The sequence below is a fragment of the Branchiostoma belcheri genome, unplaced genomic scaffold, assembly GCF_001625305.1.
Source record: "Branchiostoma belcheri isolate BF01 breed outbred unplaced genomic scaffold, Haploidv18h27 scaffold11, whole genome shotgun sequence".
Classification (NCBI taxonomy): Eukaryota; Metazoa; Chordata; class Leptocardii; order Amphioxiformes; family Branchiostomatidae; genus Branchiostoma; species Branchiostoma belcheri.
This window is the reverse complement of record NW_017802491.1, coordinates 2,539,301-2,611,389: the sequence shown is the minus strand read 5'-3', so window position 1 is coordinate 2,611,389 and position 72,089 is coordinate 2,539,301. Positions and strand designations below refer to the sequence as shown.

The 72,089-nt window shown below is 42.4% G+C and overlaps 3 protein-coding genes across 3 annotated transcripts; 2 read left to right on the top strand and 1 right to left on the bottom strand.

Moving 5' to 3' along the window:
- Positions 1 to 4,231: 4,231 nt before the first annotated feature.
- LOC109484045 (neuronal acetylcholine receptor subunit alpha-10-like) lies at positions 4,232 to 10,293 on the top strand. Its single transcript, XM_019787233.1, has 6 exons — positions 4,232 to 4,357; positions 4,496 to 4,620; positions 8,249 to 8,293; positions 8,577 to 8,686; positions 8,990 to 9,537; positions 9,659 to 10,293. Exons 1-6 carry the CDS (start codon positions 4,276 to 4,278, stop codon positions 10,192 to 10,194), a joined length of 1,446 nt encoding a protein of 481 aa, XP_019642792.1. The 5' UTR covers positions 4,232 to 4,275; the 3' UTR covers positions 10,195 to 10,293.
- Positions 10,294 to 12,539: 2,246 nt separating this feature from the next.
- Positions 12,540 to 33,131, bottom strand: LOC109484032 (neuronal acetylcholine receptor subunit alpha-10-like). The gene is made up of 6 exons (XM_019787208.1): positions 33,000 to 33,131; positions 27,527 to 27,651; positions 23,586 to 23,630; positions 23,039 to 23,148; positions 13,594 to 14,141; positions 12,540 to 13,322 (listed from the first exon to the last, which is right to left on the bottom strand). The coding sequence occupies exons 1-6, from the start codon at positions 33,121 to 33,123 to the stop codon at positions 12,769 to 12,771; spliced, it is 1,506 nt and encodes a 501-aa protein (XP_019642767.1). The 5' UTR covers positions 33,124 to 33,131; the 3' UTR covers positions 12,540 to 12,768.
- A 23,946-nt stretch (positions 33,132 to 57,077) lies between these two features.
- LOC109481910 (neuronal acetylcholine receptor subunit alpha-9-like) lies at positions 57,078 to 68,193 on the top strand. Its single transcript, XM_019784535.1, has 7 exons — positions 57,078 to 57,235; positions 61,057 to 61,181; positions 62,372 to 62,416; positions 64,247 to 64,356; positions 66,571 to 66,679; positions 66,910 to 67,348; positions 67,694 to 68,193. Exons 1-7 carry the CDS (start codon positions 57,166 to 57,168, stop codon positions 68,191 to 68,193), a joined length of 1,398 nt encoding a protein of 465 aa, XP_019640094.1. The 5' UTR covers positions 57,078 to 57,165.
- The last annotated feature ends 3,896 nt before the right edge of the window (positions 68,194 to 72,089 follow it).

The window sequence follows — 72,089 nt, the reverse complement described above, 5'->3', positions numbered from 1 at the left end:
GAAATACTTACCGCATGTACGAGGACGGAAAATGTCATATGGGCGCTCACATACTGTTAGGCCATGTTGATTTGATTATATGGATGACATCCGCGCGCGCATCAATTTTCGGCCGTTTCCAAAAAAAAAAAGTTTTCAACCATGCTGTAAATAGTACAAAACAGTTGCAAAATGAGCAAATATATACTGTAAGTTGCACAAAAAATATTGGAAAACAATAACAATGTCGTAGAATGTCAAAATCAAACGAAAAAGACGAAAATGTAAAGAAATGAATTTGAAGAGTAGATTATTCGCCATACTACATCATTTGTTCAACCTTCATGAACACGTAGATTTCATAATGAAAGCAACTTTTTTTTTGCAAAACTTTTATTTTATTCGCACGCTCGCATCAGTTTTGGGGTTCCCAGAGGATGTCATCCATATAATCAAATCAACATGGCCTTATGTCGTGATGTTCTCCTGCTAGGACAAGGCGCCAGACTTGTGTACGCTCCAGTCGGTACTATAAATCACACTACAGTAGAGTTTAGACTTTATGGCCCGGCTGCTGAAGGAAACTTGCTAAGTACCTAATACACCCTGCAGCTCGCATATTGCTCGTGCCTGAGCCACTTAACGTCCGGCAAATGGGTCGTTAAAGTTTGGATGCCAATTTTGGGTGAGCCGTCTTTCTATACAGTCATTCTTGTATTCATTTATTGTGCGTAATGGGCGAGCGGATCAGGTGAAGAATGACTCGGAGTTATAATTTTTAGCAGAATTTTGAGGATAAAAATAGCAAAAAATCGATAACTGAGAACGTGAACATGAGCACGCTGTGTATCGTAAGTTATTGCTTTTTTGTCCTGGCGATATGATATTTTTCATATAGCTACATATTGCCTTTCTGTCCTGGCTCCATAATATTTGTCATGTAACTATATATTGTATTCCGTCCTGATTCTATAGAACATATCATATAGCTATATGTCACTAACATTTACAACATTTTACAATCTGTACCGGCTTTCAATTAGTAAATTTCCTTTCGTTCAGTACCTTTCAATTACCTTTACCTAAAAGGGTTCTAATCCACTCCAAAATGTACAACACACTTAGGCCAATTACCGATAAATTGGCACAGACGTATAATATATGTATGCTGGTGCGCCTGTGTCTAATTGTTTCTGACAAGCTTTTCAGCATGAGTAAACGTTTATTTATATTATGGTACTCGAGGGTGTTCTAAATGGATAGATGGCAATATGTTGCTTCACGCCTCTCAATCTTCATTACGGGTGTAATTGGACCATACGAAGTTGAGCCGCCATGCCGGAATCCCCGGAGCCCTGATGAGATATGACGTGGCTGAGGAAGGGCGTCTACCAGCGTTTCATGTACCTACTGGATAGAAATCTGGTTACTGCAACTAAACTGGCGCTGGGGGATCGCAAAGTCAGGGTTGAGAGAAGGGGCGCTTTGATGTGCTACACATTTGTTGATTACGCCACGTCATATTTTACCCATAATTGTAAAAATACCTACATAAAACTGGAAAATGGGCAACATCTGTGAAATTGTGTTGCGTGATAAAAGCTCACATGTTGGGATCGATTTTTATTGTTTGCTGGCTCCTATTGGACACTGGTGCAATAATCATCTTGTTCAATCAGCCTGTCTTTACGCTACAACCGCCGGCCGGTCGATAGATCACTTCGGTCAAGGGCGGTGCTCACTAATACTGGTCGTAACAATCACTATGGATTCGGTTCATGGGGAATACATATATTTCAAGAGATGAAGTTCTAGGTGCTTTGCTTTAAGTCATAAACGTGTTGTGCTTACATTTTTGTCCCATATATTCGCCTACCATGTAATTTATTTAGGGCATGGTCACATTTCCAAGCCGGGGCCCGGCCAGGTTGTTTGCGTGAACAAAAAATAAACAATTTGTATTAAGAGTTTACACAAATAGTGCTCATGGTTAATTTTGTAAACCTTTTATTGTGCTTTGCTCTCTTATATCATAATTTTCGTTCCAAACGACTGTCCGGTCGGGCCCCGGCGGGTTTAGAAATGTGACCGCGCCTTTAATGCTTAGGTCACATTTGAAACGGCGCCCGTTCGGCATGTCCTCGGTGTAGACGCCGGCCGGCGTCATGACGCCGAGCGTGCGCCGTACTGTCAGGGTCACAATTAAATGTTCCTTTACGGCTCCCTGTCGGGGCCTGCTTGTGCCGGCGGCTCTCATTAATATTCATAAACTTTTGCGGCCGGTTTCTGTCAGGGACCCGTCCGGTGCCCGGTCAGTCGCCCGTCTTGACCCGTGCGGCGTGTGGTAGGGTGTCGACCGGCTCTTACAGTTCGGCCGGGCAGCTGTCAGGTCCCTGGCGGGTTCCTGGCGGGATCCCGACGGGCTCCTCTCGTGTTTTTGAGCAGGTACATATATAAGCGCTGCACTGCCTGCTACCGTTCACTTCAAGTAAAGAGTACACGTCAAGTAAAGAGTAGACTGAAGTTGGCGATGCAGCGTTCAGTGCAACCTGCAAACAACTTACAAGCCCGTCTGAGATTGAGATTGGTGACAACCTACAAGTAGGTCTTCTGGCATTGGTAGCTGAAGAAGAGAGGCAGGCAGAACTGGTGCGTCGCAAAAGTAACCGAGGGCCTACTTTCGAAAGTACTTCAACAGTGACGCAGGAAGTGTGCCGTGGCAGCTCCTTGCTATTGAGCAATAAAACCACTGAATATCGTTACTTCTGTTGAAATTTGGACTGAAAATAAATGCCAATAACTTCTGATTCCATTTTATTACGAAGGCATATGATGTAACAAGAGATAATGTCAGACACATTCTATTCCTGTTATGATCTGTTTTATGAAGCTGGCAAGAGAGCCGTGCCGGCTGTTTTCCCTTGCCCTTCGACATTCTGACACACAAATACAAGGTGTAACACACACAAGTACACGATGTAACACACACGTGGTGAACTGTGCGACGTAGTCTGAGGCAGGAGTTTATATATGCTCCCTATAGCCCCCTTTTCCTGACCATCTGATGCACTGATCAGCACATGTGACGTCATAATCTTAGGCAGGTGCCTGTTCGGCCGCCCGACGGGTCCCGGGCAGTGAGGTTACGGCGTCGCTTCGGCGTATTTCGCCGAACGGGGCCCGAAGTGTTTTAACTCTGAGTTAAAATCGATTCGGCGACCGCGCGGGGCCAAAAATAGGCCGGCAGCCGTCGGGAAGCCCGCCGGTCTCCGTCCAGGTCCCGTTCGGTAGTGCCAAAAAACACGCCGAACACGCGCCGAGCGGGCCCCTTTCTTGAATTGTGACCTAAGCATAAGGCGCGCATGCTATGTACCTAAAATTATCATGGAAGAAACTCTTATACCATACACACGGTATTTATCAGCAGTCGCCATTGACACAGATTCAGTCCTCATGGATGACATGATTTGTGTGTTTGTGGCATTCTACAGTACCAAAAGGTCAACAATGGTTTAATGTTGCTGGGCCAGTTACAAAAGAGCACAAAGGAAAATCGACAAATCGATATCTAGATAGATCCTGCATCAATCCTATCTGCAATTGGACATACATCTTGATTGTCGCGCTCTAATTATTTTACTGTGATCAGGCAGTCTTTTTAAGCTACCGGTACAGCGATTATTATAATCAATAGATCTTAATGTTGTATAATGGATTTATGCTAAACAGGCAAGCTTTGTGTACCACTGAGCATATCTATAACCTGTCATCGTAACTTTGATCACTGCTTATTTCAGATCTAACATTTTACGACGATTTATAAGTTTTAACCATGAAACTATCTTTACAACCGTTACAATCTTATAATCCGCTTTCAAAGCCCCTTTGACCCGATAGTACAAAACCTGAATTGTGGCAGTTAACGTGCGCTTTGTGTAAAACAGTTCAGGGTTTGAAAGGTAAAGTATCGCCCTGTCCATTAATGATACACTCACAGTCACCTAGTAATTGACTCCATTGGCCCGCTTTTACCTTGGCCTTGGCACCATCGATTCTAACATCAATAAGAGTGACTGAGGAACAGTGAGATTACTAAGGCGAATCCACGGGGATGCAGCTGCAATAGATATTCCGATAGCTTAAATGGGTTAATATACAAGTGACCTTCAATAACAAGACGTTCTAATGAAGATATGTGTTGAGCTCTATTTTAGATATTGAACCGACCTGTCTCTCTGTTGCAGATGAATGTGATTCACATTTGACGCAGACACAAGGCTGCTCCACTGTCCAACTATGACAAACCACCTCGGGCTCTTCCTGAGCGTCATCGTGCACTTGGCGTGCTCTACTCTCTGTGTGGAGGGCAGGGGACGAGGTACGGAGTTCATGTTTGCTGTTTTACGAGCACAATCATCCAGAAACATAACTACTTCGTACCAGAGCACAAACATAACTACTGCACTATGTGACACACACAAAATGAATGTTTCGTTTGTGTGATTTTCTCCTGTAGGGAACGACAGCCTGCTGTTCCACCATCTGTTCGAGCACTACGACAGCGCGTTACGTCCCGTCAGGGAGCATCAGGACGTCCTGACGGTGGACTTCGGAGTCACGCTCACTCACATCGTGGACATGGTAGTCAACATTTCACATTCCTGTCACATCTTTATACATGCTACATACATGACAGAAAGTCGGTACCATTTCACTAAAGCTGTCTCAAGCCTGTGGTGCCGGGGGGACGCACCAAAGGTCAGCTTCAATGTCGAACCGGATGTTCCCAACACGCTGAAGGATTGGGTGCGGATCCATAGAAGTTTCCTAAGGTTTGGTTAGGATAGCGTTGAGGTGAAATATTATTCCCTCTGTATCACTGTAACTGCAGATGGCGCTGGGCGGACTGATGTCCACGTGATTGATGCGCTACGATGAAAGAAAATCGCTCTAACTTTCCTCAGCGCCTCTCCCGTCAGGCGGAGAGATAGATTGTCAGGTTTACGGCGTGGCGCGGCATCAAAGTTCAACATCGATTCGTTCTGCCCTGCTCGTTTTTTACCTGACAGTCCTCATGTCCCGCTGGTCCGGGGATTACACCTCTCTACTTCAGAGGATGGTACAATTAGATGTCCCGCGTGTAGACTGGCTTCAATTTATCACCTCGCTGCATAGCCAGAAAGAACTAGCCACGACAGAGACTCTAGAAGTACCGAGTGCGCAATGAGAAATTGGAATTAGCTGTAAACAGCTAACAGAAACCTATGATGAAGACAGATAAATGGTGCCCTCAAACTATGAAATGACATGAGAACAAACGACGTAGGCTAGAATCAACAATTCTTATTGCACACGCTCGTGTTTGATACACCTGTACGTCCGATACTTCCGAGTTACCACAGATGTCAAACCTGCAGTACTGGGCTGCATGAACCCTTTAGAAAGAAGACCATAACAATGCAACAATTGTGACGTTTTAAAGTGTCACGGCTACTCAAAGTACAATAAATCCGTTTACCTCAGATACAACAGTACATCATTGTTTCATAAAAAGTAGTCTAATCTCTATCAAACGTTGTAAAACCGAACCCCGGGATGTATGTTTTATACGAGCGGTAAAGACGTGTACGGACGTTCCCCAGATGGCGTGTCAAGACGCATTCTCCGAAGAACCCTTCACGAAAGCAGCCCATAAACGTCTTATTACGTCCCCCCATCTGGAGCCATATCATGGTAATGGAGAAGCCCAGGTGGCTGATAGGTCACGAGGCGAATATCGCGCACAAAGTGATTAAACCACACTTTTGATGAATGGTTTTCTGCATTTGACGACAGTCTGGACAGGGTTGAACCGAGGAATGGCATGAATGTTGTCACGAATTTTTCCCCAATAATGCAGGGGGTAAGGCTAAACTTGTGGCAAGTGTGTATGTGTTTAGGTTCACCTAGGTTCACTTTCCTTACAGCAAACTGGGCCTGATCGATATCACAACGACGTTTCGTCTGGAAGAATAGCGGCATGGATTTACCGCGTTGATTTGAGTTACAACTCGTTTATTTGGAATTGTGTATACTTACGATGTGTGGAGGGTTAATGTGCTGGAAATGCACCTTATCACGTCGGGAAATCAAGCTAAGCACTTTTGGTGGGGCGAATGTTGGGTGATAAAAGTGAAATATGGGCTATGTAGATCCTGGTCTATACTTTCATTACCTGCTGCATTTTTGTATGGTGTCTTTGCACTAGTTTTGAGAACCACGGTCTCTTTATAGTTTGTGCACATTCTGGTCACGCCTGACGAGAATTTACCAGTACTAAACATTAGCTTCCCGGGACCCTATTCTCTTGATTGTTGCTTATATTATATGCCATTTAAGTAATGTGTTTTCACTGTGCCCTATAGGCCTACTCAATAGTCAATGTCAGAGACTGGAAGTTTTATGACCATATCAAATAAATATCCAAAGTGCGGTTCCCTGTTTTATTATTGATATTGCAGAACAGTATATTTGCCGTCGTATATTGCAGATAATGGACATTACGCCGTCTGCTGCTGTCAGATAGGCCAGGATGAAATGCATAGTTTACTGCACAGTGCAGCCTGGAAATTACTGTACCAGCTATCAGCTATGTTTTATGTACACTAAACAATACTGCCTTTTCACACTATAATGAAGGGGGAATTGCATGAGTTATTTTTTTGACAACCTGTAAAGTGTTTATCCTATTCGTGAATTGCCGACTCTGTTCATAGATATTTATTTTGATATTCATCTCTCAAATTTCGTTGCCGTCAGTACAAGCAGGCTAAACACGATTCCACAGTTCCCTTGTGGGATTTTAACATTTTATTCTAAAATGTATTTATATGGAAGGAGTCGAAGCAGATTCCGACGTTTCACATTGACATGAATACTCATCAGCCTGCTTCAAGTTGTTCCGGAAACAAAGGATTGCCAGAAAGTCGTCCCAGGGCAGAGTCGTGCGCTGCAATAACAATCTGAGTGTTAGTCCGGGAACGTTATTGCCTGTGTTGACACGATCAATGCCTTCCTATGGTCGATACAGGCCGAGAGGTAAGCCCTCAAACCGTCCTCCGTGCCTCCGTATATAAACCTTTAGAGTAGAGTCATAAACAGGACCACTTTACCTCGGCATAAAGCATTCCGCAGTCAATCTGGACACTAAACCAAAGGAACAGTAAAAGATCCAAATGGTGTCATTTCAAGTGCTCGTATTACTTCTCAGTATCGTTTTATAGTATTCCCTCGTAAAACGCAACACTAGCAGTACAGCTATAACCAATCTATTCAACGTTACTGGAAGCATATAGCAAGTTATCGTAGCTTTTAGTGGGATTACTTGAAATATACTGCCTGGATATTATATCTGAAAGTCATTGCTATTTCCCAGATTCCTGGAAGCGGTAGAAGTTTTCCCTCATCAGATTGCCTCCAGGGCACGCGAAACCGCAGAAACTACCAATCATAGTGAAGTACGCCGCAATTATCGGGTCATTTAACGCTTAGTGGTGACCCACATTAGCGCTAATTACTACACGCACGCCTGCGGAGCGAGGGAACCTCAGCACCGTGGAGCACTAATGATCCACCTGCCGTTCATCTGGGCTCTACCGGGACGGGCTGCGTGCGATGACTGTTTTTTTATATTCCAACATTCATGGTCCCCAAACCGCCCACGTACACTCAATTTTCAAAAGTTTTCACCTTATATTCATGCCGCCAACAACGCAGGCAAATGCACTGACAACAGGCATACTCATCTTCACCTGAGTTAAGTGAGGACATTCGTGTTAAGTGCACAAGATCGGTGGCATTTCTCGATTCGAACTCGGGACCTCTTGGTTCCGAGCCGAACGCTATGTCGTTACGCCACATGACCCCACAATGGACTGTTTGGAGAAGATCCTAATGGTAGCCATACAGAGGGGACCCAGCTCGGGCTTTCACAAATCACACTGGTAACAAAAGACAAGGAAGCCGCGGATAAGTTACTTATAAAGATACGATACACGATAGCATGAGGCATGGTGAATGTGATGTCTGCTGGTCTGTTCTTCAACTATTGATGATGCTGGTCTTTCCAGTACATTCTATTTTAACGCCAAGCGACTGTGTCTCCAAATGCGCAGCAGTACCTACTAATTAAACAAATCACAGGTATTATGAACCTTCTCTGAACGGCAACTATACTTAACCATTGATTATTGCCAACGCTAAGTCTGTTTTTGTATCGATCTCAACACAGGACGAAAAGCATCAGACGTTGTCCATGAACTTGTGGATTACAATGGTAAGCTATCGATATCTCATGATTCATAATTCATCAACGTTTTCGTTACCATATGAGTTATGTAACACCGTAGAGCACTCCATGCATTTCAGAACATACACGTTAAAAGTGTGTAAATAATGCATCGAACATAGACATTGGGGAGGGTGTTTAAAGGCACCTTAATCTAGTCATGGAAAACATTTATGAAGTGGAGTAACCAATTCTCTTTGTTGCTCAATAACATGCAGACATGCAATAACAATGCCATTTGACTGCCCCATTCCCGATGTGTTCCCATCAGGGCTGGAATGACACGCACATGAGATGGGACCCGGGGGAGTACGGAGGTGTGGCGCACCTCACCGTCCCAGCGACGTACGTCTGGAAACCGGACATCATTCTTTATGAAAAGTACGTGACGAGTTTCGATTAACCGTTAGAATTGTTTCCAGTCTGAAGATGTACTGCTGTATAGTGTATCATGTGTCAGACTCTCGGTGTTGATGTGAATGTAATGATCCTGAAAGACATAACACAGGAAAACGTCGACGGGCATACTACCAAGACTGATTGCAACTGCAAGACGATTGCATGACTGTAGATGTAGACCCAGTAGATGATGATCATGATCATGTCTTTCTTCCCTTTCATATATACCTGGTATATGTCCCTTCCCCATTCATCCTCATTCGTGCTGTTCCCTCTATGTTACAGTGTAGACCCACAGTTTAACGGCTGGAGTAGAGACGAGACGTACGTGAAGATCCACCAGAACGGCTACGTCCTGTGGGAGATCCCGGCCGTCACCAGGTCGTCCTGTAAGTTCGACGTGTCGTCCTTCCCGTTCGACCACCAGCGCTGCTTCCTCAAGTTCGGCCCGTGGATCCACAGCGGGTACGAGGTGACCATGCGGAGCATGGCCCCGGAGGGAAGCCTGGAGGGGTTCATAGACCACGCGGAGTGGAGGGTTCACAACTTCATCGCCGAGGAGCACCTCATCTTCTACGGCGAAGATTTCGACATTTCTACACCGTACGCTGACGTGACCTTCACGCTGAGGCTCGGGCGGAAGTCCACGTTCTACGTGTTTAACCTCCTCCTGCCGTGTCTGCTGCTGACCTTCATCATGGCGGCGACTTTCTTCATGCCTATAGACAGCGGAGAGAAGCTGTCGTTCGGCGTGTCCATACTGCTGGCCATGGTCGTGTTCCAGTTGGTGCTGAAGGAAGCTCTCCCAGAGTCGGAGACCCTCCCATGGATAGGTAATTCACCCATATTATTGCACCACATACTTAGTGTGCAATGCCGTGTAATTTTCCAATGAACGCGGCTACTCAAATGAATCTACGATAAAAAGAACGTTGTATTCTTGATTCATTGCAGGTCGGTACGTCATCATCACCATGATCCTGATGGCCATCTCCCTGGCGATGTCCGTCTTCATCATGAACATCTGTGACTGCACCGTGTCTTCCACACCCGTGCCCAACTGGGCCAAAAGGTACATCCTGAACTATGCCGCCAGGTGTCTGCTCATGGGAGACATGTCCAAAATGGACGCAGGCGTGCCCAGGGATACCGAACTGCTGCTGGGCCCTCCTTTCCAAAACGGCCACAGCGGATCCAGAAAGGAACCGAACATTCTGGGCTGTGGTCTCAACAGTGACGCTGGACGGGACGGGACGGAGGGAGGGGTCGTCTCGCTACTTATATCTAGACTTCACGGGATAGAGAAACAACTGGAGACCCTGAAGGCGTATGCCACACAGCAGGAACGGAATTGGGAAATAGAGAAGGAATGGCGAACGCTCGCCAAAGTCCTGGACAGAATCTTCATGTTTCTGTACGTCTCTGTCGCCATCACATGCCTCGTTGCCTTCGCGGGAACATCGAAGCCACAGGAGGGTGAAAATAAGTAGTTACAAAAGGGGATGAAGATTATGTTGAGATAATATAGAATCTTCTATGTAATTGTAATTCAAGTTAATAGATACCAATTGCAAATAATCCGAAAAGGTGGCGGGAACAGCAAATTTTACTCGTCGCACTTCTGCTACACATTGCGTCGAGTTTCCTGTACAGTACACGAGAATAAGAGACTATAACGAAAAATGTATGTAAAAATACATGAACTAAATGCATTACTACGCGAGAATCGCTGTATATATGTTAGTCAAATTGTAAAGTATATCGTCATTTCCTGTACAGAGGCCTATGAGAAGGCTGTAAACCTTACAACTATCCAATAGGTCTTATTTGTACGAATCATTACATGCTGTACATATGCAGGATCACATAGTTAGCCATAGTATCTATTAGTCAAAGAGTTAAGACGTATATATAAAGTGTACAGCTATGGTTTAATGAACTAAAGAATGAATAGAAATATGCCACTGTTCAAGTTTGATCTACCTCCCTGCAAGTGAACACAAATCGACTTCCCTTGTTTACGTTTTGTTACTCTTGTCATTAATCTTGACATTTTATTATCCAAATGTTGAAAACTATAAAACACTCCTTCAACTGTATTTCTATTCCACAATGTCAATGTAAATGTACAAGTCAACGAATACCTTTACAGCTTGCTGTAAACGTCAAGACTTCACGAATAAAGTAATGCCCCTATGGTCTATCAGTATGCGTCACACGAGTCAGGACCATTGTGAGAGGATAGCTGGGGTTCGTCACTTTATAATCTCTGGATATGACCCGGACACGTCCGGAATTCAAGATGAGAGTGGAAGTGATTTAACAATGAATAATACGTGACATCTGACAGAAGGGTATAATAAATACCGGATCGCCCTTGAAAACTATTCAGCTTTCAATACAAATGCACATACATTCAGACAAGACGTCATTGAAGTCATGGGTGGATTTATTGACTTAACTATGGGCGAGAGTTCACGGTTACAATTGTACACGTTTTCTTAACATACTGATTCCACTAAAATTGTTTTGGAAATTCTCCAATTCGTATGTGCAGCAAGCAGCATCGCTGCAAGGAAAGTAGGATTGTCTCAGCCTAAGGTTTTCCCGCAGGAACAAGTAGACTATTTTACTACTTGCTTGTTGAAAGTGGAAGAAACTTGTATTTAGGTACCAGTGATAGTTTCTTAAAAGCTGGTCACATTCGTCGCACTGTCGTAGTTCGCTCGCAAACTGTTGGCATTCTTGGAATAGTCGTGAGTTTATCGTACAAAATTCCGCTGTCTTGTTACAGTCAGAAAAGGCTGTCTTAGGTCCTTGTTGGCGTTTGATTCTGTCATAGGCTGCTTAAAAATCCCACGACAAAAAAAACCATACGACGTCCTACGACAATTGTGACCACGCCGTTACCTCCATGCTATAAGAGCAGCTGTAGCTGTTTCAACTAGGTACGTATCCTATGTTGGTTAGCAAAATATCAATCTTATCAATAAATACACACTTATGTACAGAATAGCTGGATCTCTATCACTGTACATTACGGTTTTGCTGCACGATAGGTCAATACAACTATGTTACAACAGAGTCGAACCCACAGGCTGATATTTCTAAAGGCATCTGAAGCCCAGCCCGTTATAGGTAGCCAGGTGTAGCTCCATACGACAGTCAACAAGGTCAAGGTCATCGTGCCGCTTAATGTTAGCTTTACTTTACACTTTTATGTCACGGCCGTCTACAGAGCAACCCTTTTCAAAAGTTAAGTTAGGATCACAATGCACCTGAATCGACACTAGCTGCTATCTAAGGTCGACCGCTAGGTGGAGTAGCTACATTGGTTAAGCATCTTACAGCAACAAATGCTGAGACGATACTTTAAGTTAAATGTTAACGTGTATTACGAACCTTAGGCCGTCGCTGTATGTTGGGCCTGCGACGGTCTCATCCATACACAGTCACCTTTCCACACAGGTAAATACACTTTCCCTGGTGCTGAACACTATTCACACAGGTAAACATGTCTGTCCCTAGTGCTGAACACCATTCACACACAGGTAAACATGCCTGTCCCTAGTGCTGAACACCATTAAAACACAGGTAAACATGTCTGTCCCTGGTGCTGAACACCATCCACACACAGGTAAACATGCCTGTCCCTAGTGCTGAACACCATTAAAACACAGGTAAACATGTCTGTCCCTGGTGCTAAACACCATCCACACACAGGTAAACATGCCTGTTCCTGGTGCTGAACGATATTCATACACAGGTAAACATGCCTGTCCCTGGTGCTAAACACCATCCACACACAGGTGAACATGTCTGTCCTATTCCGGGTTTGAATAATTTTGGTCGCGTGTTTCTATGTCAACGTCACCGAACCTCATCCATAGGGCAGTAAAGTTAATGATCCATCCCTTAGCCAATGCCGTACCTTTCCACACTGTCGGTTCCGATGATAACCTCATACACCACTAAGTGGGGCAGATCACTGGACCCCGGCACGCTAAACTGCGCTATATTCATCTTAATCTGGGATTATATCACAGTCCTCGGCAAGACATCCTTTAGTGGGATGTCTCGTTTTTATCTACCACATCCGCACCTACCTTGGCATTGAATGAGAAAGCAAACAAGCAGGTAAAAGCAGCTAGGACATACATGGTAAAGAATATCCGATCCAAAACCTTAGCTAGTGTTCTCCATTGTCTCTCAATGCGGGACTGAGTCGATGCTTCTTTCACGTGGTTGGAGATGATGTCCATGGAACTCTTGATGTTTTTCACCGTGCCGAGCACTTCTTTCATGACCAGGTTGTACGCGCTGATGTCTTTCCAGCAGCCGCGGACAGTGTCGCAGTCCAGTGTTACATGGCTGACGTGGCTGACGTGGTTGGTGTCGTCCAGCTCGGACAGTTCCTGGCTCTCCCAGACCTCCTCCGTGTCGTGTGACTTGGACAGGTCGCCCATGAGCAGGAACATGGCCACGTACTTCATGACGAGTTTCTGCATCCATAGCGGGACGGGCCTGGCGTGCAGGGAACAGTCACACACGTTCATGATGAACACGGACATGGCCAGGGAGAAGGACATCAGAACCATGGTCACGATCACAAACTCTCCTGGGGAAATACACACAGGACAGCAGGGTTTATTACAATGTGAACTGTTTAACTTTTGAAGGATTCAATATAGTTTTATCCTTCATATCATACTAGTTTGTACACGATTAATAAAAAAGCCTGAAATAATTAGACTATGAAGATTTCGAAATGGCCGATGACTACATTCCTTGCCCCGTGAATATCATTTAAAGGTGAAAATCCATTAAGATGCAGTTTCATTCACCACTGACTAAAACATACGCAATAGCTGTAGGGAAGTGTTTCTCACCAATCCAGGGTAATTTGTCCGACTCTGGTAGAACCTCGTTCAGAACGAGTTGAAAGACAACCATAGACAGCAGCAGGGACACTCCAAACGACAGCTTCTCCCCGCTGTCGATGGGCAGGAAGAACGTGGCAGACATGATGGACGTCAGCAGCAGACACGGTAACAGCAGGTTGAAGACATAAAATGTCGACTTTCTTCTCAGCTCGAGCGTGAAGGTCACGTCAGCGTACGGTGTACCGATGTTGAAGTCCTCCCCGTATGTGCCCATGTGCCTTTCCGCCACGAACGACAGAATGTCCCACTCCGCGTGGTCAATGAACCCCTCCAAACTCCCGTTCCCCGCCATGCTCTTCATGTCCACCTCGTACCCGCTGTGTATCCACGGTCCGAACGCCAGCTCACACTTCTGAATGTCAAACGGAAATGACGACACGTCGATGTCACAAGACGAGGACGTGACAGACGGGATCTCCCACAGTATGTAGCCGTCCTGGTGAACCTTGACGTACATCTCACCTCGGGACCAGCCGTCAAAGTACGGGTCAACACTGAAATAGAGACGAGGATCGCCATGGTTAGCCCATACTTAGATAGTATCCCCAGACGAATGTGTTGCGCATGCATTTAGTAACATGCAAAATAGTAGCGTTATGCTGGCAAAATGCGGGTCTTAAACAAGGTTTCCGAAAAAAGTTCAACCATTTGGCTTGATTCAAGGTGTCAAAAATGTGGGGTCAAAAAAATGTCTTCCAGGTGTCAAAAAATATCTTCCAGGTGTCCAAAAAATGTGTTCCAGGTATCAAAAAATGTCGAAAAAATATCTTCAAGGTGTCAAAAAATAGTCTTGCAGGTGTCAAAAAAATGTGTTCCAGGTGTCAAAAAATGTCGAAAAAATGTCTTGCAGGTGTCAAAAAAATGTGTTCCAGGAGTGAAAAAAATGTCGAAAAAATGTCTTCCAGGTGTCAAAAAAAGTGTTCCAGGTGTCAAAAAAATGTCGAAAAAATGTCTTCCATGTGAAGCGCAGTAACTAAAGGCAGGGAAATATCAGTCATCAGTAGACACTAGGCATCTTGAAAAGGGCAGTACTTTTACCACCGCAACCTGTTGACTGAGACTGAACAAAGTTCCACTAAACTACAGGTTAGAGTTAAACCATGCCCGTGTGTGACCTGGCCAGGTGCCAGGAGCAGATCTAGTACACATGTATAACCACACAAAAGTACGGAGAATGTTCGTGGCGCCGGCCGGCTCAGGGATAATGCGCGTGTGAAAGGTATCTTAATGAACGGGTCTGGCAGTTCTGACATCGGGGTCTGATTCTGAATTCTCAATGTGATGATTAACGACGTGAACCAGACGGATACATGTACTGGAAAGTCATTACAAATGAATCCATTCTAAATTGCACGCTTACCGGCGCCATGGTTAATAAGTTGGAGTTTCCACTCTACCAGGATGGTTTTATTGAATCAGAATTTGTACCGACCCTCCTGCTGTCGTGGTGCACCTCGCTGGACCGGTATGTGACCTTTGTCTCATTCGGATCCATAAACTCATACGGGCGGGGCAGCTGTGGGACTTTGCGTAACGTATAGCAGTATAAAAGGTTCAATAAAGGTCGGTGAACCGAGGTGAACCACGGGGATTCTGAAGTTTTTCTGGGCAAGTCATGACACTGGTGCTGCATGCAGAATTGTAAAATTGTGTACTGAAGTCGTGCAGTGTCGGAACATATAGAATCGACATCGTATTAATAACACATTTTTAGAACTATGAAAAACCCTAACACCCTACAATCCTTCAATCTTTAACGTCATGCGCACATATATCGTCAACCGTGGCTTAGTAAAATAATCACCCACTTTAAGAATTGCCTAACACCAAATGTTATTTACAGGTATATGTGCTTCATTGTGTGTCCGTCATTTTTCTGTCACCTGCAATTAGCCTTCGGGCCAGAATTTGCAATAAACTTTAAATCTACTGTGGAAGGCCCTGCACAAGCCACATGATTCCCTTCCACATATTGCCGTATTGGAAAGCCGCTGTGTTTGCATGCACGTCACAGATCGCGCGTGGGTTGTGTTAATCCCGGACTCGGCCTGCCCTATTACACCTGTGTGCCATGACTCCGGGTCGACATGCAGCCCTGTGTGGGTACGGGGGTCAGGAGAGAGTTATCTTCACCAAGCCGACCCTCAGACCTTCCCACTCACCTTATGTTTAGAAAATTTGCCGACAGAGCTCGAGAATATCGTTGGTAACGAGTGAAGTTCTTGGCCAAAATCAATGCGCGTTATGTTGCTCGCTGAGTGTAAGTGTCCTCAGTGGTCTATAAAGATCGCATGGCTACTTCAGCCATGTAATCTGCCAGCGCAAGTTGCTGGTAAAATCGTGCTGCGGTCATGAATTATTCAAACTGGAGGGGCAGCCTACCGGTAAATATGCTACTACGTGATGTAATTAATTCAATCTCACGGTTAGCTGGAAGGTAAAGTATCTTCTTGTAGCTCCACATTCATTGACTTTCAAACTAGTGAAAATACAAGGACTATAGACATGTGTTGATTTCGTTAAGACATCAGCCCTTCTCTCTCAAGTTTACAATACCTTTGAGTCTCCCTGCAGATTGGAATGACAAAAAGACCGATTCTCTGTGAACAGATTTTCTGACCTCTCTATCGAGATGACCTTTCTGTAGTTTGTCAGGATTTGTACCGGTGTCACTGTGAAGAGAAATTACCGTCGCTTTGTTCACACGCGGGTTTTAATCACCCGGCAATCCCTGCACTGCGGGTATAATGGAACAAAGCAAGCCTTCCATGGTTTGATGCTGATGATTAATTACTGGGAAGATGAAAAAGCCATGTTATAATTAGTGCTTTTGACTAACGCTGTGATTGACATTCACTTGGGATTTTTTTTAATCACCTGTGTGTTACGCACATTTGACAGCCACTCGCAGGGCAAAAATAACAAGGGTGGTGTTTAAAAAACACACCGGCGACGTATTTTAATAATATAATTATTACCTTCACCAAGAAGGTTATGTTTTCAGAGGCGTTCGTGTATGTGTGTGTGTGTCTGTGTGTCTGTAAACACGATAACTTGAGAAGGCCTTGATGGATTGTCTTGATATTTGGTAGGTGGGTAGGTCTTGATGAGACCTCAAAATGATTAGATTTGGGGCCCCCTAGCGGCTTGTTATGGTACTGCAGCTAAACTTCCGGTTTTCATATCTCATGATCTAGACATGTTAGGGTGACGAAATTTAGATGGTAGGTAGCTCTTGTGCTGGGGAAGAAGTGACGTGAGTTTAGACCCCCTAGCGGCTTGCTCTGGAACTGCAGGGCTATATGTTTGAAAGTATTCAAAAGAGGATAACTCAAGAACCGGTTGATAGATAGTCGTTATTGTTGGTATGTAGGTAGCTTACGTGATGCTTGATATAATTATGTGATTTGCATAATTTATGGGGAAATTCTATAAATCAGCTGCATTTCATGATAGGACTATTGAAGCTCGTGAAATTGGTAATTGAGAACGAGAGAAATACAGGCAGATATTGATTATGTAAACGAAGACCTAATTTGCATAATTAATTTTATAATTATGTAATGATAAGTGCCTGGAATTTCATACTTGTGGTATTTGAAAGATAATTGAAGGTGAACACTTATCTTTATCTTATGAAAACATAATGTATTCAAATAAGGACCTCATTTGCATAATTTATTAGGAAATGCTAGAATGGCATTGTTTGTTAATATAAGACTGTACATTGCGAATATGATAAATTGATATCCATGAAAATGAGAATGGAAATGAGCACCCTATTTGTTAAATCAGGGGGAATAATCTATAATTTGTCAGTCATAAAGATTAACATCATTTGGCGAAGGTATGAGATCGGGGACCTCTAGTTATATTATAGTATAAATTTGTAACCCTTTTGATATACCTTGTTTAAAAGGATTTTTTCTTATAACGGATTGTTGTTTTAGTACTACTAGTATGTCAAAATGTGTGTGTTTTTAACACCGTATTGTATATAGGAAGTTGTATTGTTTGTTTTTGAGGGTGCTAATATGATGCATGCATCAACGACTGATGAAATGTGTACCCTGAGCTGTAACTCACATTCGTATGGATTTATATTTGATTATTTAGGAAGTACGTGAGTAAGGTATAGTTATTAGAAAAGAATGGTATCTGACGCAAGTATTACCAAATAAGGATGAGCTTTTTAATAGGTATTGCCATATATAATAGACACGCTACGTGTACACCCAGTGGGTCTCCACCAGAAAGCAGACCGGGCGCTCGTCCAAGGTTCCCCAGATATCTGGTGTCTCCATATTCCACCTAACATGTCTTACTTTCCACAGCGCCTTCACAAATTCACGGAGGCGCTGAAGGGACTTGTGCAGAACTACCCCAAGGTCACAGTATGGGACCACAGACGTCTGTGGAGACGCAACCCAAATTGCAAACTACTTTGCGCCTGACGGCCTACACTTGTCCGATCTGGGAAACATCCAGTATTACAAAAGTGTCCGCGGGGCTTTAGACCGCCACACGCTCCTACACAGCGTCCTATTAAAGAACCCTATTGAATATGCGTGTGTGAGTCTTTTGTGCAATACATTATACAGCCGCATGATGGCTTCTGGCGCCTGGGTTCGTCACACAGACGATCCTGGGAAGGAGATCATGCTGGGCGAGGCAGACTGTCCGGGGAACGAGTTAATTATTCACGAGAATGCCCAAACTCCCTCCGTGGCTAAGTTCCTTTTCGTGACTAACTCCCTTCAGAGTTCTGAGGTAACGGTAACGAACAAGCGTCGAATTTAAACAGATTTTTCACTCGTCTGTTGTCGGAGTGTACGAACTAAAACAAACTTTGTGAGATTACGGACATCATCACAAAAACTTTGTCCATTCTTGTGGTTATTTTCAGGCACGTGCTCCCATGCATAACGCCGCAACCAGGATTTTTCAAACTAGTACGGAATTAGGGGTAGGTCGGAATTAAGGCACCCCCTCAGGATCTAAGTATTTATCTCTGTTTATCGAGAGATGCTGTTTTCCCTAGCGTCGCCAATGAAAGGTACTTCGTATAGGTCCGTTTCAAATAGTGTATTACCACTGTGACAACATTTTATACCCCAAAATAGGAATCTTGCGTCTTGTTTAGACCCGCTACGGTAGAAATAACGCAGTGCCAGATCGCCGCCGTGTATATATATCCTTGACGTTACGTACTAGCGAGCGCGCACGAAAATACCACCCGAGTAGAGTAGGTTATCACAACCCTTTAGAAAGACACAAAGAAAACAAAAACGACATATTTGCATTAAGAAAGGGAAATTTATGCCGGACTTGGCCGGACACGAAAGCCAATCCTCGCCCGCTAGGTTTACGTTGACCAGTGCACTACGTGCACGGGGAATTCCCGGTTTGTACCACACGGGGTCTCCTTGTTTGTATCGCACGGGCCACGCTCAAACTTTTCTGGAATTGACCAATCAGAGCTCGTTAAAACCATTTGCTCTCTTCACGCGTCCTTTTCCACAAGCAGGACGCTCATTTACATGCTCATTTAGGCAATGACTGGTGAGAGCAGTCAGCGTCAGGATTCAGTCGACACCAGGACCCCAGGTTAGTAACACACACTCTGTATTAGCTCTCTGTAGTTCATATCCCTTGTAGGTTCCACTCCTGTAACTTAGATACGAAACTAGACCACTGTAACTCTAAGACTAGACCATTGACTTTGTATATATACAGCAGATCACAATACAGCAACCCGTACAATCGAAATCGACCCGGCTCTGTGTTTTACTTGGTTAACTAGCAAATCAGATAGACGCGTAACTTGACGTAAGTAAAGTTAGACCAAGAACTAAACCGTTACAGAGATCCCCGAAATACTACACTGATTCCTCCTAAATTCTACACTGGTTCCCATACCGGATTGTACGTCAAGTTGTTGTCCTGTGAACGCTGCTGTAATTGCTAGAATTTTCGTTAAAAGTTGCCACACACTTCGTATAGTTCGTAGCTTTGACCATCTGCTAAGCGTCCCCACGTGTTCCGCATTTTCGGCTAGCTTTCTCGGCCTGTTTTCCAAACTTTGCTTAGTCTATAGTTCACTTTGTCCGGCTGATTTTGTGGCGCTTTTGGCGTTATTGCTTTTCCCGTACCCCAACTTTTTCGGATAGAACGTTTTTCTCCGGTTAGAAAAGCCGAGTTTCAGTTTCTGAGAATCCCTATCTAAGCGTCACTTCACGGGTGGTCCTTTGTTTGTGTCGCATCTTGCATTCATGTGCCATCTTGTCCCAGTTACCCCTGTGGTGTAACGGTCGCCCCTCACTGGTCATTTCCTGCCCTTCTGTGGCTGTATTGTTTCTGAAAGCTGGTTTTCCATTTTTGATGCGCTTTCCCATGCTTTCTTGTGTTTTTATTGCCCCGTCTAGCCCCGTTCTTTTGTGCCCTAGTATTTTTTCTCTCCGCTAAATTTGCTCTTTCCTGTTCGGCTATTTTTTTCCTAATCCTCCTGCCTGGCCTTTTTGTTAGTCTGTCCTTCACTATGGCCCCAAAAGTTGACTTTGCCTTTGGTTTTGGAACTTCATATCCCGTCTCGATTCGTTTGTGGAAAGTCGAGCCAGTACGGCCAGGGGGCGAGTTGTTAGCAGACATTCCCGCGATGATAATGAAGACCTTTATTGTACATTTGTGTTCTACAGAACTAGGTACAGGTCGCATGGGTACAGAACATGAACATAAACATATACATTACATACAAAGGAACATATAAGAGCGTAAATAAATGTCTAATTTCTATTCTTTTCGGCTTCATCTCGCTTAGTAGTGATTGTATGGATATATGCGGCTGTGAGATCACTTAGAGTAGGTTTATCGAAAGTTAAAAGGAATACAAATTTCTCTTTACTAGTCAAATGTCTGAAGTGGGGAAATATACTTAATACATGGCTAAAAAATATGAGTCTATCTCTACTATACAAGGGGCAATCTATGGTGAAATGTATTTCATCTTCTATTCGGCCTAAACTGCAGAATTGACAGGTTCTTTGTTCTAGAGGAGTGCGGTTATGTCTTCCTGATTCAATTCGTAATTTGTGACTACTGATTCTTAGTTTTGTAATGGAGGACCTGTGACGTATGTTCGCTAAGTTGAGATATTTTTTCTTATCTTTTCTTATCTATATTTTTCTTTCCTATAATGACAGTTGACACGATTCTAATCACCGCTGTTTCCCTACAGTTGCCCAGGCCGGCGGGCGTGGAGATACGTAGCCCCTTTGCCTTCTCCCAACCAGGGATACAGACATAAAAAGGTGAGTTCATACGTACTTTTATCCATAATTCTGCAGGGTGTGAATGTTTGGTAACGTCGGCCAGTTTTGGCTAAGTTAATTTATGAAGCGCGGAAGGACTGCTACTTATGCAGTTCACAGCTGTCATGTCAAGTGTACTTTAGACGCACATTCTATATCAGCCTGGTCTTCAACTGTTTTCTACGTTTCGATGACTTGTTTAGGAAATGTACACCTTGATTTGAAGAAATACATTTCAAACCGCTACCATTTGCTGTGACGTTCGCACCACGGTATGTTTTGGCCGAGATCTTTATGAGGCGCGGTGAGAGGCATATTACTGTTGACTTACTTGCTGTGGATAGAGGGTAGCCATTTAAACGGGAGTTTTGTCAGGTATCATATACAATAATGGTAGGAGCTGTATTTCATGTATAGATACCTTCAATGTGTGAAGTCCTGTCTATTGTTTTGTCCTGACACTAGCAACAAGCCTCACACCTTATCAGACCAATGACACTGCCTTTCTTCTCTCCATACAGTTGCAATACCATGTGCCTTAGCTAGTGCGCAAGCTCTAGCCGGCAGTTGCAGTGCTATAGCCGGGACAATCACATATGCCAGAAGCCGTGGTCACAGCTGACTCAAGCCTCCCGGTTACAGAGCTGATCATGACAACTGACTCCAGTCTCCTTTGTGTAAAATTTTGTTTCGATATTGTTGATGATGGTAGAAGAAGCATGTTGATATCATATGTGTATTAAGTAGTAGCATCGTCGACAGAAAGAAGGCAACATGGGAAAGAACCAGATCAGTAGCAGAGCCATCACGTGCAGGCTATATAATACATTGCTAGCCACAATAAACCTTACACCAGTTAGAGATTACTGGGATGACTTACATACGTCTGTACTACGATGATACATTGCCTGTGTTTTACGGTATCTTAGTGTATATATTGTAATGACCTATTTTATATGTATTTAAAAAACCTCGCCAATGACGGTTCAAATCGAATCGAGGAGAATGTACACATTTTAAAAACCATGAAGATGCTGAACAATCGGTGTATATGGGAGCAGTGGTACGATTGCACTCTCTAACTAACTTGTAAGAACATGATAGTGCAAGACCTGATGAAACTCCGAACAGTTCCCTTGTAATTACTTAGACAGTTCTCTGTTATTGTAGTCCCTGTTATTGCTCCGGTTACAAATATGTTTGTTTCTTTGAACAAATGTATTATTCTTTGCTGAAGTGATGTACCACTGTTATGCGGTAATACAGAATACTAAGTATAAAGACACAGGATTTCTACAACAAGGGACGCCAGTTCAAGAAGCAAAAGATAACTCAGTTAAGACTGAAAGGGTTAACGTATCCAGTATCATATAGTCATAGCCAGTCCGTCTTAAAAGTCTCCCGTGCCCAGTGTGCGGAAAGCCTTGTCTCTGCGTCTTTCCTTTATCCTCACAAAGTTGCATTGAAAAGAACTTTATAATCCATCTGTTGGGTTTATGTCCAAACACATACTTTTTCATAAAGAGAAGGAAATCTACTAGAAAAAAACAACAACCAAACGCGGTGACATATTGGTTTATATTCAGACAATCACGACATCTCCTTTGAAACATTGAAAGAACTTGAATTCATCCGTTGGGTTTATGTCCAAACACATACTTTTCATAAAGAGAAGGAAAACTACTAGACAAAAACAACAGCCAAACGCGGTAACATATTGGTTTATATTCAGACAATCACGACATCTCCTTTGAAACATCTGACTTCAAATGCTGACCTTGTTCAATTCCAAACAATGATCCTGACCAAGCTGTCGAAAAAGCTCCAAAGTCATTGAAAAACGGCTAGACAGCTGGGAGGGAAGACCTCACCCGCAAGGTGTTGCCAAAAATGAATTCCCTAGGGAATGCGTGCGTGGAATATTTAGAATTCCTGGCAATTCAATCGCAGTACTATACTAAGGGCTCCGCCCCTGAGGCGTCGCCAAAAAGCTCAAGCAATTAATAATCAAGCAAACTACTACACAGCGGTTATAATTCTGAGCATGCTGCACCGTGCGTGGACCCAGATGAGTAATTACTTACTTCTGGTAGAGGACGATATCTGGTTTCCAAACCATGTCGGCGGGAACTGTGAAGTACCAAAGGTTGTTGTAGTCTGTCGCGTTCCAGGTTAGATTCGTGTCATTCCAGCCCTAATAGATCAGGTATAATGTTGTATAATGTTCATCACTGAAATGTTACAGCGGTTAGAAATAATATGACAACTATTATCATTATGATGATGGCCATTACGTGTAGTTCAGAAATGGGACCGAACATCAAAGTAAAGCAATAGTCACAAAAAAGTTAGAGCATCACTTAGTATTCTCTTAGCATTCTCTTCGCACCGTGTCGTATTGCTATCTCTGCTATCTAAATGGAAGGCACACGGCGCCCATTTTGTTATAACGTAGCTATATAGTTTAGGACTTAAAACATTCCGATAATTTTAATGATCTGAAACACGACTATTTTACAACTTTCCCGGCATCTCCGAAGTGCAAATTCAGTCAGTTATTGGACTGACTTTTCGCACAGGAAAGACGCTCAAACAAACTTTATAGAATGACACAAGAGAAAGCTAGCTCACCATCGTTAGCCATAGATTCGCGGTGAGAGTTTGATGTTTCTCGTCCTATAAAATAAACACAGGAAATGTTGTTAGTAACAGTCGGACGATGTTCAATACAAGTTAAGTACGAATGAGACACAAAGGTTTCCAAAGATGTAGAAAGAGACGAAGGTCAATAGTCAGATGGATGGTTTGTATCTAATCTTTCCCCGACCTCACACATGAGCAGGTTAGACAACAGGTGCCTTCTGTAACTCGCGTCATGTCAGCATCTCTGGGACAGGTTCGCACAGAGGATCAATAAAACGATACCATTGTAGAATTAGGCTGGGCCGTGGCGCTTTTACTGAAACCTATCTCATCTGGGAATATCGTCACTTTACCGAGTATTGGAAACAAAATGCCCTGGTTCTGTTTGGCTAAGTTATGCTTTTTCATTTTCCTGTGTATCTCCCCCAGTTCATATGGATATCCAGATAGACCATTTAGACCCTAGTCACAGTTCTAGTGGTAAACACCTGACTGAAAGCACTACTTTAACGAGTATGCTACGTATATAAACGCCTACTACATTAAGACACCCTGTATATAACAATAACAATAACATCAGCCTGGAAAATGCAAAGCCTGGAAAGTGTTCCTTTTCGTGACGTACATATAAACGATGGAAAGTTCAAACATTGACAAATGTGATGCATTTGTATTCGAAGCATACGCCCTGCTGTTTCATAAATATTCAAGTCATGGAAACAGGACTGTCTAGAAACAAATACATGTATTAGAATCTACAGCGCTTTTAACTGCCAGGTCGAACTTGAGATATCTATCACAATAACATATGCTTGCTCAAATCACAACGTCTCGCCTGTCAATGTCTTCTATTGAACGAAAATACGCCCACTGGATTCAATTCCGTCTAATAGTATCCTGCCGAATTTATCAGAATCTTCAGGCCCAGCCCAGAACGGACAATCTTGTATTATCTTGGTTTTAGTCCGTATCTCAGTGAGAACACCCGGGCGCTCTCATCGGGATATTCATAACATCGCTTTATCTTGTGTAAAGCACATCTCTACTCTAACAAAACACATTATCTACGCCTTCGAATTTCAATCGAAAGGGTTTCATTGTCGAGATATGGAACTCTACTAAAGGTCTATTTCGGTGGTTTCGTTTCTTAAGGGTTGAGGAAAGTATGGGTACAATTGCAATGCCGCTATGTCAATACAGTGACCCTCCTTCTGACTATAACGGGTGCGTATTATCTTTATTTACAGACACAAGCGAGAATCATGAACAATGAAGAGAAAAACAACTGCCACAATTCCCTGGAACATTTACAGCCTGACGAAATGTGATCTTGTCAATGTATAGATAACCAAGTACATATCGGCCCTCTTAATCCTCATCAACTGCCAATGGCATTATCTGTTCTGTGATTGAATTAGATTAAATTGAATTTTAGTATCCGAAAAAAGCACTTGTCTAGTAACTTGTGTCGACGTTGTCCATTTCAGACCCTGGACCTATCAGTCGCCCGGATCTCATGCCGCGCACGTCACCGACTATATCACCCCGACGGGAGGAATGGCTGAGTTTAGAGGAAGATACGGTTGGGAATCAGCTATCAGCGAGATAGCAGAGAACCATCTGTGATCGACGAGCAGTCTTAGTTTGTGGCCTGGAGGTTGGAACATAAAAATCTACCCTATCAAGTGGAGTAAATTGAATTTCTAGATACGTATTTATTTACATCAACGTACCATGAACTACGAAGAAATCTATGGGTGGGGCTGGCAACGCTGTTTCATCAAGGTCAAATTTATCAACATATAAGACAGTGACAATCACGGCCTAACACAGCCATTCATTACATTTTCTATAGGGAATTATCACTTCGCCAATGTTATCTCCAAATAATTTTCTTTGTTTTGTAGTTTGCAGAATATCTAGGATGATTGAAATGAATTCATCTTGATTATAATTATAAAGTTTAATGCATATTGTCATTAGAGCGGTGCACTTCACTTCACTAATGTAAATCACTCAATCACTCAGCTGACAGCCAATATCTAAACAACCTAGAGCGACGATTCCACATACCATGGTAAGCCATCTACAGGAGACTCTGAAACTACCGTCTTGAAGAGTTCGTCCTAAGGACAAAAACTCTGATCGAGACAAACTTGCTCATTTGAGACTAGAGATTTATTGATGATAAAATAATGGTTGAAGATTAAAACATAATGAAGTAGCGAGTGCGTTAATGTATCAGTATCAGGACACGACCCAACAGCTGCACAACAGTAACATTATTCACAGTGTATTGAATAATCCTGGTAACGTTATAGTGTACCACGACCGCGCGATGTGTTCTCAACCAGGTTCTGCTACTTCAAGGGATGTATCGATCCACCAAATATTCCGTGACCCCCATTTCCCAAAATAGCTGATCTCCCTGATCATGAATAATAGAAGAAGCCACTCCGGCTATTGCGTCGGATTACAGAAAGTTCGACATGACTTTGGGAGAACGTTGCCCGTCGTGACCGCCATGAATGCGATTCCGTTGTAACCCGGCCAGTTTTCCTATACCAATGATGAAATAGATGGAGGTATAAATGCCAAACGTTTTAGCTAGTTACTTCCCGTGGATGTGATAAAAGCGGTTCCATACTATCGCAATCATTTCTCTATAGCAATAAGGATATGGCCGGTGGCAAGGTACTTTGTTTTAAGCCTTTTGCCCTGGAGTATGTAAGAATCAACGAACCTCATCAGATCGTAATTTTTACCCTAATACTCTGTAATGTGTTGAAACAATGTGGATGGAGCCAGCGTAATTAACTGATTTTGCCGTTTCTACCGTGATGTTGTCATAGTCCAGTGCTTGCCAGTTACGCGAAGTATTGCCATCACTGTTTATTGGTCATCACAATGGTAATATTCCGGCACAGGCCATTGATTACTTCATGAGTGTGGCTCTAACATTCAGCAGGAACGTATGCCACAAGATGCCTAATTATCCATTAAAACATCGTATATTGTATAAGACACCGCATTAACTGGTGTTTTGCGCCGGAGGGCGGCTATACCGACAGTACAGATACAGATCTCATGACTCGTCAGACGCATATGCTGAAGTACATGTTTCCATGGCGGAAGTCCTCTGTCCACTGCAACAAAAAATACCTTCTTGTTTTGCCCCATTTCCTTTACGAGGTCATTCTAATCAGTCAGTTTATAGCTCTGTAATTACAACATGCGACCCTGAGGAGTCCGGGTCTCTTTTGAGTAACAAGAAGAGATGGAGATCGGCGACAGCAAAGTGCAACTTTCGGCGGCAACGACCTAGATGTGTCGTTTTCAGTTTGAATGTTCCCCTATGGACTCGTTTTAATCAGGTTAAAATCTGATCAAACGTTTCTCATTATACAGGTTGATTAACAGTAGTCTCTGATCTTGGGAATATTCTCCACAGAACCTCACGTTATATGAGAATATGTTTCCAACCAATGTTATGCTATTGAATTTTTCATATCGTTAAAATCAAGACCAGGCAAATCAGACAGCATTTCGGAATGGCGCACTTTTTCGTACATAATAATGTTGTTGTCAAGATCAGCAACGGGCTATTGAAGATCAACAACGAACTTTTGGAGACCAACAACGAACTGTTCAACATCAACAACAAATGCTTGAAGATTAACAACAAGAACAAAACAAATTGTTGAAGATCAACAACCAAATGACGATCAACAACCAGTGGTTGAAGATCATTGATCAATAACGAATTGCTGAAGATCTAACACGAATAGATGAAGATCAAGAGCCACTGATGAAAATCAACAACAAATTGTTGAAGATAAATAAAAAACCAAGAAGAAGATCAAGACCCAGCCGTTGAAAATCAACAACCAACTGTTGAAGATCAACAACAAATGGTTGAAGACACTCACCATGTTGATGATGTGCGTCAGCGCCACTCCTACTTCCACAATCATGGAGTCATTGGGACTGCTGACCGGCCGGAGAGCCTTCTTGTAGGTACGGAACAGCTTCGTGAACAGGTCAAAGTCATCACCTGTAGGGACGCACATGTGCAGATAACAGGTTACACAGTTCTCAACATTTGTGCTGCTGTATTGTTCCAACTTAGATATCTCTCTGCCTGCTAGCATATGCTTTTATTCACACTTACACGCTTACCCGCTCCATCAATTGTTTGGAGGCTATTTTGGTGATATTTGAAAACCAGAACATCCCTATCTACCAGCTAACATTCAGGTACAGAAAACTAGGTACCTGTTGGTGTACCTGCTGTAACACCTGGAGCGTAACGTTGTGTGGACGCAGAATTGTTGCTCAGACATCGAACTGCCCTTTGAAACTTTATTTGATTATTCAGTGAACTTTGTTATTTTGAGCCAGTCCCAGTCTATGACCCCATGGCGTATTCAGTTATTTATAGTGCTAATAGAACAAATATGTGATAAGCGTCTTCCTAATATCCTCCAGGCATTGCTATGTCAGAAGGCCACTCCGAGACTGTACATCTTATTAGATTCAGGTGAAAAATGGTACATCCCACTGGCGATCAAATAGTAATGAATCATCTCGAAATTTCAACCAAGACCCGTAGCACAGTTTTCGAGTCGTGAATTACTCGAGAGTTGAGTTCAAACATGTCAGTTGTAAAATAGCCTGATATTTTTTCCGTCCTGCTTTTTGATAAGATTGATTGAGTGCAATCATTTTATTGGTGTTGTTGGAGTTCGTTGACCCCGCAATGTAGTTAATCGACGTCTAAAACTTGTCAATAAAATGTCCGAGTATCACCCGACCCGAATGGAAATCTTTTGATTGCCTTGCCTGATCTTTAGATGCCATCGATACTCGTGAAGGGCTACCACTGCAATAATGGTAATGAAGAATACAAAGGACGAGCGCAACTTAGCCAGACAAATCCAGACCTCTTTTCACTTTGAAGCCTAGCTGCTCACGTTAGTATGAAGATAAAGAAAGGACCTAAAAGGTATGAAAAATAACGCCCTGGTTGCCCTCTGTTATGAATACTTCAATCTGAAATAGAATATTCCATATTCCACGATTTATATTCTTCGTGCTTCCAAGTCTTTGCAACTAAATAAGTTGAGTCGATAATAGTTGGTGTCTCAAAGTCTTTTGAAGGGCATTTTGTAAAGGATTCCTAACTACCTTGTACATCAGTGCCTGGATAATGTTCACCGAGGCAATGGAGGTCAACACGGAACGACCTGATTCCCCAACTGCTCAGTAAGGTAGCTATTTTTACTGCTGAAGTCCAACTAGAGCAGATATGAGACAAAACTTAAGCAATAGAAGCTATGTAAATCTTTCAACCAAGCTCCATGGCATACATTGGTTTATTGGATTGTACAGCAGACGATGCGTACCGCTTGCGCCGGCATGTGCCGTTAAATTGGGCAAATACATAAAACATGGTGGTATGATTATTCCACTTCAAGTATAGATGAGGCTTTTTAATCATTTAAAACATCCATTTATCCAATAGGCGACGCCTCAGTAAGCTATGGGAATTGTGTTCGAACATACCCATGTCATGGCCATTGGGACAGGCGTGTTCTTTTTACTGAAACTATATTTTATACATTTCTGGCGATCAATTTTCTCATCAGGTGGAGGAATATATCGGAGCATACATGCTGCATAACCTATGGTGCCCTATGTGCAACGAGGATTTACATTTGCCTCCTGGTATTTGGCACACGTCCTTACAATCAGATCAGAGACAATGCCATAGTTCTTCAGGAAGAATCAAAGTTCATGTTCATTGACGGTAACCAAAGAAAGGGTTCAACTTTTTCTTTGTTACATTAAATTATATTGTTGGTGCTTATATTGTCAGTGCAAAGCGCTCTCGACAAACCGGTCCAAAGAGTGGATGGCCATTGGGTCAAGAAAGAACTCTTACGGATCCAGAGTAGATTCCGATATTCTGTGGCGGTACGACACAATGCCTCCGGATATAGTATCTGTTGACAGTATCTATTCATAGGCATGTGCTCTGAGCGATGAAAGTTTAGCGGACTAATGAATTCGGGAGATGTCTAAGTCAGATGCAGTCAAGTGTATTCACAGTGATACCATATTTGCAAGTTAATTAGCAGAACATGACCAGACAATTTTCGTGTTCATGTTTCCAAGATTAGACATGTCCCCGCGGGGCTACTGCTAGAGGCCAACGTCAGACGGTTCTTAGGTAATATTCAAATTCGTCAGATTGGGTGCACAGGGGCTTCGAGTCATATCATGACAACGCTCCTCAGAATGTTTCATTTACTTTAATCAGTGAACCGCGCCATGCCGATGGACACATGGCTGTAACAGGGCTCTGCAGAATGCGACATATCAAGGTTTAGATTGAATTGCACAAAAGCAATCATCATTGAGAGTTTGCAATCAGTCAAAAGACATGCATTCATCATGAAAGAGAGTGAATTGTCATACAATGATAACACGGAATTGAAGGTACCTGGCCCTTATTTCGTCCGGTTTATTGGGTCAAGTATATAATGTAAATTTTGTACTTTCATTTACTCAGAAAAAATACGTACGTTTGGCCTTGTACGTTCTAGCATGATGCGCGGCATTATATCATTAGGCGGAAGGGTACGAACTTTGCTATAGTTCGCCGGGAAGTTTACTTGACACTTGGCGACTTTTCATCCCCACCTCACGCCGTGTAATTATGTAGAAATCCGCGGAGAGCGAACCCACGCCTCCAGCGACAGCAGTGGAATTACCTTGATCCTGCGCCAGCTGGGAAACTTTCTAAACGCTGTGCGGTCGCCTTGGGAGAAATACGACCACTGTTCAATTTAACTGTTAGATGAGCGCGTCAGCCGGCCTCGCGGTAATTTGGCAGGAAAACTTTTCCCGTAAATCACGGCATCCAACTTGAAAGTAAAGTGAAGCAATTTTCACGGACATGACCTTTCTTTATTGACCTTCATTAAGACACTAAATCCCAAGTTCCGGCTGCAATTAGTCATGTGGAAGTGGTGTTTCGTCACTCTCCAGTGTAAAGTCAACATCTAGACTTCTAAACGCCTGGCTGAAAGGAAAACTTCTGATGTTGACGACTCGTTAGATGTTCAAAGGGCGCCACGCATTAACAAATTCTATTGGGCGGTAATCTGACAAATCGATAACATCTATAACACCAAGCCATCCTTCGCCATGGCTTTACACCTCCCTCTGTAGGACTCATCTGCCCGATAGCCATATCGCCTGGGGTACTTTTTCATTTGCAGCAGATGTACCAAAACTCATGACAATCCAACCATCCGTTTTGTAGTTATTCCGATCCCCATACAAAATATAAACAAGCCGATTCTGTTTGAAAGGAAACACTATCTATTGAAGTTTATTGCTTACGTACATCGAGTTACATGTACTATGCTTTGTGGATCAAGATTCATATTTCGAAAACAATTACTTAACCATTGCATTGGTGATGATTCTTCCTAAGTCTGATCACATCGGCCGCGTGAAGAGGTACTGTATTCTCATCGACTTATTTACCAGAGGTAACGTCACCCGAGTAACATACCACCACTCAGGAGAACCGCACTGCGCAGGTGAATTAATCATTCCTGGCTTCAGAAACCAGATGAAAAGGTGAGGAAGGGTTTACGGAAGCCAAAAGTCAGTGCCAACTAATCATCCTCTGGTGTCTCGATGAATGATAAATGGAGAGAGAAGGGTATGTTCTTGGCACTCTCGCTAGCAATTCCGATTCTGATCCAAACGAAAGGGAACTTTAGACACAAGTGTTCAGAACTTCAATTTCCAAACTAGTTGGACAGATTGGAAGGGAATGAAACCTACGGTCCCATAAGCTAGATTTAGAGTGTGTATAAGAACTTATCAAGAAGGGATGCGGTCCTCCCTGCCTCTGGTGTACAGGAGTCAAAGCATATTACCTTACGGACTATCACTTAGCGATAGCCTTGGGTCGCCCACCTGGCCATACATAAAACAAAAGTAACTAGAATAGCACTTAACGATAATTGGGGCGTGGAAGGTGTAACCGTTCGTGCTGCGTCCCATCAATATGCCACGCTACCACATTGAAACTGACGGAGTGGTGCCTGAGGGAACTCTGGGGAATTTGCTTATCTCGTTTTCATTGGTCTTTCCAACGGTAGATCACATTCAATCATCGAAACAATCAATACTGATGGAGATAAAATTGGTCGCCAGTCGCAGGGTTCATAAATGGGTGCTGAAAAACATTCAGTCTTGAATCCCAGTTGAGGCTCTTCCTTTCATTTGGGATATATATGTGTTGATTTTTATGCACTTCTTCTATATCATAATACTATACTACATTATACTATAATGTAATATATTATACTGTGGCTGCCTGTGAAATATCTTCCCGGACTGAGGACGAATCCCCGAGGGTCTCATATTATGTCGTATTTTCCGCACGGTACTATTCTAATGATACTCATTGATTATCCGCAAGCTATGGTGTCGAAATGGCAAGACAATTTTGCTTTCCTCAATATTTCCTCTATATTTTTTTCTATATTTCCATATCTTACTGTAGACAGACGGCTGCAGAATGTGCAGCCGGCTTTCCTGTAAATTAGAACACGCTAAGTGCGACTGCAGGAAAGCTCTCATAGGTTGAGAAAAAGAAGTGAGAATGTCACGACATCTATCATTGGCTACCCACTATTGGCCTGTTCTAATAACACCCTTGGCTGCGGACAAATACACCTTGCATGTGCAATTCCATGACTATCAATAATGTAATTATGGTAATTCAATTGCATCCTGAGCTAAAAATAGTAACAGCAACAGTTGTAATGGCCTCACTCAGTATTGACTTCAAGTGAATCAGTATCACAGGGTTCAGGCAGAGACGACAGTTATCAAGCTTCATGACGAATCAACGATAGCTATCCGAGTCCTCGTGGTTTTGGAGTTGGAAAGCCAATATTGTGGAAAGGTCGGAAAGTCACTGGGACACGCCATACATGGACTTGCAAAACCAATAGAATCACGTCCATAAGCCGTAGATCATCCAGAGCAAAGCTTTATGGAATTCATGTTGAACTTCAGATCATACAGGTCAATCCTGAAGTATTGGGCACACACAGTCAGTTATTTCCTAACCGAGTATTTATGAAGCACTGCACAGTTTCGGAAAACTTTAAATTCCTCTATCACTGTCTCGATATGCGTACAGCTCTGCTAAGTCTCCTAGCGGCAAATGCATATTGACATTAAATTTGCACAGCTGGTGAACTTGAAGAATATCCAAAAGTAAGTACCTTAGAATATGACAGTCAAAACAAAACTATAAACAATGTGCATGATATCAGTAAAGACCCTTGTGTTCGCCGTTCTCCTTACCTGACGCTCCCCCCGGATGTCCGCCTGGAGCTCCAGAACTTCCGGAGAAAAAATGAAGCGGAACCAGTATGCAGAGGACCGTCCAACATGTCCGGAGAAGCCTGTCCTTTGAACCAGCGGACATCTTCACTGTTACCGCCCGCCCTCTGATGTTCTCCTCCCGCGTCGTCTCAGCCATGGCCCTCTCGTCACATCTCGCGGAGCTGCACGCCGCAGTCGGCAAGACCGAGCAATGGACCGGGATCTGCAGAAAATGACAGATTTGTTTACGTGCGCAAAAACACATAAAGCGATTCTCTACAATAGTTATTTATTGTCTAACTTTGGACATGTTGGCCTTGCTTCTGGGGACGTTGGCAGTGGGTTGTTACTGGTGCTATATACGGTGGTGCATGATATATCTGTTTTTGTAGTCTACATCGTTCGGTTATACTCCAAAGAGTCCCGTTACCACAGGCTGCTACAGGTACGCTACAGTAGCTGTACTGTGACTGTTATCTTTCCTCTACACACCACTATATCCCCAGGCTATTCTCTGGATATGGAAATCACTAGAATCTACAACATAATAAACAACAACGACAGAAGCCAAGTCCGTAACAAGGACGCATAGTGATGAATAGTCTTCCAACGCAAACTTCGGTAACAAGAATATAGTGGAGACGTGGAAAGCTACAAATTACAGCTACATCCGTCATTCCATTTGGGACATGTCGGAGTCTACAACAGCAGAATACATGAATTCACTTAAACTTCGTCTGAAAGTAAATACCTGCTATGGAATATATGCACAGACACGTGAGGCCCATGGGCACTTTCCTCACGATCGCGACTAAGTAGATTATACCTTCGAGCTGCATTTCCTTCAGAACGCAAATATATAATAAGCCCTCGGGCGCGAGTTTGGAAATGAAATAAAATTGCAACTTTGTAAATTGTACCATGGATATGTACTTCGCGCTGAGCAAGTCACTTTGAGTATTGCCCTCTCCATGTAAAACGTGAGAGAATGTTTTAAAAGTCTATCAGGGTAGATCTGACCCTAGATGTGGATATAGTTTACATTTGCCCCATAGGTTAAGCCCCAAACGTCTGTGATTTAAATGTGGTAATTAGGAGGCAGGTGGTTCGCGTGCTTCAACCTTTCAAATAGACATTACAAAGTCAGTGTCGGTACTACATATTCCTGTCGTGTGCTCAAAGAGAATCATATCACATGGCTACTGGGCGCCACGAACTACCAAAGACTTTCAACTAGTCATGACCTTGAACCCTGTGGAAAAACATTTCTGAAGGTCGAAAATAGGATTTTAAACATTATGTGGATAGTATGTGGCATGCATGTGAGGGTCCACACAATGTCCTGGCCCAGGAAACTGAGAAGCTGGATAAATACCACACATGAATAAGTCAACATGTTTGGTTAAATCTGCCATCGACCGATGTATTCATGCTGACGGCATTCCCTTGATAGAGGGCAACTGTAAACCTTAATGTTCCCATATTTTTATTCTAGGAAGGTTAAAGCCAGAAAAGAAAATGTCAAGCTTTCTATCAAAAATAGCACTGGAAGGTGCCATACTTTTGAACGTAAGAAAGGTGCAATACATATAAACCGATCCATACATCTTAAATGTTAGTTTTTCGTTAGTTTTGCATACAGTTTAGTCTGAAAGGTCTCAGTGTGGTCAAAGTTAATCCCTCCTATATTGATATGGATCGGATTGGCTACCATGCATGTCAGAAGTCAAAGGCCAGAAGTTGTGATTGATTTGAGGCTGCATGACGCACCTCTCACCACCACGCCTTTGACATGTACTGACGAGATGCAGCACAGTTCACGGTCAGCGTGATGGGGAGACGTGTGCATTTACCCCAGCAGGGCGCTCAAGGCCTTTACTTCTACCAATCATGGAAACCCTACACTACACGCGTGCTGAGGACAAGCATTGTGTGAAGCCCAGAAGTTAATGACAGCAGAATCGAATCACACTTCATTTCAGGATATTGATTATACTTGCTCTATTTAATTGTAGCACCTGAAGCACGAGACGTGAAGCTGTACCTCTCATGAATGTCTGAGAGGTCAAACATACAACATGCTGATCCTCTGTTGCATGGCAGGATCAACCTGTCAAATTTTAGGAGATTTGGAAACGACGACGGTTCATTTCAACAGGCCATCTGAATTACAAATGCCTGCCACGGATTGAATTGTTATTATACGTTTCAGGCTGCATTGAAAACATACTTCTCGCCGGAGGCCCGTCTCTTAACAAATGCATTTTCAATTACTGCGACAACTCTTTTATCATACATGCTTCATTGTGAGCGTTTACGAGGGCGGACCGAGACATTTCAATGTCAGGTACAGAAAAGTAATGGCAGGTTGCCAGACAATGGGAGCTCTCTGTGGGCATACTCAATCTCACGAGTTCAACTTGATCTAAATGAACGTCATTCGTCAACGTCTATAAGTCTCCTTCTGATGCCCATAAAAGTAAGACCAGTTGTTAGTCAAGGTAGATTGCTGGACTTATTTTAGGAGTGACATGGACCATAAAGCCGCTCACTCTCCCGCCTGTTGGCAGCTCTCCGAGTTTGCTGCAGTAAGGACAGAAGGAAGGTAACAAAACTGACATGATAATGACATGATGGATGCCCGTGAAGTCGACCTCCTGCTCTTCATGTGAGAGTTTTTGTTGGAATGATTTCAGAATTTACTGGGTCGATGATGGGAACAATGAACCCTATCTCTCCGCTAGATCCCAGGCTACAGGCAGGTTTAAGTACCATAAAGGTACAAATGAATAAACATAATCGTTTTGCGTAGCCGCCAGCCTTTATACGCCATAACTTATCCAAGGCTCTGCCGTTGATTACATATGCCCGATGCAGCTATATCAAATGTATCCGAAAGAAGACAAGTAGTTAAGTAAAGATACGTTAAAGATTTGATTGTACACTGCGGGGTAGTTTAAAAAGGACTGCGATTTCCTTGTGTTTCTAGATCGATTTTGATTCATGAGCTCCATTATAAAAAGGCAGCATTATAACGGAAAGCTTTGCTATACTCAACTGGTTATGAAAGTATTTTTAATTTCATTTCAGGGTTGGTGACAACATTTATTAATTCAACACAAATGACTGGAAAATTGTCTGTACAGCCCAGGGAGTAGACTAATTCGTCATGCATGGGGTTTTGACAAGGCAATCAGAACTGAGAAGTTTAGCGGAGAGGTTCGGTATGTATTGTGCACGGTCAGGGCATTTATATGCTGGAAGCCAATTTTCTACTCGGGCCATTCTCGTCATTTGCCGGCAGACAGTATTATCCAAAGTGTTCCAAATGGACCATAAAAGCCCGGTGGGTTAATCAAGACTTGTCGACGTGACGCCGACATTTGATGTCAGGACAAAGGTTACGGTGCGCTGGTTGGCTGACCTCTTTTTTTTCTTCTCGGAATGAAATATCCACTGTGGACCTCGACTGTAATCAAGGCCCAATCAGAAATCTATACTTAGTTAAGCCAGAAGTCCAGGGAGTAAACATCACTGTCAAGTATGAAGGCGCTGCGCCTTTAAGCTCCCATTGGTTGATAATAAGACGGATAATTTGGCATTTCAAGGCCTGAAGAAGGGACCTACATGTACGGCGAGTCGACTGATGGATGAATCAATAATCGCAGGTGTTGTAATTTTCTCGGAAAAGGGGAAGGTCGTCCAATTTTTTCTGGCCGTAGGTACATAACTCAGTAACGACCGTGCAATGGCTCGCTATGAGAAACCATGGTGCGGGTTCAAAGCGCCGCTAACGTCTGTCAACATATCTCTAACTTGCAGCTTCTCAAACCCACTAAAGCATCAGTCATGATGATTTGAAATATGTCGGTCCATCGGCCAATGCACGTTAGATACTTTCAACTACTTCAAGACTAATGCTGTGCTGGTAAAACTCAGGTTCATTAGGTTGAAACCATTGCTATTTCAAATATTGGAAGGATAACAAGGCAGCGGGTGGACCGCCGATTCTCCTCTAGCTCTGCTGCAGCAGCTTTTGCTATCAACGCCGAGGATCAGGAAACCGACTTAATTAACTGTTCACGTTGGATAATCAACCTCCAAGGCGGTCAACAGAAGTGTCGATGTCTGCTAGTGCTGCTTATGAAGTCTTCAAGCCTCATCTTTTGCCATTCAATGTAAACGCATAATTATAACACTTTGAATAGTAATTACGTATAATTGTATGATCTTCTGGCAATTGCATTAGGGTCCTACATACTGAACCATTTCGGTAATTGATTCTATTAAAAATTTTACATACTTAACAACGGGGCAGGCAAACTCAGAAAGGGAATGATAGATTTATTCATTTGTCATCCGGCAACTAGAATGAACTACAACTGTGGACAGTGAGGCATGGCAGTGAACTGTCTGCACTTAAACCCCCTCAGGCCTAGTCATCACCGGTTGCACTCTGTCTGGATTCCTCGTGATCCTGACATTAGAGAGTTAGTCTAACAGCATGTGATACGTCATGTGAGTAGTTTTCTAGTAGTTAGTGACCGCAAGGTTAAAAGCAACGTTAAGTGTTTGGTAACTGATGTCCGTCTGGAATCCTGATTATACCTTTATCTTCAGAGCAAATGCAATGAGCTTGTTGTAATGCCCTGCAATTAGCGTCGATGAGATTAGACTTTTGACTCAGACTTTTAACAACATAGTGCCAGAGATTAACATTCCGTGTGTGTCTGTCTGAAACAAAGTTTGCCGTTTTCTGAGTATGATAATCGGTAGTGTGGAACACATTTGTCAGAAACGGCTTTAGAAGTTGAGCTCCACAATCCAATTGTCATGGTACGTAGGTTTAATATGAATTGATCCCGGCACCGGTGACGCAGGAAAAGTTGCTCTGCGTCTACTTTCTTTCTTGGGTGGCTGAAAATGTAAAATTCGCCTGTAATGTCACCACAGTACAGCAGTTCTGGATAATATAATAGTTCCAAACCCTTTCTGTCAATTACTATTAATACTTGTCAACATGGCAGATATGAACAGGTGAAGTTGCCTGTTTCAGTGATATGTTAATTAGAACATACAGTGCAGTTACCAACCCGCTAGCTGAATTAGGGACGAAAATACAATTATACGGCATGTTGAGAGTGAAATTTTATGTATGCGTCTCAGTGGGTAATATCATTTAGAAGTAATCTACGAGTAACAGAAATTCTCTTCATCACAAAATCACATTAGCGCAAGTGCCTGGGGCGACACGGGACTTCTTAACATGCAAAATACACATCTAAATGGTGAATCTTGTAAAGCCGATTGATGAAATGATCAAGTCTATATAAGCTGGAAGAACTACATTTTTACACTCCATGCAGTTTGCGTTGTGTGTTCTCCTGAGGATATATGCATAAGGCCATGTTGATTTGATTATATGGATGACATCCTCTGGGAACCCCAAAACTGATGCGCGCATGCATGTAGCACAGGTTTCTTCTACATCAGTCTCCTTTGACATCTCGGCTCAGGAGCACAGCCTATAATCCATATGTAGCATTAAATGTAAAAGAGGAACTGACATTGCTACAGAGCCCCATATGTTGGATCAGTTTTCCAAAGGGGGCTGAGGTGAAGTTTTTAAAACAGACTCTGGCTCTAGCCGGTACAAAGCAAGACAGTAATACACTTACTATCGCGTTGCTGTATCATAAAATGCACTATTATAAACGTCAACCGAGATGTTTCTATTATTTCCTAGTTTCGTGCTGTGTTGCGCTGTCTAGTGTGACTTCCATGCACCTGACGAGCATGCGTATCGGAATTAGACCGAACCTTCCATAGCAAGACACATGTTGACCTTTCCGGGATCAATAAATCATTACAAGTGTGTCGGGCGCTCCAAAGGTGTCCTGCTGCTCCCTCATTAGTACGGCACGGTTACAGGAAATAGAGCCCTCAGTATACATGGACAAAACTGTCATTGACTGTAGACCAGGAGTTGCCATCAATCACATGTGTGCCAGGCATTACTATACACCTGTGTGGGCGAGGCTGTGAAACAGTTCTCTTCCTACAGTTACAATTTGACATTGTTTATCCTGGCTGGCAGTTAAAGATTTCCCTTATGTTGGCAATTGAGGGTTAATGGCACGATGTTTCCCGCCTCTAGCTCTGTACTGATGCTACGTTTAAATCTCGGCAGATCGGAAAGCCTTCTAACACCCGCCGGCATATCTGTAGTAGACAGTTTTTGTACCGTAATATCTCCCACAACCCCATTAACGAGTTGTCGCAAGACGTGAAAACGTACTTTCTGATCACCGACAGGCTTATCGAAAATCTCTCGACTGTTCCTTATCGTGCAAATATGCAGGATGAGCAGATCATACATACGAAGAGGGTCACCCGCAAACTGGAATAGCTAAAAGCGGCAGCTATAGACGAGTACAATAGTACATGTGTGCTGGAATGCACAGTTTTTTTAAGCTTTATGTCATAGTATCAGCGGCAGCAGCACCGTGCACCAGAAAAAGGGTCTCAGATTTAAATAGTGAGAATATCTATCGCGTTCCGTAGCCGCAGTCAGAACTAGTCGAAACAAATGTCTACTGGTCTGTTAAGAGACTCTCAAAACGACACAATGATCCTCAAAACGGTACGCTCGGTTAAGAAAGATGATTATAACATTACAAAGCTATTCTGAACCCAGTTTTTTCCACAGACAACGGTAGAGAGAAAAATATTCGGTGTAACCACCCATATAATGAGCGGCCCAGCTAATACCTAACGAGACCATAAAGGGTTTAGGCAGAGAAGACAAACGCAGTTCTGACACGTTCCATTAGAGCTTTGGAATCCTGTTTGTTACCAGTAAATCTTGTTCTAGTGGCAATTACACCCCGCTAATATGAGCCGCTGCCGCTTCTTTAGCATTGGAAAGATGCGAAGTTGTCAGCCTAACTATGTACTCGAGGACAAAGCGTATTCGCAATGAGACGGGTGTACATTACAGCACAAGAAGGAAGGTAAACAATACGCGAACAAACCTGACTGACGTTCTGTGTCCTGGGAAGCTGTGTTGGTGGCCGTACCAGACGTGTGAGCGGAGGAACTGTACCCGGAGCTGTTGTGAAGTGTTGCCGGGGAAGATGCTCGGACTCTAGCCCATCCTTATTTGCCTGTCCCACCCACTGGGCTCCAGTCACGTGGTCGCCTTATGAGGTGCACCGACTCACTAGCAGCGGCAACAGAAGAAATGACATGTAGGACTACAGACGGGCTGGAGATCAGGAACGGATTATCACGTAACAACACTCCTGTCAGATTTCTACGTTTTACCCAGAAAATATCATGTGTGTTCTTACTACTGACATTGGATTTCTATCCAGAAGACAAATAACGGTCAATAACTAAATAATCGATACGAAGCCACATGTAGACTGAAGGATATAAATGGCGAATGTAGCTCAGTGGTAGCCCCCTTCTTGTTGACTTTAACACCTTACGGAATATACTTCTTGGAGAAAATATCCTCTCACGTCATATACACAGGCTGTTTTTGTGACGACTTTGACAAACGGCCACGTATACAAAATGACTTGCCCTGTAAACAATATGGAGTTTACGGCGACTCAGGTTGCACCATTGCCATTGAAGCGTCAACGGAAGGTCACGCCAATATCTGTGTCTGTTTTACTGAAACTGGTCATCGTCTATAAAAGTATACCGTGACACAGTGCTTTGATAATGGTATTACAGGCTGTAAAGCGTGTATAACGTACGGCTGATACATGTAGCCAAGAACGCTCTTTACTACCATTTAGACCTTCCACCCGCTCAAAGTGCCCGCATCATACATCTGTGATCTGGAATTACAAAATCAATACGACAAGAATAGCGATGTGACAAGGTGACGGAGGACGCAGCCGGTATCACTGCGACCTGACGACACTGTGATGTAACCGGAAGGTTCCGTCCATGATAAACGCAACTGTGACGACCTACACTTGATATTCACAACACAAGAGGAGAACGCCAAGGTGTTCAGGCATTTAGGCATTTAACGGTGTTGCTCAATGCAAAGCCAAATGAAAACTTCAGGACATTGAACTATGTGATGTGACAAACGTGTGACTATGCATGCACAAAGAACCAAATATGCCATAGTGCACTGATGTCCCAATGGTTTTGCTTGGTAAAATATGAAATTACAGTTTGAGTTATGGCTGCAATGTGTGAATAAATAAACACAATAACAAGGTTAAGATGTTTTTGTCAAACTTAGGGCATGTGATTACGGTATGTAGAATATAATGTCAGCAGTCTTTATTGCACAGACGAGATCCCGGACTCATCTTGTGTAGTTAGATTTGCCGTAAATACCAACTACACGTCTCACAATTCGGCAAGGTGAGGGAGCCATCATACCTGACCGACTGCCTCCCTCTGTCTTGCGTTAAGTCGTTTTCATCTATTGATTCTTCAAATTCCAGTTCAATGACAATTTTCCACAACCAGCAGCGCTCTAAGAAAACCATGTACTGTATGATTACTACATCATGTCCACCAGGTGCTCTTTTTGTTAGTGAGCATCCATTTGACTGAGCCTTCTGTCTGCTGCACGACTTTGAACTGTTCGACTCGTCTTATCTGAAAACTGTAATGTCAAGTTCAGACTAGTTTTGCATTGGGTCCATACAAATCACCACTATTGAAGAAGTAAAGCTATCGTCAAAGTCCCCTGAATGCCCATTCCAAATTCCCATCAGAGAAATAGAATCCATCCTTTTGGCTTCTCTGATGACAGAAGATAAGAGTAAATCACCGAGACCATCTCAATGTCTGCAGCTGCCTCCCTAAAGATGAGTACTTATACTTTGAATGTCACTGCAGCTCCAGATCAGCCCAGGAGAGTTAGCTGTACCATCTGGGCGGGAAGAGTCAGTGTAAACATCTAATCTCTCCCGGTTGTGATGTACGTGCAGCTTTGCGCCATGGCGCCAACACGCGTCACTCTGTACCGTACTCACCGCCAGGTGGCCGGCAGTGAAACGTTCTCACTTGTCTGTCTAGCCTGTCCGTCTCGTGTGACCGACACGGTACATTTCCTACGTAGTAAAGCCGCTAAGTCGCTCAACACGACCGGAGAACCCTGCCCAAATGTGATGCATGAAGCGCAGGCGGACGCCGGGGAATGTTTACCACCACCCCGTCACGATGTGTTATATCTCAGCACACATCTTCCCACCCCCACGGAGAAACTAAATCACCTGACAGGACTCACCTTAAGCCGTAACGTTTAAGACGACAGTGCGGAGATCATGAAAATCCTACAGTACAGCCATAGTAATTGGAAGACACCCTGCGTGGTATGGATAATTAAAGTCTAGTAACGTCACTGCGTCAACAATTCATGATACGTTTGGGAACGGATGGATACACATGATGTATCTGCAATAAGTCAGGAACGTCAATGTTACTTCTTCGTGACTTCTCACAATCTTACACTACACAGGAAATCCTCATAATCCAAACTCTACCACTGGATATGATACTGAGTGACATCCAACACTTGCAGGAACTAGTCAACACTTATTATGTATATGGAAAAACATCTCCGTTTTCTTCCAATAGTAGAGTTTGATAATCGTTACCCTGATGCCTAACCATAATCAACATGCGCCTACGTTGTGCTAACTCATACAAGTCAAGTCAAGTCAAGTCAAAGTTTATTGCACAACTAATGTACGGATACATCGTATGGCAATTAGGGGTACTAAGTACAAATCTAAAATCTAAACTAATGCGTAAAAGAGTACTACATTCATGCTGTATATGAATCGAACTTAAGTTACATCGTACTAGTATACAAAAGGAATGGCAAACATTATACAGGGGTTCTGTAAATCTACAACTAAATACTACTCTGTCCTATACTTAAGTATTACTAGTATAATGGATATATATATATATAGTTGATTCCATTGTTATGTGTAAGCAATCAGTTGACTGTTTCGGAAATGACATTGTTTCTTTTAACTAAGGCGTTAGAAATATATTGGCCTATATATGGTGAGATTGCTTCGGGGCATGACATTAGAAAAGTAAAGGTATCTGAGACTGTCTTAGGTAATGTAATACTTGTGTTGTTGGCGATAGAGTTCATAAGTGTTTGTCTTTCTTCATTGTAAGTTGGACATGTTAACATAAAATGCAATTCATCTTCTACAATATCTTTGCAAATAGGACAACATCTGTGGGTGGCTGGTACATTGTTATGGCGTCCCTTTTCTATTTCTAGACAGTGTGAACTAATTCGTATTTTGGTTATATTAGCGGCGAAAGATTTGTTTTGTATTAGTGAAAGATATTTCTCAAAAACGAAGTCAGATTTGACTTTGGAGTAGGTTTTCAGTTTGCTGTAATTTCTGATATTTTGCCTCCAGCCAGAAACAAACGTGTCTTTGAGCCGTTCTTTGAACACGTTTCCAAAATGTTTGGCGTTAACTACTGGGTTTAGCCACGATACAAAAAGAGCAACACCACGATACACAATAACTGCAGTTCACGTTGAAGCAGTATAACAGGAAGATACATATATGTGCATTCAGTTTGATCACGTTCAAAAACTTTACGGTGCAATGACCTTTTGTGCTGAAGGATGAAGGTGAAGTCTACAGCAATACACGTGCAATAAACTGTGATGTATATAATCAGCTGTGTCTATGTCTATCTGGGGAGCGACTTACCAATCAAACTAGCGCAAAGGAGCGTCCAGAATACAATATCAAGACCTCCTGTCATCATTGCACACTTATGTAAAGCCATCTAGGGATAGCCTGATAAAGGACTTTGATAGGGGCTGTTTTGGCTGAAATTACGTACAGTATTGATAATGATCCTACAGGTCATTACAGCATCAGCTAAATAGAGCGGCATCAAGCAACAGTCGATAAGGAACATCTGGACCATTGTTCAATTGTATTAACTTCACATTCTCATCTTGCCGAACGAATCCCTTAGCCATGCACAAAGGTATCGCATAGTCGTCAGGGTATTGAGTACACTTTATGAGTTATTTGTAACCATACGTTGTCAGATTTACTTTAAAATACACACGTCGACACAATTAAGAATGATATGTCAAGCTAAAATGTTGAGGCATACTTGTATTCTCCTTGTGATCTATATTATATAAAGATGATTACACATAATACATAAATAAACAAGAGATCTGAGATCACATACCTCCATGAAATATGGGCTTGACGTGTAAATGTAAATTTCCTCTTTAATTATGCAAATGACACCCACATTAACATAATTAATGTATCGTGATGTTAACTTTTGATGAATTTACAATTTACACCAAGTAGGAAATTCCCATCATTTACCCATTGAATTTTCGCATTAATTATGCAAATGAGGTCATAATTTGCATTATTGGTATCTGTTGATGTTCCATCTGCCAAAGATTACATACATTACATGTATTAAAGTACTACAATGTAAAACACTGTAATTAGAGAATTTCCTCATTTATTATGCAAATAAAGTCCTCATTTGAATAATTTGCATTAAGTTATGTACATCTCTCTCAGCTACCTACCTACCAAAAATGATGAAAATACATTGTTCCTGTCTGGACCTATTGGCTTTTAAAGATTTTCCCCCGAAAGTCCCCTGCAGTTTCAGAACAAGCTGCTAGGGGGACCAAACCCACACCAATTATTCCTGGCAGGACACTCTATCTGTCACCCAAAAATCAAGACCATAACATGTTCAGGACAAAAGAATACAAAAACCGGAAGTTCTGCTGCAGTACCAAGGTCATCCACCAGGAGGCCCATATTTGACCTTGACCTTTGGCTTCCTAAGACCTACCAGCATACCAAATATCATCACAATCCATAAAGGCGTTATGGAGTTATGCTGACTACAAATATGCGGAAACTCAAACACACACACACATAGACGCGCCAAGAACAATACCTCCATTTTCATGGAGGTAACTAGATCTCAGTGCCAAAATTACGTCAACACTGGGTGTCCATCCACCCTAACACTCAAATTTTCCACATCATAGCGCACAGAGGTCGCCTTATTCCCTGAGGAAGAACCTCTTATTAATCAAACCAGGTCGCAAGCCCGGGGCAGCCTCGACACAATCAGACATCTGTTAGCCTGTCTGGCAGACTCCTCATTAAACCGGAAGTGCTGCTGCAGTACCAAGGCCATCCACCAGGAGGCCCATATTTGACCTTGACCTTCGCCCCCCTAACACCTACCAGTATACCAAATATCACCACAATCCATAAATGCGTTATGGAGTTATGAAGGTACAAAAAAGGCGGAAACACAAACACACATACACACACACACACACACACACACACACACACACACACACACACACACACACACACACACACACACACACACACACGCACACAGACGCGCCAAAAACAATACCTTCCATTTCATGGAGGTAATAAAGTGTCAATGAGCTGTTGTGGAGGTAATGTATATAATATCCTTGATATTGCTTACTAATGCCTAGTTTTCCTAAGGTTAATTGGGTTTGCCAATGTGAATGTGAACACAAATTATCCTACATTTCCAGTGCCTTACAGTATTATCAAACTTTCGTGATTGTACATTCACACTTATCAGAGAAGTACAGACATGTTCCATGTCTTCGCCCATGTACAAATTGTTTCGACATGTGCCACGGTGCCTGTTTGTATCATCTCTGCGCTGTAACTGCTTATATTCATGAGCGTGGATAACACGAGGAATGTTAAGTGTGCGTTGTAATTTTTTTCATTGCCTCTAAGGGAAAAGGCCATGTTTCTCCATGGTTGGAATTAGCATCGCTACATCATAAACATTGTATGCAGTACCTCAGATAAACTCGTCATAACTTTCGTCTTTCACCTAAGTGCTCAAATAAAACAAGAAATGTTAAGTGCGTGGGTGCATTTATTACTGCAACCAAGGCTAGGAATTATGTCTGGAATTAGCATGAGCACCTGTGTGATTCTAGGAAAGTGTATCTCTGTTCGGTGTTCAGGACTAGGTGTTAGATCGTACGTGTGACCTGTATCACCTCAGATGATTTAATGCTTACACAGGAAAGTGCAAAGCAATGAGTTGCTTTCACAACAACGTTACCTGACAGGTCATTTATGATCAAGATAATTTTCACAAGTTTGACTTTGAGGATTGTTTGAAAGCCCAGCATCCTCGAAGTAAGCGGTGTAGAGGGTGGCGGCGGTCTGTGTAAGGTATAGACTCATTACTTGGGAGTAGAATAACAAGGCAAGGCTACAGGTCGTCACGAACAGGTGGATATACTGGTATTGATATTCTCAAGATTACCATTTTACCTTCACCTTCCAGCATGATAAGATGGATGGTGCTGAGATGGAATCTATAATCTTAAGCCCCTGTCACACATTCACAAAGTTTGGCCTCCCGAACACTAGCCGACGCCTCGCAACCATGGTAAGGAGTAGGTCGGGGAAAAGTCGTATGGGGGTCGGCTGGTGGTCGGAATGTTTCAAAATGTTTCAGACATTCGGAGATTGGTGAGGAGGCTCGGCCATGGTTGTCTGGTGTTCGGCTGTAAGTCAGCAGAACAACATCCAACCATTCGGGAGTAAGTCAGCAGTTTTCGGGGGGGTGTTTTGGGGTCAATTTGGACTCAAATTTAACTCAAATTCGTTACGATTAATCTGGTGAGACTGCTCCCGAATGTCAACCTAACGTGGTTGCCTGGTGTTCAGTGGTGCAGCTTTGTATTCAAGGGCGAAGCAATTACAGCAAGTTCTTCCTTCACAGGCCTCCCAGAGAAACGTAAATCATTTTTACGGAAACTCAACAGGACTTCTTAATGCACGCTGGACAGCTTTAAGAGCACTTTTCGCAAAGTGAGTTTGAAGCACGCGAAACCTTTCAACATCTGTCATACCTTGCATGGTGAAGTCTGGAAGGTTTCAGAGAATATATTGCTTCAGTGTCCGATATGAAACAAAAGTAGATCTGTGAATGTCCGTTGCAGGGGCGGGACGTATGGGGCATTGTCCTGGAAGAGCCTTCCACCACCATTCCCACCACAGCTAACACTTGGAAGTACTTTTACGGAAGAGTATATTTGCTTTCAACCTACAAGTTGTGAGTAGGAGGTACTTAAACGTTCTCGTTCCCAATTCTACTCAGCACAGTGATGTCGGCATGATTGTGAATGTGTCGTAAAGTGAACTGTACACCCACACTGTCGTTATTTTAACGAGTACCTCAATGTCCACTTTCATTCCTTTATCGGACGCCATAACAACTATGTTATACGGGTAGAAATCTTGATAGCTTATGATTATTGAAAATTCCTTATACGAACCTATTCAGCCGAATGTATCATACCAGAACAGATTGTCATCATCGTCTTATGTGTTTCCGTTGAAATTATCTTATTTCATGTTTAAAGAACAAAAGGAACCAATCAATACTTGGAAAAGGTTCAAAGTACACGCTTAACTCGATGCATACAATATATATAACTTGGGCATTTGTCCAAAGACAGACAGGGTTGTCATTGAGTGTTGGCAGAGGCTTGGTTGTATTCTGTCTGGGAGGAAGATGATATCTTCCATATTGACAATTCAGACTTAACAATAACAAATTACGTCTGACAGGAAGAACCGCATGGATTTTTCAGTAACTGTGGAATAAAAGGGGCAAGGATCTCATATTTCTGACAGGACATATATATTAAAGGATATAATGAACACCATCAATCGTGTGAATACAGGTGTGGACATGACAGTCTGTGTACTTTTAACACCACTCGGTAACAACGCGGTAGGTAATATTAGTTCGGTTTGTATATGATGATACTAAGTAACTCAAAAACTTCCGTATATGACTTTAGAACAAAAAAGTAATTTGAGGGCATACATCTTTTTTCTTCTTTTAATTTTTTGGATGTTTTATGTAACAACGTGTGGCGTGCTCCTTGGTATTCGATATCTGATACATACCGATGTAGTCAGTCTGACTCCCATTTGTACTAGAGAGCCATTTACTTCCATCATTTAGTAGATTAGAATTGCGAATGAACAGTCTCTGTGATGATTACAGACCATAAGGTTAAAACGACAAAGTCAACACAGATAAAGGTACGGTATATGCCATAGTCTGCAGGATGAGGCATCTGGCAGCTGACGATGGAGCCAGAGCTAGAGAGCATCTTATACATATGGGATCACAGTGAACGCCATGCATCTTTAAAGTATAGCTACCCTCCGGCTAAAGGTAATTATGTCAATTCTATGATGTATGTATTAGGCGTTAGTGTATTGGCAGGTTACATATGACTGAAGGGTCCGAAGTCCAATTCCAGGAACTAATGAATTGCCTCTGGGCTGACTTCGATTTGAACTTGTAAGGTAACCTTGGCCTGGGTCAATAACAATTACGAACAGACATTGTTATAGGGTCTTATACGTTCCTTGTACAACATTTATAGCCTCTACTATGCTTCGGAAATGGCTGTAAGTGTAGAAATTGGCCAATTAGACAGGTAACATGCCAGGGGAGTTGGTCCGCCTTGGTGAATACTTTTGCTACTTGGCCAATTTCTACTCTTTACAGCCGCTTCCGGAGCCTGGTAAAGGCTACATCATTTACCACTGTTAAAACACTGACAAGACTCTACTCTTTATGAAATATAGCATCCACTCAACGTCTTCATGTATATTCATGTATGGCAACAGCAAGTAAATTTTATGGATGACATCCTCCACAGACTCCGAATCTAATGCGATAGGACGAAAAAAAAACAAGGTGGGCCAAAAAATAAAAACATTCCTACATTTTCAGATTTTGACTTCATAAACCTTGTAAATCAAGAAGTGATGCATATATTGTGATAAGTTTACTGTCAAGTCCATTTGCTACTGAAACAAGGTGTGAAATAAAATTTCAAGTTTTTTTCCCCAAATCAGGCGAAAAGTAATGCGCGCGCTGATGTCATCCATAAAGTTACTTGCTGTGGCCTATGTAAAATAGACCCCCCACCCCCCGGAGTGTGCACACGTAACCATGTTTCATTACATAACAGGTCAAACAGAGGTGAGCTGTTCATCACAACACACGACATGTGCCCGGTGAAGTTCATTACCGTCGATAACGATAAATATTACAAGTTCAATCAGTCAGATTGGATGGAATGGCTGATTTACCGTGGCGGGACTTGGCACCTGACCCAAACTGTAATTGCCGGCGGACAGAATTGCCCAGTCACGGTCAGAACGTGCACGAGAATGATGGCGACACTTTGATGGACTTACGTTGGGAAACTCAAATTGTACCATGCATGCTGATTGTGGGTGTGTGTGTTTTTTTTTTCGTTACTGCTGCAAAAGTGAGCTTACAACTTCAGGCAGCTTGAAATAACTTTTACCAAGCTAAGATGTCATGACGGCTCCCAAATTCAGCCTTATTGCTCTCTTATCAGCAATGGTTCCATATGGAGCGTAATATTGCTGCGTTGAATTTACTGTCATATCTCTAGCGGTAGATCTGAAATGAAATCAATAAGGAGCAAAACCATAACCTTCTTTGACGTCTTTTTCTTAGCTTGATTGTCTTTACCTTTCTTACCTCTCAACATACCAGATAAAATGCACAGTGACGTTATCTCACTGTGCCAGGTTTTATCTATATGAAATGAATGACAACTTTACGACTTGTACCTTCAGTAGATATACGTGTCTGCTGCTTCTAATATTCATGGGATTTTCCTAACCACCAGATGTGGAGATGATAAATTCAGACTGTTAAAATTAACCGCCTTGAAACCGGTGCTCAGAAAAATGTTATCAATTCCAATAAAACAGAATGTTTAGGTATTCATGATTTTGGTAACTTTGTCACGCAGTTTGATTTGAAGATACTAGTTGGTCATATATCTTTCGCTGCTGACCTAAATAGCACTCATGTATGCTATATAGTGTGGGAAGGAAATATACCTGAAGGTGATGTATGAACGTAGAATACTTCTCTGTGGGAGACTAGCGCTATACCGCAGTGCCACCACACAGTTTGGCATGCTTGTTTTCTACTTCATAGATCCACGATAACATACGTCAGGTTCGTAACATTTTAAACTTGCCACTTTACAATAGCTGTACACCCTAATCACTGAACCTCCCTTCCAGCACCCCAACTCTTGGCGCTGCCAATATACAGTACCGACACTGGGACAATAGACTATTAAAGTGTTCTTAACAATGAATGGTGTTAGAGACGGCCAGCTTATAACTCCGACATATGGTATTGTCTCGCCCAATTGCCACGAGTTGATCATTGGTCTTCAAAGCAATTACCGCCTTCAAATGGCATTAATCTTACACGTTCAATAACGGAGCATGATCTAGGTTGATCGATGTCATGTGGAAAATGATGTAGAAAAACGCACATGCTAATATGATGTCTACAGTGTGTGTTTACGGTGCAACTGATGAGGGTAAACTTGCTGTTAAACGTAAAGCGTAGAGACGACGGATGCCGTAGGCTGAATTTTAGGTTGAATACATTTTATAGAGCTTGCAGACTTTCTTTTAACAACACCAGACAGGCAGGCTGACGTACAATCGGTAGACAGCCGGAATTCTAGAAACAAAACCGGCTTCTCCCGGATTAGCGTCTAGGACAGTGGGTCGATGTATTGGTTTACATGTCAACAGAACATTTATCATCTTCTCTTCAAGCCCATCTGTACCGAGGCCGTACGATCCGGGAGGGTTTAGAGGTGATGTCAGTGTTCTTTGATGCAAGCTAGGAACTTCAAGATAACTCGCTAAAACACGGAAAAAACAGTTTGTTACCTTTTTACTTCCCAGAGGCTTAACGGCACATTGCTCTGCTTTAGGCTCATTACAGTCGCATTGTCTAGTTTATATGGCAAAACAGACAAGTTCTTGTGTGTTCTAATACTGTCTAATGCAGCCAAATTGTGCCCTAAGTGACCACATACTGTCAACGCGTGTTGTAAATGATGATTGTTCTCCAAAGGTCACATATAACGGTTACGTTTGAACCGAGAATATAGGTCACAAGAGTGTTACCTTGATTAAAAACATACGTCAAAGTCCGAAAGTTCTTTAAAGTATATAAAATTTTCGTCCAGGGTCTGGGTGTGCGATCTTGTTAACCTCTCTGTGCGACCTTGTAATGAACCATGCCATACATTTTAAATGCATTTCCATCAACTTTGAAATCGTGCCAGTACCTACCAGTGTGTCCATGTATTTGGCAGAACACACAATAGTTTGGAGAATCAATTGACTGTAAGGTTTTGATCTATGTTCTGTCTTGCTTTCAGGCGGAGTTTCCTGTCTCTGTCGTTGTACTAATTAAAAAATAAATAATATAAATGACTCTCCGTAGTTACTTTATAACTGAGTCCTCTAATTTCTAGTTTTGGAGTGACGTGTTTCTATCCATGCAGAGTCAGTCGACGGTATTGGCACAGTTTCAAAGCCGGAAATGCTGTTAAATTTGTGGCATGGGTGATTAGAAAATCCGCACAGGGAGGTTAACAAGATCTTAAATCGAAAATTTTATATGCCCTATCAACAATTTCTTGGACGTTGACGCATGTTTTTCATTACGGCAAGTTGGCTACGCACCAGACGCCTTGCTTTCCGAGCCAAGTACATACATAGTGTCAAAGACTAAAAGTAGTTTCCGTTACCCGTTGTCTGTCATCTTGAACATGCAGTTTGAATCTAGAGTTATACACCTTTTCTTTTCCAAGATTTTCATCCCAAAGCAAGAAGACTACAACTTGAGGCACCAAAGATGTCTTCCTCTTAGATATGCCACCTGTCATATTTGTCTGGAACTGCGTATACTTTTCTTTTGTGTTCCTTATGTAACCGCTCTTGTACGAGACCGGTGGGTGGATTATCATGCAATAATATCTAGTCTATATGTCAAATCAATACATCACGTCGGCTACATCATCCGAAATCGTTCTTCCTCATCAGAATCATATGCACGTACGGCAAACTGAATATAAGCCACTCAGAAAACACATTCTTAGATGGAAGACAGTGTGATAAGTTTACTTCTTCTCTGTCCTTATATTGCGATACCATTCTCTGTCCAGCTTCAAACTCTATATATATGGACAGCCCTACTTTCTGTGTCGTCACGAACTCTCAATGTCAAACCGCTGTCCTTTAAATCCAGGTATCATACCATTTCCCCGTGTGACGAAAGCTTTATCCAGGGTACGCAGGACCGCAAATTGGAAAGTAAATCCTGGCAGAGGTATTTGAAAATGCGCTGACATATCCGTAATGTAGCTACTGGCTGGTGAGTTCTCTTCAATTATATCTCGACAGACATATTCAAAGCATTGCTACTATACAATATTTTACGGTAGCCAGCGTTAAGTATCGTCAATGTCAAAGCTATGATCAAGCATGGGTCAAGTTTTCTCATCAAATTGCAGATGAAATATCTAAAAACCTAAAATCGAAGCTTCATACAAAGACGGAAGTCAGATATCCTTCAGAGTTTTCGATTAAGACGATTAAGTTCCGCTAGGACGTGACGTAACTAGATCCGTCCGTCTGCGTCATGACAAGGGTATGTGGAAGCACTGTGGTTTGATTACAAATTTGTTAACGGTTGCCTTTGTCAGGCATCAGGGCACAATTACAATGCCTGCGATCGTTTTTGTGCTCTGCAATCTTCCGTCGTAAACACAGTTTAATTGACGGCATCCTAGATTGCCAAAACGATCGAATGAATTTCGCAATTGATTGGTTGATTGATTGATTGATTGATTGATTGATTGATTGATTGATAAAATTGGACCTTTTTCAGTTCAATATGTGTCATCTCAACGTCATGTAGGGTATTTCTACAAAGCTCATGTTCGATACATGACCTAACATTGAACATTGGCTGAAGATTGGTTACACTAACGATTTTCTTAGTAAGACTGGTCGAGGTAACCCGTACAAGGTTCCACTCATGACGCAAGTCTAAAGGCCACCATTTCTGATCAGATGAGGGATAAAACGTTATTGGTTGAAATTTGAATCGGTCATCTTTGAACAAGTATAAAACAGGTCAAAATGTGAGATACTGTGGTTTTCTTTTTACGCAACCGGTATAGACTCTCAGCTGCTTACGTTTCCATGCCTGGCAGACATTGCATTTCGGAGGTCAGAATGTGACATACGAAGGGCTTGGCCTTCTGAATCTAGAGTTCTTACTGTGCGAAAAGCATTCCACACAAAGCACCTCAGAGACCAAACGTTACATCATGTGTAGTATTGTGCACAACAATATCGGCGTTGCAAAAGTGCACATTTGATGCAAAAGCTTCACCCACACGTGTCACGATGCTGAAAAGCAATTTCCGCCTTTACTTTATCATCCCTTCAACATCCCACTCTCTCCCTAAGCATGACACTTCCCTATCCAATATCCGATGAATCATATTCCTTAGACCGGTTTATTGAATGGAAGCGCATTTATACAGCTAAAAGGGACATCTAGATCACATTACCACAGTCCAAGTACATTCCCTGGGTAGGAAATAAAGTCACAAAGGAAATACGTCAACGTCAAAGATATAGGGACTGAATTTGATAACATTCAGAAGTGATAACCGTGGGATATGGGATTATATTAGCTGCCTGTGCTACTTTCTTCAAAGTTTTCTTACACGAGAAATGTATGTACTAACCACTTCCTGCCATGGATGTTCAGCAGATTTCTCTTACCGCATTTGCTTGTGGAGCTGGTTTTTGTCACCGTGAATGCTTTCCGACATATATTGAATATTTAGCTGTCAGGCCGGTAAAAAGCACCTGGACTACGTACCATGAATCAAGCATTTCCTGACACCATGTCACCGTGAAAGAATGTTGATGCGTGGTGCTTGTTGAGCTGGAGGCCGGGATCACTAAGTGGACTATACATCATGACTATGAAGTCCTAAACTGAATAACAAATGATTCAGCTTTTAGAAAAGACATGTCTGTATAGGGTTTGAAAACAACTCGGTACATACCATATGCATCTTAGATCAGTAAAAAAATCAGGGCGACGATGAGTATTATGGTGGTTTGCAGATGATATTGCCAGTTTTGCGAATATTTCACCATAACTAAGACCTCAGCTGGAACAAAAAAATTATGCAATTTGCTAATGAACTATATTCATCACATTATGTCTGAAAGATCGCCGCCATTGTCACAGAATGAAACTTTTATACTTTGAGATACTCTTTATACTATAAGAGTATGGCTGCAGTCTCTTCACGTAGACCAGGTACACAGGTACCCGCTGGTGGGTCTGGTGCGGTAAATCAGTGAGATTGCAGCAGGAGTCAATGTCAGGCACTGGCAAATTGACTACTTTGTAGCAGACTCCTGACAGATATACGGTTATGAAGGATCCGCCCTGAATCTTGCAGCAGGTGGGACTTTGCCAGGTGGGCACGGTGCGACGATTGTTGAAACACCCAGTCGTAGCGTAAAAGTGACAAGACTTTGGGTAGTCCGTATTCTGAAGTTTCTTTTGGCACGAGTTCTAGATATAGTTCTTCAGGTTTGATAAACTACATCCGACCACTATTACTCTGCAAGATGGGTACGGTGAGGCGGTTGTTGAAGTACCCAATCGTAGCGTAAAAGTTCCGACTTTCTAGTAGTTTAAATTGGTCAATTGACTAACGACTATGCTCTAATCAGTAACCATAGCCTGAACTAGCCTCCACCAGACTACTTTGCAGGCTGACTAAGAAGTAGAAATCGGCCTAAAAAGAATGTAGCTGGCCAAGGGAGCCTACTATTAATTCAGCCTGCACTGAAGAGTCTGGTGGAGACTAAGCCTGAGCAATGGCGACGCACGATCAGGTCTTACAAAACCCCAATACTTTACACTGACCTACAAATTAAAAGACGTGAATATGTTATTGGTATTTAGCAGTATAAGATAGCCTACTGTCATTATGTCGTGAAGATGAATCACACAATCTATATCATCAACTTGGAAATCTATCTCAATGTCCCTTTTAGCATTCATCTGCAATTAGATTTCTGAAAAAAATGATTCCCAATACGTCAATGTACGAGTTAGAGAAGTTTGACAAGTGTTGACACTTTGAGTGACGGTGATTAATACATTCCCGTTACCATAATCACCACCTTGAGAGGTGACCTATATACCCACTGACGGGACATTAATCGCTTTAATCTTACCAATAAATATCCCAATTCAGACAAGCTCAAATGCATCCATATTTCCTTTGAATGTCATTGCGGTACGACACTCCGGTGCCATAACAATCAACGACTACATGGTGCTTCAAACTCTTCAGAGGTTCAGGTTTAGCCCTTACATTCACGGGGAGACGTATTGATGACAAACTGCGTGGGGACGTGAGAAGAAGTTCAACTTGATCAGAGGGTCAGTGGACGGGTCAATAAGGCCATGAATATTTGAACTATCAAGTAGGCTCTCCACATGAGAAGTCATGAACGTAATCCGCACCGTTCAGCCGAGCATTCGGTATCAAAGGGCACCGCCGAATACACAATTGTGCTTTCCTGTGCGCTTTTCTCCGCCAAGTATTGTTACGTGTATAAATGCGCCTATTGACCTGCGTGCCACGTACTGATTCAGCTTTGATGACCTTCTGGCGCATTTGAACCCCCTTACATGACCTTAAGATCAATTAAACGCACTTGGCTGTGGCTATCGACACGGTGATATCTTTTCCAACGCCCAATTAAGTCTGCGTACAGATAAACAATCAGTCAACGCCATTCATTAGCTAGCAGCTAAGTCGGGAACATTGCGCCATTTACATGTGGTTTAATAAACCAAAGCCATGTTTGCATTGAACGTGGATAATCTCAATACCTAACATTGGAAATTACAGTATGGTCATTATTTCAGGGTATGGGAGTATTGTTTGGGGCGGGATTGTCTGTCGTTGGGTTTGTGTGCATGCTTGTGCCGAGAGTGGATTGACAGTACGTGGGTGGGGAAGATTTACAGGGTGAATGACATGAGGTCAACAGGCCAGAACACAGGAAATTGATCATGCATGAAGGTTCCAGAATCTGGCCGAAAGCCACCAGGGATTAGGGGCCGACATTCAGGAAGCTGAGGATTGCACGAGCGACCCTCGCACACTTTCTGTCCTGGTCTAGATCAAAGTACGTCAAACAATCTCCTAGGTAGATATACATGTAGATTCACGAAATCCCTCAATACTTCCTGGAAGTCTAAAATCTTCTATTTCTTGTTACCTTTGCATCACGTTTCAAGTCTATCGTAATCGATCTGCATGTGGTGTTTGTTGCACAGCATCATTCAGCTTACTTTTCACCATTACATTGAGTACAAGTTTACGTTTGTTATGCTGCAATCAATGCATACTACATATCTTCATTTTCTAGAAGAGGAAGCGTTCATTACCAAAACAAGGTAAGGCAAGTTGCTAGCTTCTTCTCGAGTCCCCAAACTTCTCTAGTCCAGACAATACCTCATGTACGTGATGTCTTTATAAGGTGAATGTTGGGAGACGATGTCTCTGCAAGATACCTTGGTAAGGTTCCTCCCAATTAGTAACCTTGTATGTAGTTATACGATTAATTTCCCCTATCTGGCGCCGCGTGCGATTTCATTACACCTTTGAGCTAACCTTTTGAAATGGAGGCTAATTCTTTATCTAAGTGAGTAGTTACTACAATCATTATTCTTACATGCTTCTTTTGTAACGTATCGCCCTTTCTGTGTGCTTTAGAGTTTTCCACGTTAGAGAAAACAATTTATAACACGTGACCAGTGTGGGTCGTGCTCGCCAGTTTATCAACTGACACGTTACATTCCGTCTGCATGCCAGAAAACGTCGTCATAACTCCGCCAGTTCGCCAATCATGACTGCCGTGGTTAGGGAGAACAGGCCAGGAGCAAATTGGCGGATTGGTGCGCCACCAGCCGGTCACCCAGCCGTCCCCAGCAGCACGGCACTGGGGTGAGACTCCCGCCAGGCTGACGTGTTTTACTACCGGCGTGTCTGTCTGAAGGACGCTGCAGGCAGTGACGAGGCTTAGCCAGGATGTCGCTATCGTGGATTGTCGCTGTTCTTGTCATGTCCACGTGCGCCATAGGAGGCACCGCTGGCACAGGTACGTGTTTTATATGGATACACCAATAATAACATTATGTTAGCTAAACTAAGGTTACGTGCAAAGACGAAATGTCAAATGCGTTAGTGCAACCTCACTGAACCAACGTTCGTCACGCCCTTTTGCTGTTGCTATTGTTTAGAAATATCCGCACGCTGATATGCTTTATGAATATAACTCAAACATGATAAGCAGAGAAAAATTGCACAAATGCTTTTGAAATGAGGCGATCGAATTGAATGAGCTTTGTTGTTGTTCTTCCATTCAGGTTAATGGGTACGGCTATAAAGTTCCATCAGGAACTGCACGTTTTGAATAAAGATGTATGCTAGGAGGCCTGCTTCACACACTATCAGCCACCCCCAGGATATATATGAGTCTCTAACTTCCCATATTCATCACTACCCCTGGGAAATGTCGTATCATGACATAAGCTAATCCTTCCCTCCGGCACAGCTCACTTTGCCTGGCAAATGCACACATAATGAAGGAGGAAGCTAGCATCGATTCTGGCTATCTCCACATATGTATGTCTGCTTTCATTTGCGTGTCTGTTCTATATGCATACAGTAACGTTTTTGCATTGCATTCTTTTTTTCAGCCTGTGATGTGAAAATGATGATTTTGTGTAATAATATGTACACGCGCCTTTCCCACAATTAGGCCGCCATCTTTCTACTTTCTTTCATCTCATATAGTTATCGATTTACCCCATTTATAGTCTATCGTACCTTATCGTATTTAACCGATATTCATCCACATTTATGCATTCCAATAGTTATTAGTCTTACTACAAAGAGAACTGCCTTAGGTGGTAAATAAAGATTATTGTCATTACTTTGTATAGATTCCAAGAATGCTATTTTTAGTGTTACTAATTTGTTTAACATTATATTGATTATTCATATACTACTACCATAAACAATACTCTGGGTAGTCCGTATTCTGAAGCACAAGTTCTACAGACAGTTCTCCATGTTTGTAAACTACATCCGAAGACTATTACGTTGAGTGAGTAGGAAATCCCCAGCCAGCTGGTCTCGTATCGATATCGCGATAAGTTATTGTTTGAGAGGAAAATTTCTCGTCTAAGCCATTTTAATGACATATTAGGGTGCTTTTCGGTGGCTAATGGTCATATTGCACCCCATTGACCTTCCCGAATTAAACATTTATCTCAGAAGTCTCCGCGGGATTACCGTAAAGAGCACCTTGTGGACGGGATAGCCTGATCTTAATGGCGATTACCCCAACTTACTGTGGGAGGAGTTTTACATTCCAGTAGGGTAGAGCTCGTTAGGTCCTTAAGAATGCTCAAGACGCCAAGTACCGACAAGGGGAAGACATTACTGCAATTGGAAGATAAGAGCATCACTTCAATAAAGCAACAAGTAACGAACGCATCATATGCGTACACACAGAATGGAATCCATAGTGATGGTAAACTCAACACGACAAAGACATAATATTTTTATAGCATGTTACATTAATATGACTAACCACACTCTTCATTTTATCTGGGGCTGATAAATATGACACGGATCACTTGAAAGTCATCTTGTCTGTAATATATACTCACTATACTAATAGCAATAAGGATCTTTCGTTCGCTCGAAGGTGCACTGCCGTATGCAAGGGTCTCTTTTAATGTCATCCCCATAGATCTAAGTCTAGATCCCTTTCCCAGCCTTATCCACATCATTAGGCATTTGGCTGATATTATAGGGCAACAGCGTCCCCCAATTACTCCTGTAGATAAGACAGCCAAACAGTGGCCAGATGAGCCCCCGCGGAGGTTCAACTCAGAATCTCAATTCAGAACGTTCAGTGGATCAGCTGAAGGATGCTTCTATCGACCTAACATGACTTGAAAAGTTTGAAAATCTTTAGACTAGCGACAGAAGCTCCAAGGTAGACGGACGTGAGTGATTCTGGTGTCCGTAATGTACTGGCAGGAGTCGTAAGTCTGTGGTCTGGTGGCTAGAGACCCTGTGGCCATCCTGTGGCTACTCGTTCCCTATCATTTGTGCACGGCTATTTGTAAAAAAAAACCCGCAAGACAACGCCCAATAACTATCTGTAGCGGAACATATTCAATAATGTAATTATCGAGAAGTTGATGGAGTAGTCTCCAAGCGCTACACGTCAAGCCAAAGGTTATGTGTCAAGTGAACTCAAGTGAAAATAAATATTGTCTGTCCAGTATTTTGTGTGCGGGATACAACACTAGCAACAGCTGCCTTTGTTCCACGTGTATTGTATTGTTAAAATCTTAATAAATTAAAAAAGATTAAAAGGTCGTGTGTCGATATTCTGCACACTGCACCCCTCCCCCACCCACACATACCTTTCAGTTCAGCAATTGAGTTACGTCGGTATTACTTGACGATAACTTGTCGGATATACGTTATCCCCATATATGGGATCTGATGTATTTCAGCTGATTGAGGTGTGATTTCTTTCAACAGGGCCAATGAAGCCATGCAGTCATGCGGAAAATAAGGTCACCAGAAGTAGTGCACCGCAGCCTGTGTGTACATCTATAACCATGGTTATAGTCAAGGAACAATTGACAACACACATGGTGTAATGAGAGGAAATGAGAAAATGTCACGAACGTTAACTGTGATGAGATTTTCTTCCAAACCTTTGTAGACCCTTGACACTAGCTGCACTGCTTCCCTTACACTGTCATAAACCCTTAGATCCTGCTAAAGTCTATAAGGTAGCCTGGCGCTGAATTGCGTCTTTTAAATAATTATATAAACTCAAACGATCCTGCGGGAATCCACACAGACGAATGCCGAGTCACATTGCTTTTCACATCGCTTCATCTCGCAAACTTAACTCTTTCAAATACTTGTTCCTTTTCAAAGGAAGCCCTTTACCTTCTTTCTATTGATTTACCGTAACTGGCATGTTAGCTGATGAATACATTCATGAGTGCCTGTAAGAAGAAAGGAAGAAAACCAATTTCAAGTTCCTGCAGTGAGGAGAATTTTACGATGTGCTGTGAATGTACTCAATTCCGTGGATCCAATCACAACCTCTGTACCAAAGACAGGCGTTTATTAGATATCCCTGAATCCATCACGTTTTACACACTGTTCATTGCAGTTTTTGTTTTTTATTCCAACATGTAATCACCAGACGTGGTGACGACACACTCAAGTTTTTTCAACTTATATTAATGCCGCCACCAACACAGGGGACAAATACATTACAGGACAATACTCATTTACACCTGAGCTAAGTGAGGAAAGCCGTGTAAAGTGCCTTTCCCAAGGGCACAAGATCGTTGGCATGTCAGGACTCGACCCCGGGACTCTTAGTTGCCACACGACCCCACATATTGCAGTTAATGGCTGCCTGAAGCATTCTCAATTGATCTAATTCAAGTTTGGATGTGGATTTAGGGACCTAATGCTAATATTGAACCTCTTTTCAAAACATTGATACTGGTCAAATTACTTCCATTCCGGGTTAGGTAACTAAGGCATTTGTAGGACCTTTAGATATCGATTTATGACCACGAACGTGTATGCGTGAGTCAATGAACTCGATAAAGGAAACCATCGCCATTGGCAAACGATGCGAATCAAATTAAAACCTTCCCTAAAATTACCAATGTTAGGTAGGAATATTGTATGTAGTTTTCAAGTGTAATGTATGTCGAACCATGCACCCGCAGTTACTACATTTCGGTGGTTGTTTAGCCAAGTGCCTCAGATATGTGTATAAACGTCTTTACATTGCCTATTCCTAGACATCCAACGCAGTCTATACTTAATAATATTCTTTACATCTTGCTTTATTTCTAGACACCCAACGAAGTCTATACAGTCATCTCTTCGACAAATACAACAAAGCCTTACGCCCGTCCGAAACTCCTAACAGCACGCTGATAGTGGAGATCGGGGTAGAACTGACTCATCTCATAGACATGGTGAGTAGAACTTGCGGGTGCATTATAGATAGCAGTTTCCTCAGAAAGTAGCAATGCCACTACATGAAGCCCCCAGTATGATGAATAATGATGCTCTGCTGTAATGGTAAGTACACTTTTAGAATAAATAGCCACGACATTTGAAGGGACTCCTATTTTATAGGAGCGCTTTACGTAAGTGACCAGCTCATGAGAGAGGACATGCTCGATAAGGAATCTACCTCCTATCCATCTATTCGTACTGGTACATGGTGAAATTCAACGTCGACACTCGTACTGTATGAACATATAATCCCTTGTTGATGAATCATTCGAAAAGCCTGGTGTTCATCATTATAGAGAGTTAAAACAGGGGCCTGTAATTTCTTAGCTGGTTAGTCATGTTTCAAACGTATGAGTCATTTGGAACCAACCCTTCATCTCACCCTCGGCTCATCAAATGACACTATCAATTTTACAACCAGTATTCAGCAAAATGCCCATAATTACACGGTCATAACTTCTGTCGTCGTGATCACATTTTGTTTGACGCCATAAACCAGATACCTATCATTCCGGTAGTAGTGAAACAAGTAAAATTGTTACAATATATAATGATACATTTATCCATCCAATAAAGTCTGGAGAGAAAGCTGGACAATGATAAAACGTAAAGTGTAAAGCGCGTTCCACAATGACTGCTAATGGCATTGCATCCCTCGTGGGATGTTGTGCCAATTAAAGCTCTGGTGGCTGGAGAGAACACAGACTGTTTTTGAGCACGTATGGAAAACATTTCAAGTCGGTCTGCTGGCTGGCTGGCTGGTTGGCTGGTAACTTATTACATGGCGTATTTTATTTCAACAAAGTCGTTATCAAGACTACCGAGGCCTTCATCGTCTATCTAAATCAACTTCATCTCGCTAGGGAGTATATTAGACTTTATCTGATTATTTACTGATAAATTATGAAATGTTGCCACATTTCTATCTTCATTGTGTCTAAATAGAATTAACCATAATGATGATGTAAGCCTTGTCATCCTGGATGGTTAACTCAGTTTATGTCTGCGTTCCTGATCACTTTCGTAATGATTGAATAATTCATTATGTCTAATGATGAACATGAATGTGTGCCTGTACATCCCTGACCTTAACAGGGTATCTTCCATCACTATTACAATGTGTTTCTGTTTGTTCTTTTATTTCTAGAATGAGAAGCATCAAACGTTGACAGCAAACTTATGGCTAACAATGGTGAGTTGATGGTACTTCTATATTTTTCCTAGAATAAATGCAGCTGTGTTTTTCCTCGCCAGAATTGAAATACATTTTGTCATCATCAGAATCAGTATTGTAGACAAAGGGGACCAATATTCATCAAATTGCTGTGATCGATGATTTTTGATATCCACACAGGCGCGGGAATATTACAAGAGAGCAGCTGTAGCCCTGTAATTGAAAATTGAGCGGACGTCCATGAGTATATATAGCCGCGGAGAAATACGGCCTGTGGAAAGCATGTTAGCAACGAACAAGCACAAATGAAATGCTTTACGGGAGGGAAAATGTAACTAACGGGCAAGTTTCACGAAGTAACGGGCAATTTTTGCGACAGGTGATCGAATTCGAATTTTGTTCCGTTCAGAAAGTCCAATTCCGGCCACATTGAAGGAGACCCTCGCATCTGAAGTACCGCCACACCTTCAGCACCAAGGACACGGACATACGTACATCTGAATTTGTCATTAACTTGATACAACCACTAAGTGTATCGTTGTTGTTTATTTGCTCCTAGTGTGCATTTTACAGACTAAATTATACCTTATCCAATCCTATCATAAGAGTTAAAGCATAACATATCTGTCGACTTTTGTGACCTCTGACCTCATAGGCAATGACCTCTGACCTCCGTCACCCTTTGCTCTCACCACACGTGGAACTACTGACACGGAAACTTCCGAAGATTACACTGCGGCAACTTCAATCCCGATTCCCTGAATTTTTTTTTATGATGTCACCAGACATAGGCTTGGAAAGGGGTGAGGCATTTGAATGTTTAAAGATATTCAACTTCTTTAGCAATACATTTTAGAGGGCTTTCGTTTCTCTCTGGACTCGCCGTTTATAACAACAAAGGTATGAAATACACCCATAGACTACATTGAGAGTTCAAGGTGGGAGATGATGTAGATAGACCGCCTGTAACCTTCTCGCCAATCCCATCTGGACAGACACTGACGTTAATGATCCCAGCAGTTTTATCCTATAGTATTGATGAATTCTATGGCTTAATGAGACGAGAACCTCAGCCATTAACACATATCACCCATCATTCTTCATGACCGCAAAATGAGCTTATAAGCATGATGCAGTCCATCCAGAAGATCTTATTAGGGGACGTTATTGTCGTGACCTAGTTTCTGCAGCAACTGGTGAGTCACAGATAATTACCATATCCATCAGACAGGACCAGCTGGGTCACCCGGACAGGCAGCCGACAGACGTGCGTCAGAACTATCTCTCAGTGATGGCACTTTCCGTCTGGAAACTTTATTGAGTTTGCCTTCTGGAATGACTTTCATCTTCGGTGAAGTAGCTGCTACAGAAAATTGTTCTTATATTAGGTTAATTTAATACTACACGAAGTACAAAGCGCACTCACTACCTGTATCAGCAAGGTCCCTATGGTTCAGGAGGAGACAAAGTTGACAAGATATTACACCAGAGAGAAGTTGAAACAAACTTGAGCTTGCATTTCAGATTCCTGTGATTCGACAACTATTGTTTCCATTGAGCGGTTAGACTTACGGCTTTTCTGTGTTGGTAGTTACATGTTTAAAGTTAAAACGTTTGTTCCAACACAAGGGATTGTTCTCACCAGTCAGTCACTCTAGTCTTCTTCAATGGACTAACTCAGTGAGCTTTGAAGACCAGTGTGACTGGTCGAAAGCTCTTGGTAAGAAGAATCCCTTGTGTTGGAACAAATGTTTTCGTTTTTCCTTAAACATGTTATCTATCTTTTGTCTTATATTACATTATCGTTCTTTCGTCTGTCCATTTGCTCCGTTCTTCCATCTACTCCAGGGTTGGAACGACACGTACCTGCGGTGGAACGCGTCGGAGTGGTCCGAAATCACTACCTTAACAGTCCCGGACAGCTACGTCTGGAAACCAGACATCATGCTGTACGAGAAGTACGTGCAAACGCTTCTTATTCAACTAATGTATTCATTTTTAAAGCTCTCATTGGGTAATAAAAACAGACAATTTGTCGTCTTAGTAAGATTTACTCTGACAGATAGCGGTATCTCTTGGAACCAAGTGCAGAAGATTCGCCTTTAGGGGAATACGTTTCCTATTGTGTACAATCAGAAATTCCAGGAGGACAATAATGCATGATCTGGTAATCCCATGTGTAAAATATGCGCTAGAAGAGCGTGTGAGGCTGTGCATGAGTTTTTACAGATAAGGCTGACGAGTGCTTCATTTCCAAACCTACATTTTTAGAAACCCCTTCTTACACAGAAACCCACTTCCCCTAGACACGGTAGGAGCCCCTCATGCAACAGCTTCGAGCAACAGTTTCGTTCCACAGAGGGAACAGGATCCGTCATGGCCGATGCGCGCAAAAACTATGCAGAATGCTGCAATGCGACATTCACGTCTGTTATGCTGTTGTGCTTTCGGTGAAATTGATTCATTCTTCGAGACTTCTACTCGCATGCTCTGTAAATTGCAGATGACAGGCACTAACAGCCTTCTAACTTAAGCCTATTTGATGCTGCTCACATCAAGGTTTATGAAACTAAGCCTATTACCGGCCTCTCTCAAGGCACCATATTCTTCAATGTTTAGATCATTATCTTTCGATTCCTGGCTGCACAGGACAGACGCACAGCACAGCTCAAATCCTTAGTGATTACCCTGTAGTACTACCGGATTACATTCCCAGTGGAAACAGCAACAGAATACAACATGTGGACTATCGGATCAGCCACTGATCCACCCTCCCTGCACATGGACGCCGCGCATACGTCCTGCCAATCATCTCAGGACTTCAGCTTCCTTTTACTGCGTGTTGACATCCTAATTGCATTGACAGGAGCATTAGTCAAAAAGTAAAGACAAAGATTCCATTAGCAAACAGACTATCTGCAATGTCACAAAAAACATTGCCCTATAGCCTAATGCTTTCACATTTTCAACGTGCTTTTTTCTCAAAAACGAATTTCATTCCTCTATACAATGCATCCTACGACGCTCAAAGATACGAGTAGTATTCCACATTTGAAAAAAATATATATGTGAAAATAATTGTAAAACTTTGGTACCCCACCTTCAGGTCCATGCTTCATTTATCATCAAGACAACTTTTTTTAGAGAAATCGATACAGCACACAGCGCCCAATCCCTCACCACCACCAGGGCTATACTTCTCCGCGTGGGTTTATTGCTGATGAAAAGTGTGTCCGTACACCATAAAATGTGACAATGGCGCTCTTTTCCGCCTCATATGTTGTTGAACACAAAGGACAGGAAACCAATATTATGCTGTATTGGAGACCGCCGAGGTATAATAGCCTCAGGACAAAGGATATTGGTCATTGCCAATAAAACTGCCGATGTAGCTTCAGAAGGAAATTCTTTTCTATCCTGATAATGAACATTAAGGCCCCCAGGGACTACCAACAATACCTGTGTTTTCAAGATAGTCGAATCCCTGTCCCGTCTGTTAATATCTAGAACACGTTCACTGATATCAGAAATAGTGTGCATTTCACTTGCTATTTTTGGCATCTTTCGTCAAACTATTTTAAGGATATTGTTCAAACCTATCCTGATCGCGATTGTAATTAAAACCGTTGACAGCTTCAAATGTCATTGATTCTATCTATAGATATTGAGTCGGTCACAGCTGACCCGTTGTGTGGTGTCTAACAGCCCTCACAGTCTGACACACTTCTCCGTGTGATAGTCTATCTGTTATCATTTGACATACAGTGTCATGGTAGCTCTGCGCAAGTCACCTTTCTTATTTTCACTGAAGTTGCCATTTCCCAATAGATGCATCAAAATAATAGAGATTAGAGTGGTTCTGAACATCATTTTGTACCAGCAATTTCACTCAAAAATTGCTGTCCGTTCAATATTGGAACTGTGAAACAAATGGACCATTTGGGTCAGTTCAATGTTCCGTGTAACAAGGTTACTGGAAATACAGCTGCTAAGTCTTGTAATATGAGCAGAGGCCATCTAAAGAGCAGATGGGTACAAGTTGATGTGCATGGCATGTCCGATTCAATAACTTCAACCATACATCTATGACAGTGCCCACTATCACGTATACTACCATCCTAACAGGCAACACAATAAGTTTACATGTGTTTTATCTATTCCCTGTTCCACAGTGTAGACCAGTATTTCAAAGGATGGTCCAAGTCAGAGACGTACGTGAAGCTCCGTCACGACGGTTACGTGTTGTGGGAGATCCCAACCGTTACTCTGTCGTCATGTCAGGTACAAGTATTAAACAGTGGCCTGTGTTTGTGCCTTATACATGTTTTATATGACAGCAGTTGTTGTCAAAATTTATTCCAGGGTACTATCCTGCGGGCCAAAAATGCTCGATGTACCTTGTGATCTAACTTTTTAACTTCCTAACTTGTAAGATATGATTTCATATCTGACTAATGATAACAGGAGCCATAAGTGGAGAATGAGTCAGATTGTTCTGGATCCCGTCACAGGTGAATGTGTCGTCCTTCCCGTTCGACCATCAGAAGTGTCCGCTGAAGTTCGGTCCGTGGATCCACAGCAGCTACGAAGTGGAGATGAGAAGTATGGCGGCGAACGGCAGTCTCCAGTACTTCATGGTCAACGCCGAGTGGCACGTCGTGTCATTCGAAGCGCACACAAACAACAAAACCTACGGAGAGTCCTTCGATATCGGCACTCCCTACTCCGACGTTACGTTTGTCTTAGAATTCGAGAGAAAATCGACTTTTTACGTCTTTAACTTGTTGCTGCCTTGTCTGCTGTTGACCTATCTCATGTCGACCATGTTTTACCTCCCCCTGGAGACGGGAGAGAAACTGTCTTTTGGCGTGTCTATTCTGCTCGCTATTGTTGTGTTCCAGCTGGTGCTGAATGAGGTTCTGCCTGAGTCAGAAGACCTCCCCTGGATAGGTGAGGGTTAGAAATAAAGACTACCTTCATTTTCTGGTCCGCTGCGTTTCAAGGGTAATGCGCCGAGGACCGCGGTAATGACGGCAATACAGATTAAGGTTCCTCCATCATTTATACGAATTATCTTAATGTTGATCAGGAAATTGTGCTTGAAATTGGCCTGGATAATGTCTGAAAATCCTTTTCACTATACAAGATGGGTCATGCAAACACTTAGCTTTGGCATAACAGGATAGCTGCTCAATTAATCAAGATTCCCCCACAACCAGACACTGGGTATACAGCGACGACTGGCGGTTAAGTTCTGAATTACCAACGTAACGACTCCTCTTTGTTTCTTTGCAGGTCGTTACGTGATCCTGGCGATGATCATGATGTCGGTGTCTCTGTCCCTGTCTGTGCTGGTGATGAGCGTGTGTGACTGCTCCATCACCGTCAGACCCATGCCGCACTGGGCCCGCACCGTGTTCCTCAAGGTCCTGGCACAGATCATGTTCATGGGAGACTTGTCCAACGACCACCCGACCAACCTACAGACGGACGATACCGAGACATTTCAGATGTCAGACCTCAATATCAGCAGCAGTCTGTCAGAGAGAACCACGACACCCATGGAATCTCAAGACCAGTCTGAGTACCAGGCCGGCGCGGAGATTCTGGCGTCCAACTTGAGAAGCATCGAGCGGAAACACAGCTTCCTCATCAGCTACATGAAGGAGCTGGACAGAAAAGAAGAAGTTCGCAAAGAGTGGAGAACCCTGGCTAAGGTCCTGGACAGACTCTTCTTTTTCATTTACATCATAACCTCTACGGTTTGCCTGGCCGCGTTTGTCGCGTACGTGTGAAACATGGCAGCATCGTCACAAATAAAAAGTTGACAAACCTAGCCTACTTTTTGTAACATCAGCATCTCCCCATGAAGCACAAAGATGTCGGACATTCCAACACATACCTACATCTGTGTGAATAGAAATAATTCTCATACAGTTCATTATAAGTCTTGATGTCATCGGCATCTTGATGCGGCTCAAATATTTGTAAATAGCTACCACTAACCTGCACAAAATCACTGTAGAAGCAAGACATGTGACCTTAACAAGAGGGCCATCCACTTTGACTTGATTTGTGTTTATCTACTTATTGCGAAATTTTAGAAGTGTTACTGGAGAAATAGATCTGAAGGGGAAGACAGTTTGCCCTAAAGTCAATGCTACAGTTTCTCAAGACTATTTGCTATGATACAGAACAGTAACTTTTACGATGTTCACTTATGATTAGCTGTTAGCATTGAGTCTTTTTCAATTGCATGTCATTGTGATTCTTGAAAACTAAAACTCTGTCTTTCAAGGGTGGGAGGGAAAAGTGACTTGCAATGTAAACAATGACGTTAGTTGTCCTAGTGCTGCTATACAACTGTACGTGAACAGCATCACACAATAAAGGGAAACTCGCCCAACTCGTTTGAACCTGCGTCCAGCGTCTGTGGTTATGATACATCCATATTATGATACATCCATATAGCAAAACTGCTATCTGGCGGTTTCATTGAGAATTGCAACCCGCGCTTTCCCACACCATGCTTGGTAAATGATAAATTCTACCCACCCTTAACTCTACGTCCTGTCACTACTTCCTGACTTTTTACCCTTCGCTACTGCCACTGCACTCTGTGAGACATGCCCATAGATATGTATATATATAGCATATGGAATAGTTCCAGAAACAAACAGACACACCGCACATTAATATTGACACACCTTACACGGAGTCGATAAGAAAACTTACTTATTCCAGCTCACTCAGCAGAACAGCTGACAATTTCAGCTCATTATAGATAAGAATTTTCGTTTTTCCAGTTTGTGTTATCAGTGGCCACACGGTGCCCTTACAATAAACCCCGGTTTAAATATCCACACGTCATCGCCAACAAAAACACGTGACAGTAAAGACAATGATCCCATCATGCTATGTCGCAACGTCGGTTCTCAATTTACAACGACCGTCGATTATTTTGATCAAATGTTCCGTCTTAATTCAGTTATTTGCCGTCTTTTAGCATCTGTCAAAAACTATAGCTGCTCATTTACATTTCCACTATAACGGCATTCAGGGCTTTGTCTGAATGTACATGTATTGTTGTAAGTACGAATGCCATATGGCACATAGCATTGTCGTTAGCCAAATTGTGTAAGTGATCTATGTAGGTCATCTATTGATTGCTTTTTGTTCAATGACAATGCCGATAGCACCGTGTTTTATTTGGGTCTACTTAACCATTCTATTATGTATACATCCCGTCCGATGTATCATCGTAAAAATAGTCATATTCGTAGCATGAGTTACTTGTCATTAATGTATTAAATGGGTCAGTCGAAGAAATAAAAAATCATCCATTTAGTTGATAAACCCACTAAAAGCCGGGGAATCTGCTGATGTAGTTATTTATCAAGCAGAGGGTTATGTGCTTACCACGGTCTTACCCATGTGTGTGGAAAGTTAATGTGCTGTCTGTGTGCAAATTGAACGTTGTGCCTTTCATTACATGGTGAGAATGCTTTAAGCGCTCAGGACCTGTCCCACTATCATGGAAGTCCATTGGAAATCACTAATGTGTCAGTCGAACTCATTATGACCAGCCCACTGGCACTGCTATATCCTTGAAATTCCCCTGCTTGAAATTATAGTTCTGAAGGAAGCACAACGATCGGTAAGGTTTATATAGAAGTGCCAAAATCCACATTGCCATGTCCTAGGGCGATATCGCCACTCATACATATGCTGAGATATCAAGTAAGAAATCATTTTTACAATTTCGCCCCACTTCTGTTATCAACGTGTATTCATATACTGAATGGTCCTTCCGGAGTCAAACGTGTTTAAATTACGTATTGATATGGAGGGATAATGAAGATATCTGTGGATAGATTTTAATTAAGGACTGTCAATCTTACTGAGATACAGTTGTACTCCTGAGATCTTTATGCATGAGATGCTTCATTTGTTGTTCTTACCACTTATAACACCATCGCTCGGGGACATTACTTAATGTATACTCTCAAATTACATTATCACTATTGTAATTGATGGTAATGGGTTTTGCTTTTCCTGCTTTAGTTATTTGAAAGTTACGAAAAGAAATTGCAGATATATTCCGAAGTGACGCATTCCCACAGGCCTAGTCTTAATGGCTTTAACTTATTAATGAAGCAATCTCCGGTAAAAACAGAATGTTCCAATGATTGATGATCAGTCTCACAGTTCTGAGAAGCACATTGATTCAGCTGGCACACTGTGTGTAGATCTGTGGACAGCTGTCAGTAGGGCTTCTACTAATGCGCAAATCGTAAGTGAGGAAATTTAGATGGACGATAGGAATGGCCTGCGTCTGTTAGTGACGGAGACCTGGCTGTAAACGAACCGCTGATTGTTGTCGGCAGTGACGGCAGAACGGCGCTATGATGCTGCGACGGTGACTTCTGCCGGATACATCATACTGTAAGTTGGGAACAGTTAGATGCGTTTGATGATACGATGTTGTGTATGTACATGTCCCAGAAAATCTCGCGGATCTCTTCTTTTGTAAAGCAATGGCAAGTCTTTTCTCTATCTTTTCTTGTAGTTTGAATGCTCGTGCGATGAAGTGTTAAGCCTTTGAAGCAATGTTTGCAAATACTTCTTATTCACATGAGGGGGGGGAGATTACAACAACCAGTGAATCCCAAAACATTTTCAACTGACGACAAGTATACCAGATCCTCACTCATGACGCTTTGATCTGAGCGCAACTTTGAAACCTGAAATAGACTAACCGTTGAGATGACATTGTCGCATTAGCAGTGGTGAGAACTGCATGCCTAATTAAATCCACTAGTTTTCTATATAATACATACATTATACCTGTTAGGACTATACTATTGTTGCAAAGCACTAGTGGGCATTTTAGCATCATAATTGATACTCGAAGATCAAAGCTGTCCTGAAGGATCATGCAGTCTTCAATCAGTTTTTCAATCACTGAGTTAAGTAATACTGCCGTTCTACATTAAGTTTTTCTATCTCATCTGCACTGATATTTATCTAAGTGACATTGATAGATTTTTTAAATTAGTGCAGCACGACATCGACCTACATATACTGTAGCTACCAGTAATCCTTACAGACAGTAGGTGTTTGAATAATCAGTACGAAAATAGCAGGTACAATGTACTTTTTTTGTGGTGAAACACCAAACATGATGTTAACTGGCAACTGTAAATGAAAAGGTATAGAGGATACTATTGCATTTGCCTGGTTCTCGTGCGGGAATATTAGGCCATTGCACAAAGTCAAAGGTAGCGTATAATTATTGGCTAGAGTAACATTTTCATGCGAAATCATTTAAACCATCGATGTACATAATGGCATGTGTCCACACTGGCACTGCACAGCGATCATACAAACCATGGACTTAACAGGAGACAGAAAGACGAAAAGAGATAGGGGAGAGAGGGCTAGGGTTAACTAGAGATCTAGAGAGAGAGAGAGACTTTTGACCTGATATATGCCATTCGCGTGACTTTTATTCCGTCTACATTCTCAAAAAAAATGAACGGATGATACTTATCCACGCTGGCATTTCTGTCAATATCTTCGGCACAGATATTCTATTAGACTGATTTTATCACTCCTTTTCGTTTCTTGTCTTATCTATAACAGCTTAGTAGTTAAATGATTTATTCAATATAAAGATCAGATCACATAT

Coding starts and splice junctions, on each gene's coding strand:
- LOC109484045 (XM_019787233.1), top strand. CDS start 4,276: ATGACAAACCACCTCGGGCTCTTCCTGAGCGTCATCGTGCACTTGGCG. Junction 8,294..8,576: donor TGAACTTGTGGATTACAATG/GTAAGCTATCGA, acceptor TGTTCCCATCAG/GGCTGGAATGACACGCACAT. Junction 8,687..8,989: donor GACATCATTCTTTATGAAAA/GTACGTGACGAG, acceptor TCTATGTTACAG/TGTAGACCCACAGTTTAACG.
- LOC109484032 (XM_019787208.1), bottom strand. CDS start 33,123: ATGTCCGCTGGTTCAAAGGACAGGCTTCTCCGGACATGTTGGACGGTC. Junction 23,631..27,526: donor TGACGCACATCATCAACATG/GTGAGTGTCTTC, acceptor TTTATTTTATAG/GACGAGAAACATCAAACTCT. Junction 14,142..23,038: donor GATATCGTCCTCTACCAGAA/GTAAGTAATTAC, acceptor TCTCTATTTCAG/TGTTGACCCGTACTTTGACG.
- LOC109481910 (XM_019784535.1), top strand. CDS start 57,166: ATGTCGCTATCGTGGATTGTCGCTGTTCTTGTCATGTCCACGTGCGCC. Junction 66,680..66,909: donor TTACTCTGTCGTCATGTCAG/GTACAAGTATTA, acceptor ATCCCGTCACAG/GTGAATGTGTCGTCCTTCCC. Junction 67,349..67,693: donor AGAAGACCTCCCCTGGATAG/GTGAGGGTTAGA, acceptor GTTTCTTTGCAG/GTCGTTACGTGATCCTGGCG.